The sequence below is a fragment of the Phaethon aethereus genome, assembly GCF_964289735.1.
Source record: "Phaethon aethereus genome assembly, chromosome: 18".
Classification (NCBI taxonomy): Eukaryota; Metazoa; Chordata; class Aves; order Phaethontiformes; family Phaethontidae; genus Phaethon; species Phaethon aethereus.
The window spans coordinates 14350743-14422831 of record NC_138594.1 but is presented as its reverse complement, the minus strand read 5'-3'; the positions used below and the strand labels follow the sequence as shown (position 1 = coordinate 14422831).

Here is a 72089-nt window from a genome sequence, read left to right as displayed (position 1 = left end):
TTAACAGATAGAATTTTGGTCTGTGAGAAAACTGCAGTTAGCATGGGAGAAAATGGATGGCTGGGTAAGAAATAGATACTATGCTGGGTGAGACAAGACAGCCCACAGAAATAAGAAAGTTGATCAAGGCTGGGGAGGATGTGGAAGATGTGCAGTAATGGAGGAATATAAAGCACAATTCACAATTTTGTTTGCCTTGAAACATTCTGCTGTTGGCTTGAGCGTGGTTGATACGTGACTGCTGGATTATGGTAATATGCTGCATGAACAAAGCCTACAAACCAATAGACGGGATGGCTGTGGCACGTGCAGCATGCCTGACCAGTGGGCGCATACACCATAGGCTCCCTGTGTTGAGAGGTGGCAACCGAGGCGTGTTCTGACACTCGCTGGCCATGTGTGTCGAAACTCATTCCTCTGCAAATGTATAAATACCAGGATTTCCCGAAAAGCAGTGGGCCAGTGTACTGCGAGGTCACCGTTACCTCCATGGGGACACCCACGTAAAGCTGGCACCTACCAACTGCTGGGCTGAGCTCACGGCACAAGATGATACAAGAATGTACAGATGGTCCATCTTCCTCACAGTCCTCAGGTTGGTAAGACAATTGCTTTGCAAAATACCCTTAGAGTAATGCATGGCTGTAGTTAACAAAACGCTTGCTTTTTTTCCCCTTGTATCACAGAATCACTAGGTTGGAAAGGACCTTTAAGATCATCAAGTCCAACCATTAATCCAGAACCACCATGTCCCCTAAACCATGTCCTGAAGCGCCACATCCACACGTTTTTTGAACACTTCCAGGGATGGCGACTCCACCACCTCCCTGGGCAGCCTGTTCCAATGCCTGACCACCCTCTCAGTGAAGAAATTTTTCCTAATATCCAATCTAAACCACCCCTGGCGCAACTTGAGGCCATTTCCTCTTGTCCTATCACTAGTTACTTGGGAGAAGAGACCAACACCCTCATCGCCACAACCCCCTTTCAGGTAGTTGTAGAGAGCGATAAGGTCTCCTCTCAGCCTCCTCTTCTCCAGACTAAACAACCCCAGTTCCCTCAGCCGCTCCTCATAAGACTTGTGCTCCAGACCCCTCACCAGCTTCGTTGCCCTTCTCTGGACACGCTCCAGCACCTCAACATCCTTCTTGTAGTGAGGGGCCCAAAACTGAACACAGTATTCAAGGTGCGGCCTCACCAGTGCCGAGTACAGGGGCACAATCGCTTCCCTACTCCTGCTGGCCACACTATTCCTGATACAGGCCAGGACGCTGTTGGCCTTCTTGGCCACCTGGGCACACTGCCGGCTCATATTCAGCCGGCTGTCAACCAGCACACCCAGGTCCCTTTCCGCCGGGTTGCTCTCCAGCCACTCCTCCCCAAGCCTGTAGCATTGCATGGGGTTGTTGTGGCCAAAGTGCAGGACCCGGCACTTGGCCTTATTAAACCTCATACAGTTGGCCTCTGCCCATCGATCCAGCCTGTCCAGATCCCTCTGCAGAGCCCTCCTACCCTCCAGCAGATCAACACTCCCACTCAGCTTGGTGTCATCTGCAAACTTACTGAGGGAGCACTCAATTCCCTCATCCAGATCATCTATAAAGATATTGAACAAGACCGGTCCCAGAACCGAGCCCTGGGGAACACCACTCGTGACCGGCCACCAGCCGGATTTAACGCCATTCACCACAACTCTCTGGGCTCGGCCATCCAGCCAGTTCCTCACCCAGCGAAGAGTAAACCCGTCTAAGCCACAAGCCGCCAGTTTCTCCAGGAGAATGCTGTGGGAGATGCTGTCAAAGGCTTTACTAAAGTCCAGGTAGACAACATCCACTGCCTTTCCCTCATCCACTAGGCGGGTCACCTGGTCATAGAAGGAGGTTGCGTTGGTCAAGCAGGACCTGCCTTTCATGAACCCATGCTGGCTGGGCCTGATCCTTTGGCTATTCTGCAGATGCCCTGTGAGCACTCTCAAAACCAACCGCTCCATAATCTTCCCTGGAACAGAGGTCAGGCTGACAGGCCTGTAGTTCCCAGGATCCTCCTTCCGGCCTTTCTTGTAGACAGGCGTCACATTGGCAAGCCTCCAGTCTTCTGGGACCTCCCCTGTTAACCAGGACTGCTGATAAACGATGGAGAGTGGCTTGGCAAGCTCCTCCGCCAGCTCTCTCAGTACTCTCGGGTGGATCCCATCAGGCCCCATAGACTTGTGGGTGTCCAGGTGGCTTAGCATGTCCTTGACTGCTTCCTCCTGGATTATGAGGAGTACATTGTGCTCTCCATCCCCGTCTTCCAGCTCAGGGGGCTGAATATCCTGTGGATACCTGGAGTGGCTATTAAAGACTGAGGCAAAGAAGGCATTAAGTACCTCAGCCTTGTCCTCGTCCTTGGAGACAATGTTCCCCGCCATATCCAGTAGGGGATGGAGATTCTCCTTGCCTCTCTTTTTGTTGTTAATATATTTGTAAAAACATTTTTTATTATCCTTTACGACTGTGGCCAGACTGAGCTCTAGCTGGGCTTTTGCCTTTCTAATTTTGTCCCTGCTTGACCTAACGAGATCCTTGTACTCTTCATGAGTTGCCTTCCCCTTCTTCCAGAGGTGATAAACTCTCCTCTTTTCCCTGAGTCCCAGCAAAATCTCCCTGTTCAGCCAGGCCGGTCGCCTTCCCCGCCAGCTCTTCTTACAGTACATGGGGACCGCCTGCTCCTGCGCCTTTAAGATTTCCTTCTTGAAGACTGTCCAGCCTTCCTGGACCCCTTTGTCCTTCAGGACTGTCTCCCAAGGGACTCTCTCAACCAGTGACCTGAACAGGCCAAAGTCTGCCCTCCGGAAGTCCATGATAGCAGTTTTGCTGACCTCTCTCCTTACTTCACTCACAACTGAGAATTCTATCATGTCATGGTCGCTAAGCCCAAGATGGCCTCCGACCACCACATCTCTCACCAGTCCTTCTCTGTTTGTAAACAGCAGGTCCAGCAAGGCACCTCCCCTGGTGGGCTCACTCACCAGCTGCATCAGGAAGTTATCCTCCACACACTCCAGGAACCTCCTAGACTGTTTCCTCTCTGCCGTGTTATACTTCCAGCAGATGTCCGGTAGGTTGAAGTCCCCCACAAGAACAAGGGCCAGCGAATGCGAGACCTCCGCCAGTCGCTTATAGAATGTCTCATCCGTCTCTTCATCCTGGTTGGGTGGCCTGTAACAGACTCCCAGCAGGATGTCTGCCTCATTGGCCTTCCCCCTCATCCTTACCCACAAGCACTCTACTTGGTCTTCACAATCTTCGATTTCTATGCAATCAAAACACTCCCTAACATACAGAGTGTATGTGTGTTTACCCTTCTCGGGAGTCCTCGAAACCACCCTAAAACACCCACCAACAACTACCTCACCTTCTCAGACTGCTCATCGGCATATGGCTTCACCCCTCCGAGGCTGCGTGCGGCAGCTGCACAAGGCACGTGCTGAGATACTGCCCAAGACCACAGCCTCCACGCACCAACTCCCGACTCCCACTCCTGTAGCCTGGCTGCTTGCCCAACTGGCCCCTACCTTTTACTGATTGCCACATTGTGGCTTGGGTAGAAACCTGTTAAACAAGGAATGCTTATACCTTCACCAACAATCACCACCTGAAAGATAGCTGCTAATTCAGCCCACTAGCCATCACTCACCTTGCTTGAGTCTGCTCCAATATCCTGATTTGCTCAATGCTTCACACCGTCAAAATAAAAAAAAAAAACAAAAACTGCAATCTAGTCATAGAGCCACAAGTTGCATCTTCCCTTTGACACCATATGCTGACTCACCTTCTTACAGCTCATCCTTCCACATCTGCAAAAACAACAAAGTCACCCAGATGCTAATAAACAGCCTACCAAATCCCAAGGTCCTGTTGCCATTTACAAATACCATCTAGACTCCAATGATAGCGTGCCATTATAAAAACCCAACAACCTTAAGCATACATGTACAAGCCTTAACACTTTTCAAATTCAACCTGTTCAACTACCACTCAATCAGCCTCTCCCAGATAGTTCCGGTCATCCCCTCGACAGCCTTGCCCACTGCTGCAGGCTACTTGCTCTGAGGCGAACTGTACGTTCTCTAACTAAACAGTCCAGGCATATAAACATTAACTAGAGACTGTTCTTGTAATTCTGCCCCTGGGCAGAGCAGCTCCAACCCAGACACATGTACAAACTGACACTGCACACAAACAAGTGACTTGACCCAGAGACAAAAAGTCAACTCTCAGCAAGAACAATTACTCCCAGAGGGAAAACGCCTTTAGGTAAGAAGACCTAGGGGGCTGCCAGGAAGAATCTACGGCTGCCCCAGAAGTCAAACTCTGCAGCCCATCACAAAAAGATATGGTTGCAACCGTGATGACGGATGTGCAAGAAGTCAGGCTCTAAAACCTAAGACCGAAAGTATGTAGAGAAGTAGATCCAGAAAAGGGCTCCATGGAAACAGACAGCTCAACAGCTGATATGCTGACGCATCGTGGATTGCTGCCATGAGAGAAGACTGTTCATAGACTTCTCAGACAGGAGACACGTGAGACAAATCTGTGTTGAGCATCTAATGCAAGACATGAAGCGCTCAGTTAGCGTTCTGCTGATGACTTGAGGCATAGGAGACCCTCGGCATGGTTACCCATGCGCCCACATAGCACAAAAAACCCCAGTGGGAACATGAAGACCTGAGTAACATCGCACAGAAAACAGATGACAAACAGTGACAAACTTGTGCTGGAAATAAGTGCCTAGCCAATGCCTCTGAGTAACACTGACTCTGTCATCCTGATGGATGATGAATGGATGGATGCAAAAATTAAGTTGGGAATGAAGTAAGTAAAAGGCAGAGAAAAGCAAAGACCTCAGAGTGCTGGAGAGCATGTTTTCATGTACATAATGCTTTCCAAGAGGACTCATCTGACATTTGGCCCCGCATATTGCGACACAGATGCCTGGATGGTCTACACTGCATCTCTCGTGACTTTGTTGTGCCTCCCCCCAGCTGTGGAGAGGCTAAAACAGAGCAGGCCTCATGGACACCCAAACCCAACTGCAAAACCAGTCTGAGAAAGGCTGATGAGCCCTCCTCCCTTTCCCAACCATCCCCTAGTCCCAAAACTTTAGAAACTCCTTCTCTTCTCCTGAAGTGTCAGGGAAGGAACCCCATTCCTTCCTGACAGCTCCTTCCCTGTGTTCGCATCCCCTGAACCCCCTACATTGGCAGCTCCTCAGGAGCTGCTCTTCTGAGCTGTGCCCTACATTCTGCAGGCAACTTCTACCTCCTGTCTTCCCACAGGCTCTGCTACAGGCCCACAAAATAAGTGAAGTCCTGACGCTTATAATCTAGAAGGGGCCTGCTGCCAAGGTTCTAGGGACAATGGGGTACTCCATTGGCAAGCTGGGAAAAGTGGTGAGCTGTCCCATACCGTGAAAAACACCATGCCTTATGTCCATGCTGCTTTCTTGAAAAATGCTAAAACTACATATACAAAGGCATACAAGATGCTCACCCTAACCCCCACTAGATAGTCTTGCCATCATTCCTATTAAGAGAGGCAACATCAGCGACTTACACAGCATACAGCAAAACCGGTAAAGACGACAAGGTGCCATCTTCATACAGTCAGGAATTCCAGGAAAATGCAATGCACCTAGAACAAAACACAAACACCAACACATGTTATTAAACCACCTTGCTATCCCTGAACACACAACACAAAATTACTGACCTGAAGAAAACAGAAAGCTGCACACAAGTGTACTTTCCACTATATATGCTGCTTTACCTTGGCTGGTCCTGCAGCTCTGACCTCAGATGCCTCTGCTTCTCTAAGTGCCAAAACACACCTGCAGCAAATAGCTGGGGCAGCTCAAGAGCAGCAGAGGCTACAGGAACACCAGAGCACTAATCCCAGAGCAGCCCAGGAACACACTCAGCTCCCTCCTGCAGGCTGTGGCTCTTATACCCCAGATGCTGCCCATTGCCCACTGCCCTTGGGCCCCACCCACCACCCTTCCCACACTGCCCTGGGAAAGGGGAGGGGCCCATGCCAGAAGGCATAAAGGCAGCTGGAGGAGCAGTAAGTTCTCTCATCTGCCTTAATTTTACAGTTCATCAAGTGCCAGAGAAAGCGACCTTTACTGGAAATGACAATACCTGTTCTTTTACTATAACTGCATTTATTACATCAGCCATGTGACCACGTAGGTAATTGAACTTCATTTTTCTGGGGCACAGATGGAAAAAGATAGGTGTCGTACTCAGCTACATAACAAAGTAGTTTGTTAAATGCAGTAACAGTATTTTTATAAAGAAGTTGTGTGCCTTAGTTTCCAATAAGAAACCCAAAAGGCTATGGGGTAACACTTCATGTCTTGAAAGACCACGCATGCTACCCAGCTTCTACCAGAACTATATTCCGGATAGGACCGAACCGTAAAACAGAACTGGATCCCATTCTAAGAATCCATTCTCAAACATATCTCTGGCTGCAAAGTACATTTTTTACTGTAAATCACCAACAATTCAGAGACACCTTGACGGCCTCTCCAAAGTAGATGGGTCCCAAAGGACAGAAGACACCAAAAAAACACAGAAATACAAGACATGTATCAGAACCTGTATAAAGCAACCTAATCAACACCAAATTAGCTACAGCAAAACTAAATTACAAAATGCAACAAAAAACATCTCGGGAGATGTGTTGATATAAATAGATGAAGGCTATCGCCTCCTCTGAGAAACTCAAGAGGAGATCCAAGATGACAACAGGCATCTTTGGGGTACCAGATGCCAAATAGAAACATACTACAAGACAGAAAACAGACTGCCACGGAGTCCACTCAGATCACAGAGAAGTACCTCCGGGATGGCTAGAGTAGCATTCCAGTGATAGAGATGGTGTTCCAACAGTTAGAGAGTCACCTCCGATCCCAAAAGTCCTCTTGGACCTAGGAGACATACCTCTAGGATGGATACAGTAGCGTTCTGGACCATAGAGATGGTTTTCCCACGGCTAGAGATGCTTCCAATCCCACAAGTCCTCCCAGATAATGAAGACATACCTCCTAGATGGCTAGAGCAGCCTTCCAGTCATAGAGGCGGTGTTTCCATGGTGAGACATTCACCTCCAATCCAAGAAGTTTTCTGGTGTTGTGGAGATATACCTGTGTAATGGCTAAAGTGGCTTTCCGGTCATAGAGACTGTGCTCTGGCCCTTAGACACAGTATTCCGGTGACTAGAGAGTCAAAAGAGGCCAAAAAGAGGTGGGAGGCCAAAGAGGTATAAGAGGCCAGAGGGCAAACAGAGACCAGAAAAAATAGAGACCGAAGAATTGTAGAAGCCAAAAAGGTCTGGTAGGATGGAGGGTGAGTGGAGGCCAAAAATAAGGTTAATTAGAAGACAGAAAAAGGTGGAGGCTGAAATGGTGTGGGAGAACAGAGGCAATTAGAGGCCAGAAAAAAGTGGAAGCCAAACAAAAGTGGGATGCCAAAAAGGTGTGAGAGGATGGAGGTTGAGTAGAGGCCAGAAAAAAGGTGAGGCTGAAAAGTTAGGTGAGGCTGAGAAGGGGTGAGAAGCCGGAGAGCAAGTAGAGGCTAGAGAACAGGGGAGGCCAAAAAGGGGTGGGAAGCCGGAGGGCAAGTAGAGGCAAGATAAAACTGAAGGTCAAAAAGGGGTGGGAGTATGAAAAGGGGTGGGAGGCTGGAGGAGAGGTAGAGACCAGAAATAAGAGGAGGCCAAAAACAGGTGGGAGGGTGAAAAGGTGTGTGAAGCTGGAGGGTAGGTAGAGGCCAGAATAAATTTGTGGCTAAAAATGGGTGGGAGGCCAAAAAGGTGTGGGAGGCCAGAGGGCAAGGAGAGGCTAGAAAAAAGTGCAGGCTGAAAAGACATGGCAGGCTTAAAAATGGTGAGAGGCTGGAGGGCAATTTAGACTAGCAAATTGTGGAGGCTGAAAAGGGGTGAGAGTCTGGATCACAAATGTAGGCTAGAAAAAAGTGGAAGCCAAAAAGGGGTGGGAATCCAAGAAGTTGTGGGAGGCTGGATGGTAAGTAGACGCCAGGAAAATTGGAGACTGAGAAGGGGCGAGAGGCCCAAAAGTTGTGGGAGGCTGTAGTGCAAGTAGAGGTGAGAAAAAAGTGGAGGCCAAAAAGGGGTGCGAGGCTGGAGAGCAAGTAGAGGCCAGAAAAAAATTTGAGGCCAAAAAGGGGTTGCAGGCTGAAAAGGTGTGGGAGGCCAGAGGGCCATTACAGAACAGAAAAAAGTGGAGGTCAAAAAGTGGTGGGAGGCTGGAGAGTGAGTAGAGGCCAGAAAAAAGTGTAGGTTGAGAAAGGGTGGGAGACTGGAGGACAAGTAGAGGGCAGAAAAAGCTTGAGGCTGAAAAGGTGTTGGAGGCTGGACTTCCTGCCAGGTAATCAAGAAGTACTTTTGCGACAGCTAGAGTGGCGTTCCGATCATAGAGATGCTGTTTCGGTAGCTAGAGAGTCTCTTCTGACTGCGGAAGTCCTCCAGGATCATGGAGACATATCTCTGGGATGCCTCAGGGGTGTTCAGTTCATAGAGGTGGAGTTCTGGCAGCTAGAGAGTTGCCTTCGATCATGGAATTCCTCCTGGATCATGCAGACGTAACTCCAGGACCACTAGAATGGCATTGTGGTTATAGAGTCAGTGTTCCAGCAGTTAGAGAGTCACCTCCAGTTCCAGAAGTGCTCCTGGATCATAGAGAAGTACCTCCGGAACATCTACAGTGGTGTTCCTGTCATAGAGATGGGGTTCCAGCAGCTAGAGATTCCCCTTCAATCCCAGAAGTCCCTTGGGATCTTGGAGACATATCTCCAGAATGGCTAAAGTAGCCTTCCAGTCATAGAAATGGTGTTCCAGCAGTTAGAGAGTCCCCCCCGATTCCAGAAGTCCCCCTGGATCATGGAGACATACCTAGACGGCTAGAGTAGCATTCTGATCATAGAGAAGGTGATCCAGCAGTTAGAGAGTCAGCTCCAGTACTGGCAGTCCTCCTGGATCATGGAGACTTACCTCTGGGAAAGCTAGAGTGGCGTTCTGATCACAGAGATGGTGTTCTGGTGGCTAGAGAGTCAAGAGAAGGCAGAAAAGTGTTGGAGGCTGGACAATAATTAGAGGCCTCAAAAAAAGTGGAGGACAAAAAGGAGTGAATTCAAAAATGGGTGGGATGCTGAAAAGGTGTGGTAGGAGGGAGGATGAGTAGAAGCCAAAAATAGGTGGAAACTGAAACAAGGTGGGAGTCCAAAAAGAGGTGTGAGACTGCAAAGGTGTGGTAGGCTAAAGGTTGAGTAGAGACCAGGAAAATTCGAGGCCAAAAAGCGGTGAGAAGCCAGTGTGCAAATACAGGCCAGAAAAAAAGTGAGAGACTGAAAATGCATAAGAGGACAAAAAAATGTGGGAGGTTGCAGGGGAGGTAGAGGCAAGAAATAAGAGGAGGCCGCAAAGGTGTGGGAGGCCAGAGGCTGAGTGTAGGCCAAAAATAAATGGAAGCCAAAATGGAGTTGGAGAACGAAAAGGAGTGGTAGGATGGAGTGTGAGTAGAGGCCAAACATAAGTGGAGGCCGCAAAAGAGCGGGAGGCTGGAGGGCAAGTAAAAGTCAAAAAGCTGTGGGAGGCCCAAAAGGTGTGGGAGGCCAGAGAGCACGTACAGGCTGAAAACTTGTGCGAGACTGAAAAGGTGTGGGAGACCAGAGAGCAAGTAGGGGCCCAAAAGCTGTGGGAGGCAAAGAGCAAGTAGAGGCCAAAAAGGTCTGTGAGGCCAGAGAGCAAAGAGAGGCTGAAAAGGTGTCGGAGGCCCTAAAGGTGTGGGAGGCCAGAGAGCAAGTAGAGAACAAAAGGCTGTGGGAGGCCAAAGAGCAAGTAGATGACAAAAAGGGGTGTGACACTGAAATGTAAGTAGAGGCCGAAGAGGTGTGAGAGGCTGAAAAGTTGTGGGAGGGCAGAAAAAAGGTGTGGGAGGGCAGAGAGCAAGTGGAAGCTGAAAAGGTGTAAGAGTCCGAAAAGCTGTGGGAGACCAGAGGGCAAGTAAAGGCTGAGAAGGCATGGGAGGCCAGAGAGTAAGTAGAGGCTGGAGAGCAAGTAGAGGCCAAAGAGGTGTGAAGGCCGGAGGGCAAGTGGTGGCAGAACAGGCATGGGAGGCAGAACAGGCGTGGGAGGTGCAGGACACTGGAGAGTCCCCTTTGATCCCCAAAGTCCCAGAATTCCTCCTGGATCATGGAGACATACCCAGAACAGACTAGATTTGAATTTTGGTCATAGAGACAGTGTTCCAGTAGTTAGAGAGTCACCTCCAGTACCAGAAGCCCTCCTGGATCATGGAGACATATATCTGGGACAGCTAGAGTAGCATTCCAATCATAGAGAAGGTGTTCTGGTGGCTAGAGAGTCAAAAGAGGCCAAAACAAGATGGGAGGCCAAAGAGGTGTTGGAGGCCAGAAAAAAGTAGAGGCACAAAAGGAACGAAATGTGAAAATGGGTGGGATGCAGAAAAGGGGTGGTAGGATGGAGCATGAGAAGAGGGCAAAAATAAGCGGAAACAAAGTGTGGGAGGCCGGAGGGCAAGTAGAGGATAAAAAGGTGTGAGAGGCCAGAGAGCAAATAGAGGCTGGCAAGGTGTGGGAGGCCAAAAAGGTGTGGGAGGCCAGAGAGCAAATACAGGCCAGCAAGGTGTGGGAGGCCAAAGAGAAAGTAGCGGCTGAAAAGTTGTGGGAGGTCAGAGAGCAAGTAGAGGCAGAAGAGATGTGGGAGGCCCAAAAGGTGTGGGAGGCCAGAGACCAAGTAGAGGTCAAAAAATTGTGGGAGGCCAGAGAGCAATACAGACGCAGAATATCTGGGAGGCCAGAGAGCAAATAGAGGTCAAAAAGGTGTCAGAGTCTGAAAAGATCTGAGAGTCTGGAGAGCAAATAGAGGCCAAAAACCTGTGGGATGCCGAAGAGCACGTACAGGCCAAGAAGTTGTGGGAGGCTGAAAAGCTGTGTGAGGCCGGAGATCAAGTAGAGGCTGAAAAGGTGTGGGAGGCCAGAGAGCAAGTAGAGGCCAAAAAGGTGTGGGAGGCCACAGATCAACTGGAGGCTGAAAAAGTGTGGGAGATCGTGTATACAGAGGGCTCGAAAGATGGAATATTGGTCTGTGGTTGGACACTGGGTGAGAAGTAGATAGCCGAGAAAACCACAGCGCAGGGGTTAAAAGATGGAATTTTGGCCCGTGAAAACACCGCAGTTAGCACAGTGAGAAAACTGCAGCTGGGTGAGACGTAGATAACAGGCTGGGTGAGAGAAACCAGATGGTTTCCCACAGAGATAAGAAAGTTGAACAATACTAGGGGAGGACAAGGAGGGAGGAATCCTTGCAACATCCTGCTGTTGGCTTAAGCATGATTGATATATGACTGCTAGATTATGGTAACATGCTGCGTGAACAAAGCCTACAAACCAATAGATGGGATGGCTATGGTGTGTGCAGCGCACCTGACCAGCGGACACATGCGCCATAGGCTCCCTATGTTGAGAGTCATCAACAGAGGCATGTTTTGGCACTCACTGGTCACGTGTGTCAAAACCCGTTCCTCTGCAAATGTATAAATACCAGGATTTCCTGAAAGGCAGTGGGCCGGTGTAGGGCGAGGCCACCGTTGCCTACGTGGGGACACCCACGTAAAGCTGGCACCTACCAACTGCTGGGCTGAGCGCGTGGCGCAAGACGAAACAAGAACGTGCAGATGGTCCATCTTCCTCACAGTCCTCGAGTTGGTAAGACAGTTGTTTTGCAAGATACCCTTAGTGTAATGCATGTATGTAGTTAATAAAACGCTTACTTTTTTCCCCTTGTAATCTGTGTATATGTGTTTACCCTTCCCAGGAATCCTTGAAACCACCCTAAGACAGGCCAGAAAGCAAGTAGAGGCCGAGAAGCTGTGGGAGGCCAGAGGGCAAGTAAAGGCTGAAAAGCCATGGGAGGCTGGACAGTAAGTAGAGGCTGGAGAGCAAGTAGAGACCGAAAAGCTGTGGGAGGCCAAAGAGCAAGTCGATGACGAAAAGGTGTGTGACGCTGAAATGCAAGTAGAGGCCGAAGAGGTGTGGGAGGCCAAAAAGTTGTGGGAGGGTAGAAAAAACATGTGGGAGGCCAGAGAGCAGTAGAAGTGAAAAAGTTGTGGGAGGCCACAGATCAAGCAGATGCCGAAAAGTAATGGGAGACCAGAGAGCAAATAGGGACCAAAAAGTTCTGGGAGGCCAGAGAGCAAATAGAGGCCAGCAGGGTGTGGGAGGCCAAAAATGTATGGGAGGCCAAAGAAGAAGTAGAGGCCAAAAAGTTGTGTGATAACTTTGAGTAATACAGAGCCTAACTGTCTGGGAGACCAGAGGATAAATAGAGGCAGAAAAGGTGTCAGAGTCTCAAAAGGTCCAAGTATGGAGGGCAAGTACAGGCTTATGGGACTCCGACGACCACGTACAGGGCAAAAAGTTGTGGGAGGCTGAAAATCTCTATGAGGCAGGAGATCAAGCAGAGGCTGAAGAGGTGGATGAGGCTGGTGAGCAAGTAGAGGCCAAAAAGTTGTGGGACACCAAAGATCAAGTAGAGGACGAAAAGGTGTGAGAGTCCCAAAAGCTGTGGGAGGCCAGAGACCAAGTAGAGGCCAAAAGTTGTAGGGGGCCAAAAAGCTATGTGAGGCCGGGGATCGCATAGAGGCCAAAGAGGTGTGGGAGGACAGAGACCAAGTAGAGGCCAAAAAGTTGTGGGAAGCCACAGATGAAGTAGAGGCTGAAAAGGTGTGGGAGGCCAGAGAGCAAGTAGAGGCTGGCATGGCATGGAAGGCCAAAAAGGTATCGGAGGCCACAGAGCAAACAGGGGCAGAAAAGGTTTGGGAGGGTAAAGAGCAAGTAGAGGCCGAAGAGGTGTGGGAGGCTGGAGAGCAAGTAGAGGCTGAAAAGTGTTTGGAGACCAGACAGCAAAGAGGGGCCGAAAAGTTCTGGGAAGCCAGAGAGCAAATAGAGGCCAAAGAGCTGTGGGAGGCCAAAAAGGTGTTGGAGGCCAGAGAGAAATTAGAGGCCAAAGAGCTGTGGGAGGTCCAAAAGTTGTGGGAGGCTGGAGAACAAGTAGAGGCCAAAAAGTGATTGGAGACCAGAGAGCAAAGAGGGGCCGAAAAGTTCTGGGAGGCCAGAGAGCAAATAGAGGCCGGCAAACTCTGGGAGGCCAAAAAGGTGTGGTAGGCCACAGAGCAAATACAGGCCGGCAAGTTGTGGGAGGCCAAAAAGGTGTTGGAGGCCAGAGAGAAATTAGAGGCCGAAGAGCTGTGGGAGGCCGGAGACCAAGTAGAGGCCGAAAAGCTGTGGGAGGCCACAGATCAAGTAGAGGCCAAAATCCTGTGGGACACCGAGGAGCACATACAGGCCGGCAAGTTGTGGGAGGCTGTAAAGCTGTGTGAGGCCAGAGGTCAAGTAGAGGCTGAAGAGGTGTGGGAGGCTGGAGAACAACGAGAGGCCAAAAAGGTGTGGGAGGCTAGAGATCAAGTAGAGGCCAAAAAGGTGTGAGAGGCCAGAGAACAAATAGGGGCCAAAAAGTTGTGGGAGGACAGAGAGCAAGTAGAGGCCGAAGACGTGTGGGAGGCCCGAAAGGTGTGGGAGGCTGGAGAGCAAGTAGAGGCCAAAAAGTTGTGGGAAGCCACAGATGAAGTAGAGGCTGAAAAGGTGTGGGAGGCCAGAGAGCAAGTAGAGGCTGGCATGGCATGGAAGGCCAAAAAGGTATCGGAGGCCACAGAGCAAACAGGGGCAGAAAAGGTTTGGGAGGGTAAAGAGCAAGTAGAGGCCGAAGAGGTGTGGGAGGCTGGAGAGCAAGTAGAGGCTGAAAAGTGTTTGGAGACCAGACAGCAAAGAGGGGCCGAAAAGTTCTGGGAAGCCAGAGAGCAAATAGAGGCCAAAGAGCTGTGGGAGGCCAAAAAGGTGTTGGAGGCCAGAGAGAAATTAGAGGCCAAAGAGCTGTGGGAGGTCCAAAAGTTGTGGGAGGCTGGAGAACAAGTAGAGGCCAAAAAGTGATTGGAGACCAGAGAGCAAAGAGGGGCCGAAAAGTTCTGGGAGGCCAGAGAGCAAATAGAGGCCGGCAAACTCTGGGAGGCCAAAAAGGTGTGGTAGGCCACAGAGCAAATACAGGCCGGCAAGTTGTGGGAGGCCAAAAAGGTGTTGGAGGACAGAGAGCAAGTAGAGGCCAAAATATTGTGGGACACCTTTGAGCAATACAGACCCAAAATGTCTGGGAGGCCAGAGAGTAAATAGAGGCCGAAAAGGCGTCTGAGTCTGAAAAGGTCTGAGTATGGAGGGCAAGTAGAGGCCGAAAACCTGTGGGATGCCGAAGAGCACGTACAGGCCAAAAAGTTGTGGGAGGCTGTAAAGCTGTGTGAGGCCAGAGATCAAGTAGAGGCTGAAGAGGTGTGGGAGGCTGGAGAGCAAGTAGAGGCCAAAAAGGTGTGGGAGGCCAGAGATGAAGTAGAGGCCGAAAAGGTGTGGGCTGCCAAAAAGGTGTGGGAGGCCAGAGAGCAAATACAGGCAGGCAAGGTGTGGGAGGCTGAAAACATGTGGGAGGCCAGAAAGCAAATAGGGGCCACCAAGGTGTGGGAGGCCAGAGAGCAAATAGATGCCAGCAAGGTCTGGAAGGCCAAAAAGTTGTGGGAGCCCAGAGAGTAAATACAGGCCGGCAAGGTGTGGGAGGCCAAAGAAAAAGCAGAGGCCAAAAAAGTGTGGGAGACCAGAGAGCAAATAGAGGCCAGCAAGGTCTAGAAGGTCCAAAAGGTGTGGGAGGCCACAGATCAAGTAGAGGCCAAAAAGGTGTGGGAGGCCAGAGAGAAAGTACAGGCTGAAAAGCTGTGGGAGGCCAGAGAGCAAGTAGAGGCCAAACAGCTGTGGGAGGCCAGAGAACAAGCAAAGGCCAAAAAGTTGTGGAAGGCCACAGATCCAGTAGAGGCTGAAAAAGTGCAGGAGGCCAGAGAGCAAGTAGAGGCTGAAAAGCTGTGGGCAGCTAGAGGACAAATAAAGGCTGAAAAGGTATGGGAGGCTGGAGAGTAAGTAGAGGCTGGAGAGCACTTAGAGACCGAAATGCTGTGGTAGGCCAAAGAGCAAGTAGGTGACGAAAAGGTGTGTGACGGTGAAATGTAAGTAGAAGCCAAAAAGGTGTGGGAGGCCAGAGAGCAAGTAGAGGCCAAAAAGTGATGAGAGACCAGTGAGCAAATAGGGGCCAGCAAGGTCTGGAAGGCCCAAAAGGTGTGGGAGACCGGAGAGCAAATAGAGGCAAAAAAGTTATGGGAGGATTAATTAGAGACTGAAAAAGTTTGGGAAGCTTCAGATCAAGCAGATGCCAAAAAGTGATGGGCGACCAGAGATCAAGTAGAGGCCAAAAAGGTGTGGGAGGCCGAAAAGCTGTGTGAGGCCAGAGAACAAGTAGAGGCTGAAGAGGTGTGGGAGGCCAGAGGCCAAGTAGAGGCAAAAGAGGTGTGGGAGGCGACAGATCAAGTAGAGGCCGAAAAAGTGTGGGAGGGTACACATCAAGTAGATGCCGAAAAGTGATTGGAGACCAGAGAGCAAAGAGGGGCCGAAAAGTTTTGGGAGGCCAGAGAGCAAATAGAGGCCGGCAAGCTCTGGGAGGCCAAAAAGGTGTGGTAGGCCAGAGAGAAATTAGAGGCCGAAGAGCTGTGGGAGGCCAGAGACCAAGTAGAGGCCAAAAAGTTGTGGGACACTGAAGAGCACGTACAGGCCAAATAGTTGTGGGAGGCTGAAAAGCTGTGTGAGGCCAGGGGTCAAGTAGAGGCTGAAGAGGTGTGGGAGGCCAGATGCCAAGTGGAGGCCAAAAAGTTGTGGGAGGCTATGGATCAAGTAGAGGCCGAAAAGATGTGAGAGGCCAGAAAGGTGTTGGGACAAATAATGACCGAAAAGGTGTGGGACACCTTTGAGCAAATAGAGGCCGGCAAGGTCTGGAAGGCTAAAAAGGCTTGGGCAGCCAGAGAGCAAATACAGGCCAGCAAGGTGCGGCAGGCCAAAGGGAAAGTAGAGGAAAGTAGAGGCTGAAAAATTGTGGGAGGCCAGAGAGCAAGTAGAGGCCGAAGAAGTGTGGGAAGCCAGAGACCAAATAGAGGCCAAAAAGGTGTGGGAGGCCAGAGACCAATAAGAGGACAAAAAGTTGTGTGAGGCCGGGGATCAAGTAGAGGCTGAAGAGGTCTGGGAGGCTGGAAGCCACATAGAGTCCAAAAAGGTGTGGGAGGCCAGAGAGCAAATAGGGGCGGAATAGATGTGCCAGGCCCGAAAACAAGTAGAGGCCCAAAAGGCATGGGAGGGCAGAAATGTTTGGGAGGCTAGAGAACACTTAGAAGCCGAAAAAGTGTGGGACAGTAAAGGGGAAGTGGTTGGGTTCTTTTCTTAAATGTAAATGAATAATTACTCCCTAGGCAATATCATTTTCTACTGCTGCTAAATAACATTTGAGACAGACAGTAATGACAAAAACAAAGGCAGCAAAAGTGGCACCAAAAAGAAAATAAAAATGACAGACAAACAAAAACCAGAGACTAAGAAAAAAGACTCTGCCTCTGTGACAAAAAAAAAAAAAAAAACACCCACACAGACAAAAAAAACCCCACAGGAAAAAAATTCACAGACAGCAAGACACAAGAGAGAAAAATAATCTTTATTAGAGCTCTATTAAATCAACATTTTTCTACGTTCCTTAGACCCCTAAGGAGGAGTACTTAAACTATTGTAATTAGCTCTTGCAGCAGGTGAGGAAACTTCACACATCTATGTTAACATTCAATCTTCATGCTTAACTTGATATTTTCTTTATACTACTACTCTGACATAACTAAAAAAAAACCCCAGCTGGGAGATAGGAGTTAAAGTGAAAAAAATAATTTCCTATTTCCACATGAAATGTAACCTGAAATAAAAAAAAAATCCACACATACAAGCTTAGACAGTCAGAAACTAACACTCATTCAACATCCATTCATTCTACACCTTGTTCAGAACATATCTATTTCACCACCCACCCGCCACAATGGCGGATCATCCTGATTCTAGAGCCATCCCCAGAACTGCCCCACCTAATTCCATAGCATCAGCCTTTATAACTGGAAGCTGAGGAAGACACTTCACTTCATGCTCCTGCTTCTCTTCATTTAGAACGGTACGCTGTGCCACAAGTCGCTCAAGGATTCACATTGCCCTGTGGCACCTGCAAAACACTACATAAAGAAACTCTGTGGCCTGCGTGCCAATAGCCACTGGCTACCCCCAAAAACAGGGTATACTACCTCCACCCAAACAGGCCCTGCTAATCGACAGGTTACCCTCCCATGCTTTGACTCTTCTACCCCGACAGGAATTGCCACACACACAGGCAATGCAGCCTCACCTCAGATACACACATACATACACCCTACAACCATTACCTAAAGATGCTAGAATACCACACAGTATTTGCCCCTTCTGTTTCACAGCCAAGCAATTCTTTCTTATCATCCTTGTTTGAGCACTCCTGCTAGGATGTTTCTATTCTCAAGGTTAAGATATCTTCTCTGTACGCATTAATTTCTCAGTCCTTGCTCTTAAGTCTTCTTTGTTTTGATTTCATGAGGCCTCTTGGCTAGCACTGAGGCAAGTATAGCCTAAGAACTATGAGAGTAGGCTGTTAAACATAATCAACACAGTTGTTAGGCTAAAGAGAACTATACAAAAGTTAAACTAATCATGTAATCAATAACCCTCCAGAAAGTACACAAATGTATCACAGGAAACACAACAGTGCCAAGGATGCAGGGCATGGAAACTCCAGCATGGCCTGCCATGAGAGAGCACTATGGCCCACAAAGACAAAGATGGCCCAAAAGACTTAAGACTACAACACAGGGAATAAACCCCCAGAAGAACTCTCCAGAAAGAGAGTCAGAGACAAGACCTGATGGCAAAGCCCAGGAAAGAGCCATGAAAAAGACTGGCCAGAAGCACCTACAATGCTAAACCAGATCAGCGGTGTCACACTTCTACGTCACACCATGAAAAGAGACATGCTCAATTGGCGCTACACTGACAACTCAAGCCTGTGTACACATGACGGATGGCTACCGTGATCACAGGAGGCTGCAAGTATGCCTGAGGCACCTCAGGCATGAACACCAGAGACATTAGATAAGGGACACTTATGAACCCACACTAGACATTCTGTACAACCCTACCCACTCATCCCAGAGCCACTTTGCCAGCGCACACCTGTCAACACATATCGCTTCCTCTACCCGTACGAGGCTGACTTACCACAAACTACCGTCTCATTATGCTGATAGTTAGATGCAGAGTCTCCACGATCCACAGATTTTCACCACAGCACTTAGCTTTCACAGTGCCATGAGTCATGATGTATTCTCGATGACTATCCATGATAGTGGCCGCATAACTAAATGCAAGGTGCCTTTAATCACTTTGTGCCACTCTGCCACCTGCAAACACAAAATACAAAGCTCCTGAACATGCACTTCATCCATGAGAGAGCTGTCCTCTACAGCTCCACTGACCTGCTCCACTCTGATTCCAAAAATGACACTTCATAGTCAGAGTCCTCCATGGCACTTGAAAATCCAGAGCAGCATAATGACCAATCTGCCCCAAAGCAACCACCTGCTCTGACGCCCATCACACTGCTCCTCAAACCTCAACGCCTCAACCATTTCTAAAGGCTTGCCACAAGGTGCCTGCAAAAACATTAGTTAAACCATTGCTGAGCTACTGGCTTACCTCATGCTACCTCACAATCCAAGTGTGATCTGCTCAACTCCTATCCGCATGCATAGAGACCTCAAAGTCACTTAAACCCTCTCTGCTGGCTCTGCAATGCCATACCATAGACATAAAAAGAGCCATGCAAATATAATGCCATACAATGCAACATGCTCATAGATCACAGTTAAGACCAAATACAATATGGAGCACTGCAATGGAAGACAAAACACAGTACAGGACCATACAGTGCAAGACAGTCCCAAATGACAGTCAGTAGATGTATGTAGCGATAGAACACAAAATCTCAACACTGGGCCGTATGATGCAATACAAATTTCAATACAGAATGATACAATGCAAAACACAACACAGGGTCATAGGACATAAGACCATCTAAAATGGTAGTTGATATAAGTGCAGAAGGATACAGAGCCAAATGATGCATTATAAAATTCAAATACAAAGCAACAGAATACAAATGACACAGGGCCTTACAAAGCAATACTAATTCAAATACAGAGCAATACAGTGCAAAACAACACAGGGCTGTAGGACACAAGATCATCTCAAATGGCAGTTGATACAAGCGCGGAGGGATACGATACAAAACCCAGAGCTGAATGATGCATTACAAAATGCAAATACAGAGCAACAGAATACAAATGACAATGCAGGGCCATAAAACAATTCAAATTCAAATACAGAGCATACAATGAAAAATAAAACACAGGGACATGCAATGCAATACAGTCTCAAATGGCAGTCGATACAATATAGAGGCATACAATACAATACAAAACTAAACATGGACAGATACAACACAAAACAAGGCATGGTGGTCTCAAACCACTGCAGAGTGCTGGAATGCAATACAAAACCAGAACACTGGATGTATGCAAAGCCAGGCTTTAAGACCTAAGCCCATAGGGTGCAGGGAGGAAATGCTTTAGGGGATCTCTGTGGAAACAGAACTTTTCAGAGCAGAACTGTCATTGCATCCCAGATCGCCTCCACAAAGGTGACCCTCCAGAACCTTCTGCAATGCAAAATGTGCTTTAAGCTCCAATCACGAGACAAGAAGCGCTCAACAGGCTTTATGCCTGAGTGGCAAGGCGTTAGAGAACCCACGGACACCTACCGAGGTGGATACCAACTGCAGAGAGCCCATGGGGCAGTATATAGAGACCTGTGGGAAGAACTGTATGGGAAACAGAATGCAGGCGACACAAATGACGCTAGGACGCAGACACGGGCCAGGACGATCACATCCTGCAGGACAGACCCCAGGCCCTCTATCTGCTCCCAGACTTAACAGAGCCTAAAGACCCCTCTCCGCAACCCTGATGTTAAACCGCCCCAGTAGCCCCACCCCACCCACCGCTTTTGCCTCCTACCCTTTAGAGGGCAGGGTCAGAATCCATCCTCATCAGGAGCACTTCGTCTAACTGGGATGCTCCTGCATTCACCAGGTTCTCCTTCATCACCTGCAAGACAGAGCGCCACTGGTCACCAACAGGCTGGTCAGAATTGACCTCTACTGCAACGAGACACTCCTTGGAAGTGCCATGCCACTCCCAAAAATCAGATGTCATGGCCGGCATGTCCCATGGAAACCAGAGAACCCGAGAGATAAAGCATTCATCATGCTCTGAAGTCATCACTCACTCTGCAGTTTCTGCCCTGCCGCTTCTCTCTCCTCTGCCAACTTGCCTCAAATGCTCAGCCATTTGAGGAGAGCCCTCACGGCAGCTGCGAGACCAAAGAGAAACACTCAACCCAGTAGCTGTATGATCCTTGGCAATCCAAGCCCAGCCAGACTGCTTAATGAGCCTCTCACCTTTTCTCAGGCTGGTCATTGCCATGTGGCTTCACTGCTCTGAGAAGGAGCACAGCACCTGCCAAAAAGACAGAGGAAAAAGCACTCACCAAGGTACCACCCAAATCTTCAACCTGCTCACAGCACTTCCTCTCTCCCGCTCCTTTACCTTGGCTGCTTGGACTCAGATTCTTTAGTCTGTCATGCTGAGGCCTGGCCACTACCTGCAAAATTCCAACAACAGGGTATGATTTTAGCTACATCTGTATTATGACACCTCAAGAAACTTCTGCTTCAGCACACCGGTCATGACTCACCTTGCCAAAGACTGCTCTGTTGTGGATATCCCACGTAGAAAATAAGACCAAAAAAAAAAAGCATGAGCTAGTCTAGAGCCACCAACAGTCACACCGATCCTCTGACATGGGTGCAACTTCATCTGGCACTCCGCTCGCCTCTTCCACTGCCCTTCAGCTCATCGCTCTGCATCTAAAAAACCCAAACAAACCTTGTAAAGCAAGTCACCTGGATGCTGACCAATAGCTTGACAAGATCAAAGGTCTGTCTTCTTTCTGCATATGCCTTCAAACTACATGTGAAAACACAAAAAACAAAACCAAACCACAGATATTGAGCCCCACATATACAAACTAAGGCACATTCAAGCTTCAACCCACTCAACTACCTGCATCTTCAGTATTTTTACACCCCTGGGCAGGGCAGCTCCAATTGACACTGAACACAGACACCACAAACATGACCATGAGACATGAGAAGATGGCAAGTGACAAGAATGACTCCCATACAGAGGACGGCAGAGAAGCCCTACAACACCATGTGAAATATGTTCACCTGATTCGTGTGATGAAGTGTAACCTTCTGTCCTACATACCCTTGTATGACCGCAAGCCTAAGTCTAGCAGAGTGGTTAATGTATATAGTTCCTGCCTCTTGCGAAAGCCACCTAGCGAACATTCTGGTAAACTTGTAAAGAGCATGCATAAAGTTTGGGGTCATCCTGGGGGCACGCTGAGGAAGATTCGAGAAGACTCTAGAAGGAGAAGAGGGCATGCGCCGAAGAAGACACGCCTATTCATGAATATGTATTAGTATAAGGGATATAAACCGAAAACAGGAACTGTACGGTGTGCATCTTGGTGGAGCGGAGCCTCCCAGCGCACCCAGCGCTGTTTGCTTGCCTCTATTCATTTAGTAAATTGTAAACTTAAATTGGAATCCTGTTTGGGACTCAGTCATTTATCTCAACTGGGGGCTCGTCTGGGATGGTCTTGGTTCCTGAATTCTGACTTGATCTAGGAGGGGCGCCCCACCATTTGGTGGCTCCTGATAGGGTCGGGTCAGGACTGTGGAGTAATCGCTGAGGGGTACTTTGGAAATTTACCCTCTAAGAACAGCCTTGAAACCAGGTGGAACGTAGCACTCATGTACAACGGGTCTGTGCCATGGAGACTCCCTGAACGGCCTTGGATGTTGGCAACATCAGGGGCGCCTGGTGTGCTAACTCTGGGAGAGATTACATGGAGGGTGGAGCGGAGTGGAGACCTCACGGCCACGCTCTGTGAACAGGGGAGTTTAGGGATGCACAGGATGTACATTGATAAGCTGCGCTTACAATGTCCTGGGCCAAAGACCTGTCAACTTTGATGAAGTGCTGTACTTAGAGTGAACTTTGCTAATTATAATACCATTATAATACTAAAACACACACCCCTCTCAAAAGCTACCACCCCCCCAAGGTGCGACCCCTCCTCAATGAGTGTGCGCACTGAATTTTTCCTAGTCTGTACCTTTAAACGCGAAGCAAGAGAATTCTGCACCAATCCTGATAAAGGTATGTATGACTAGAGTCACTCAAGCTCCACCTGCAAAGTAAAACACTATAAAATAATGTTTTAAGAGCTGGATGTTAGGGAAGATACCATCGTCATGTACCACTCTAACTTCTGGGATCAGTCGACAGGCTGAGCCTCTCTTCCCCCCCATCGGGACGCCGTTGGGTAAGATTCGAACCCTTGGTCATACCAAGTGCCTTCCCGGGAAACTTAGAAATCTCTATATAGAGTCACTTTACATCTTTTAACGCGTTTATAGCCAAGTAGTGTCCCTCGTAGTTTTAGCATTTGCACGTGCTTTATAGGTAGTGAATTTATCACCAGCAATCCAAAGAACCTGTTATATATCTGTTGCTTCAATAAATCGCACTATTGACTCAGCCGTGTGTTCAATAAATCGCACTATTGATTGACTCAGCCGTGTGTGGTCCCTGAACGCGACCGTACCTCTGAGTGCGGCCGTGTTAGTTCAGGAGGTGTCCGGCTGAGCAGGTAGTGTGATGTTAGTAGTGCATCCGGACCCGTGATAGTCCAACAAAGGTGTTGGGCGCAACCGGACTACTAACGCTGACTTTGGGCATCACTCAGAACCTAAGCTCAGCCGCCCCCAGTCCCTCTGATATCTGAGGATCGACTGGAAAGCAAGGGGGTTTAGTTTCTGCCAAATTGCTCTGCCTCTTAACGCAACAGAAAAAATTGGCGTCACGGACAGGATTGCCATGGATAAATTGCTGCAAAACCACAAATGTGCCCCTTCCCAGGCTGGGAAGGAGTGGGCTCAAAAGTTTTGGAAAGATGAAAAGAAAGTGGTAGAACGTATTGAGCAGTGTCAGGCTGCGCAAAAGACTGGAGCAAAAAAGGGTAAAGATGTGATTTGTGCGGTGTTGGGAGCCTGTTTGTCTTGTGCTCAGCAAGAAGCTAAAGAAACTCCTGCTCCCAAACTAGTTTCCGATGCAGAATATACCGCCTTAAAATCGGAAGATGAGGTGTTAAAGTCTTCATTAGCCTTTGAGAGGGAGACAGGAAAAAAACTGGGAATCAGAGTTGATAAACTTGTAAGTGAGAACGATCATCTAAAACAAATGCTAGAAATTAAAGAACAATTGCTGGAAAGGGTTAATCGTCTGTTAGATAAAATGCAGCCTTCTGCTCCAGTTAGGCAGGTTCGTAGATTAATGTGTAGTACAAACCCTGAAAATTGGGATGGCGATATTCAGTTTGACAGTGATGATGACGAGGAGGAAGAGACCTCCGATTCTGAATCTCAATTGATTTCTTTGAGACCTGTGGTTAAAACTGAGACTGTTGTTGATGACAATGACGAAGTCCGCACTACTGTGCAAACGATCCCGTGGTCACCAGCAGAGCTGTTAAAAATACAAGAGAAATTCTCGAGGCGGTCAGGAGAATCAGAAGTCGAGCATGTGTGGCGAGTTTCTCTTGAAGGAGGAGACCGAATTATGTTAAGTGACGAAGAAGCAGGAGGCTTTTGGGGACCAGGAGTATTTTTAACTGTTAGGCCAGGAGACCATAGTTACTCCTTAACTGCACGAGCTGCATACTGGGCAGGTGGCATAGATCCCCAGGAGAGAGGAGAACCACTGGAAATTAAAACCACCAGCTATTCCGATCTCGCCACAGCAGTACAGAAAGCAGCCTGCATTCAGGCAATATATGAGAGAGATTAATTAAGGAAATCCCCGATGCTAGCCCCTATTGATCCAGCCCGATTAACCTCTCTTATTTGTGGCCTTCCTGATTGTCTCAAGATGTTTGTAGCAAATACCCAGGATCGCATACAAGCTGCTAGTATAAAGGCTAATCGCGGTCGTGGACGAAATCGGCACACCCCCATACCCACCTGGAGTGAATTTGTACAAGACATAGACAGGTACGGACGCCGAATGGGCTGGGTCGGTTCGTCCAGTACAAAGTCCTCAGAACATGCCCAGCGAGTTCGCCAAGTCCACATTCAAAACCCCAAATACCCTAAATTCAATAAGAGATTTAAATCTAGTAAAGAACGGGGTGAATTGTGGTGTAAAGCCATAGATTTGGGTGTACCCCAACAAATTTTGCGGGGCGCCTCTATAGAGGATCTCCGTACATTAGTCCAATCCCTGGGTAAGAGGAATAACCCAACAGGGGAGAAATGCCTCGCTGGGAAACCCCCAAACCATAAAGAAAGCGTACCTTCTGCACCAGTATGTAATCCAACTGACAGGGCAGAAGTCCAGCAAAAAAACTTCTATCCCCGGGGAGGGCAGTGAGCCACCCTGCTCGGCGGGTCTTAGCAATTCAATGGCTCTCTAATGAACACTCTGACCCTATAATTGCCATTCCCGTTGGACCCCGGAAAATATTGGTAAACTTTCTCATTGACACCAGGGCCCAAATGTCAGTAATCACCCATGAAACAGCACAAACCCTGGGCATAAAACCTGGATGACGCAGGGTTAAATTCACCGGAATCGATGGTGTGGAAAAGGAGGGCCCCACTGCGAGAATTTCACTCTGGCTGCCAGAGGAACATAAATTAACTCGGGCAGAAGTACTAGTTGCTGCTGCATACACTAATATTTTAGGATTTGACATATTGCGTGGGCGGATGTGGAAACTCCCAGATGGGACTGTGTGGAGTTTTGCAAGAAATAAAAAGGATCCAGGCACTGTGAAACTGAGCCTGTTACAAACAGCTATACCCTTATCCCCCTCTAAAATCACTAATGTTCGGCAATATCCTTTGCCAGCAGCAGCATTTATGGGAATTGACGGGGTGGTAACAGAATTAGAAGAAAGAGGCATTATTAAACGAACTCATTCGCCATACAATTCACTGGTGTGGCCAGTAAAGAAACCGACCGGGCAGTGGCGTTTTACGGTAGATTACCGCCAGTTAAATGCTAATACGGCACCTTTGACTGCTGCAGTTCCAAACATGGCAGAAATAGTGACATTGATACAAGGCGCTGCCCATCCTTGGATGGCTGCCTTGGATGTCAAAGATATGTTTTTCATGATCCCTCTCCTTGAACAGGACAAAGCACAGTTTGCTTTCACATGGAAAGGGATCCAATACACTTTTAACAGGCTTCCACAAGGATATAAACATTCCCCCACAATTGCCCACAATGCTTTGGCTAAAATCTTAGCAGAAATTCCTGTTTCATCTGATAGCACAGTATATCAGTACATCGATGACATTCTGATAGGGGGAAAAAGCCAAGAGAGTGTAAGAGACACCATGGAAATCATTCGGAAAACACTGCTTGATTTAGGATTAGAAATTCCAGATGCAAAGTGTCAGGGACCTGCACAGGAAGTTAAATTCCTGGGAGTCTGATGGGTTAATGGAGCTGCTTCTATTCCTCAGGATACCCTGGAAAAAATAGAGCATGGACAAAGGCCATCTAGCGTAAAGGAATTACAACAAGTTTTGGGAACCCTAAGTTATTGGCGCAAACACATTCCAGGTTTTGCTATTATTGCGCGTCCTTTATGTAGTTTGCTCAAAAAAGGAAAATCATGGGAATGGACTGAACAACATACGAGTGCATTAGAGTTGCTAATTAAGGAGCTGAGGTTATTCCAACAACTTGGTCCCATACATCCAACTGACCCTATTTATGTGGAATGGGGGTTCAGTGAACATGGCTCTCATTGTAACCTATGGCAAAAGGGGCCAGAAGGACCGGAAAGGCCACTAGAATTTACATCTCACTCTTTCAGCGATACTGAAAGGAGATATTCAGATCTTGAGAAGGGTTTACTGTCGCTAGTGCGAGCAGTGAAACAAACAGAACAAATAAGGAGAGAACAAAGTGTGATTATTCGAGGACCCTTCCGCCTCCTGGACATAGTACGTAAAGGGACAATACCACCTGCTGGTATTGCTCAGAAACCCACAGTTCGTAAATGGTATGCATACCTAGAGGGCATTAATGAAATTATGCCAATTACTGAAGGTAATATTAAAATATCTAAACTACAAAAAGACATAGATAGTACCCTGTTGTTCCAGGCTCCGCCAAACAAACCATCCCCAATTCAGGAAGCACCTCCTCTAAAGGAAGACAGTGATCTAACAGGAGTATGGTTTACTGATGCATCATCCCATAGGGAGAACAACAAGTGGAAGTACACGGCTGTAGCACTGGAAGTGGTAACAGGAGAAAAATTGATTGAAACCGGTGAAGGCAGTGCTCAAGTAGGAGAACTTAGAGCAGTTCTATTAGCTGCGCAACACGGTGCTAGCCATATCTACACTGATTCATATGCTGCTTTTAAAGGAGCCACTGAATGGATTGGCCACTGGGCAGTCAATGATTGGCAAGTGAACAGGGTTCCAGTCTGGCAAACGGATAGTTGGAAACAACTGTTAGAAATAGGAAAACAGCGGACGCTATATGTGGGCTGCGTAAAAGGACATGATCAATCAAACCCTATTACTGCTCAATTCAACCAACAGGTAGACAGCCTTACGCGGTTGCGACAAATTGATGTTGCAGATAATAACCGAGAGTGGGAACGGTTACTTGAATGGTTGCATGTTAAGCGTGGCCACACCGGATGAGCTGATTTATACCGGGAAGGTATAGCCCGAGGATGACCCATATCAGTTAAACTATGTGAACAAGTAGTGACTGCCTGTTCACAATGTCGTTTACGGCTTAATAAAGACCATCTGAGTAAGGCGCCCCCCCTACACATTCGCGACAGGAAGACATTATGGCACTCCTGGCCGATTGATTACATCGGCCCATTGCGACCGTCATGTAGGAAAAGATACGTTCTGGTGGGAGTAGAGGTTATATCTGGTCTCACCATGGCTGCTGAATTCACGTCAGCCACCGGAGAAAACACGGTGAAGGGCCTTAAGGGATGGTTCAGCACACTTCCCCTACCAGAAGAAATTCAAAGTGATAACGGCTCACACTTTACAGCTGCCGTGGTACAAAGCTGGGCCAAAGAGGAAGGGATTCGGTGGGTATTCCACACTCCCTACTATCCTCAGGCTAACGGCATTGTTGAGCGCACCAATGCATTGGTCAAGCGTTTCGCAAAAACTCATGAATCTGGATGGCATTTACGATTCTATGACGCCATCTACCAACTGAATAATCGATGGAGCGGAGATGGCTGCCCCAAAATGAAAGCCTTCTGTGTATCTGCCGATACAATCACCCCAAAGGTTCATACTAAACCAGGAGACTATCCCACAGGATTTTACACCGGACAACCTGTGCTAGTGAAAATGCCCCAGATTGGAACAGTAGCCATGGTACTGACTACCCCCAAAAATCCCTATGCATGGGAAGCCAAAGATTGCTCAGGAAAAGTACACCGGATTAGTACCCGGTGGATCTCACCCTCTTTCTAACCTTGCCGGTTGAATACAACCGAGCACGCTTATTTCTTTTGTGTTCACAGGAATCCAGGAAAAGAAGGCTCTGAATTGAGGCAGATGTCTGTGGTTGCAAAGTGAACCACTTTGGTGAAAAATGTGGTGCTTAGTTCTGACTTTAGTACAACTCCCTTTGATGTACAGCTGGAAAGATCCAGGATGGCCGTGGTCCCAAGCCTATATCGGACACACTGGAGTCATAGGAACACGTGCCGTCAAAGAAAAATTAAACTTAGCTACTGTGGTTATGCATGGGGCCGAGGTGTTTTCAAGACATGAGTGGAGCTGGGATAACAGATGGCTTCCAATCCTGAAGGGAAAAGCAGGAGAAGGAATCCAGATAGGGTGTAGGATGATTAACGGATCAACCCATGAGAAAGCCACATTAATGGCAATATATGGAAACCCAGTAGCCTCAAAGTTTTGTGTCGCTGACAAATGGGATTGTTGGTATAACTTTACCCTGGTGGAACCCACTATTGTGACTTGTAAGTGGCAACAACACTGTACAGGTTTAGGGCCATCGCAACCACATTGTACAGGGTTGTTGTTTCGGTTCAAAATAGACATAATTGACCCTAACCCAGATACACCACCAGGCCCAACTCCATACATCCTATTTGACACCCTGAAATACGGAGCTAGGAACATACCCATTGTCACTATGACATCTCGTAATGACCCTTGGGACCATGCATTGTCACGATATAGTGGAAGTGTTGGAACACTACAAAACAAAAGGAACTTAAATCTCTCTAATCTAGTTATACATGGAGGTGAAGTGTTTTTGAAGGATGAATGGAGTTGGAATGACTCTCTTCAGATGGCTGAACTTCAAGCCATTTCAGGACAGGCAATACAAATCAGCTGCCGAGTAACTAACGGACCTAATTACCATAGGCCAACTGAAATCAAAGCATATCATACCGACTCTACCAGACCAAAGAACTACAACACTGAGTGTCACAAAATAACCGAACCAAATTCGGATTTTTGGTACAATTTTACTCTGACCAAACCCATAATTGTATACTGCCTTTGGGGTTCCGAAGGCACGGAATTAATATTTGAATTTATGATTGATACAGCAACATCAAAGGATAAGAAACCTTTACCCCCGCAAACATCTAAAAATGTACCAACTCGGCCTCCCATTGGTCTAACTCCCTTCATCTTCAACACAGGCCCTTACATAATCAAATATACAGGTCAGCAACAAGTGCTGTTTAATCCGTCATACTCCCTCAAACAGGTGGAGATGTTGATGCAAATTAACATCTCTACAATTAAACCAACCTGTTCACCATTCCTAAATATATCCCATGCAGGATGGTTAGCCTGGTTACATGGGCGAACCCTCGTCTCTTCAAGACGGACAAGGAGAGACGCAACCGGTATTATAGGGACAGGATTGGGAGTCTTAAACAGTATAGATGCTGAAGTACTCATAAATAAACTGAGCACAACAACAAGTGATTTAAGCAAATTAGGACACCCATTGCGGTCTTCTCTAGTAGCACTGGGAACTAACCAATGGCTTGTGTCAGATTTGTTACCTCAGTGGGGAGAAACAAACGAAAAGGATCACCAATTGATTGTGGATGCATTTGGTGCAGCCCAAAATAATATTTCTCTAGCTCTCAGTTGCATCCAAGCTCAACTATGGATGCAATCTGTGGTGGCAGCAATTATAAGAGAAGGTGAAGAGGGCATCTTACCCTCTGAAATTCGAAAGGTAGTTTGGGATAATGCAACTACATTTGAGAGAAAATTCCAATCATGGTGGTATTTGGTCAATTTTACCTACAACCCTACTGATGGCAAAGCCACTGCTTTTGTCTTAACGATATGCAATGCTTTGGTATATACCATATACCCAATCATTGCGTTAGGATTAAATCACAACGGAACTATACTCTATCCTATAGAGTATGGGCCCAACGAAATGAAAACAGATGGCAAACTATTGACGTTGCTGCATGTGTGAAACGGGAACAACAGGGATTAATTTGTGAAAGTAACATCATCAAAGGCCAAGACATTTGTCTTGACACTGAACGAAACATTTGTCATTTTGAAATACATCCCAATGAAACCCTTGAAACTGTGCTTGTATATATTGGAAAAGGGTGCGCTTGTATGAGAACCCCTTGTGATTTTGTGTTTATAGATAATTTTACTGTGGATACTAACAATCGCTCAAATATTTGTGTTTGTAACTTTACAAAAATTGTAGGATGTGACTTTATTCAGCTCCTGTTACATCTTACCAACTAGTACAATCAAATTATACTCTATTTCGAGATCTGCTACCTGTCCTTGTAGGAATGAATCTTACCCTGGTGAGAAAACTATTACAACATGAAGACCTGAAGCGGTTGTTGAAACAAGTTCGGGAAAATGGACAAAAGACTCTGATTACTGTCCATCATGATGTAGAGAGAATACATCAAGCGTTGGAAAGAGTAAGAAGGGATGGAGGACACCACTGGTGGGACACTTTGTTTGGATGGTCACCTACCACAACAGGAATCTTCAACGAGATGCTTCACCCTGTTGTTGTCTTATTAATGCTCACCACATCATGTTTTATTTTAACAATTGTTTTGCATTTTAGACTTTGGATTATGTTGAAATGTTTGTCCATATCTCCAGAAAATATCTATGCGCTCGATGATCCTCATAGCAAAAGTGTATGTGACACTTCCCATCTATTCTAAAAGAAAAGAATCGTGAAGCTTGAGTGACTATAGTCACGGGGTGGATAATGTGGAGTAATCGCTGAGGGGTACTTTGGAAATTTACCCTCTAAGAACAGCCTTGAAACCAGGTGGAACGTAGCACTCATGTACAACGGGTCTGTGCCATGGAGACTCCCTGAACGGCCTTGGATGTTGGCAACATCAGGGGCGCCTGGTGTGCTAACTCTGGGAGAGATTACATGGAGGGTGGAGCGGAGTGGAGACCTCACGGCCACGCTCTGTGAACAGGGGAGTTTAGGGATGCACAGGATGTACATTGATAAGCTGCGCTTACAATGTCCTGGGCCAAAGACCTGTCAACTTTGATGAAGTGCTGTACTTAGAGTGAACTTTGCTAATTATAATACCATTATAATACTAAAACACACACCCCTCTCAAAAGCTACCACCCCCCCAAGGTGCGACCCCTCCTCAATGAGTGTGCGCACTGAATTTTTCCTAGTCTGTACCTTTAAACGCGAAGCAAGAGAATTCTGCACCAATCCTGATAAAGGTATGTATGACTAGAGTCACTCAAGCTCCACCTGCAAAGTAAAACACTATAAAATAATGTTTTAAGAGCTGGATGTTAGGGAAGATACCATCGTCATGTACCACTCTAACTTCTGGGATCAGTCGACAGGCTGAGCCTCTCTTCCCCCCCATCGGGACGCCGTTGGGTAAGATTCGAACCCTTGGTCATACCAAGTGCCTTCCCGGGAAACTTAGAAATCTCTATATAGAGTCACTTTACATCTTTTAACGCGTTTATAGCCAAGTAGTGTCCCTCGTAGTTTTAGCATTTGCACGTGCTTTATAGGTAGTGAATTTATCACCAGCAATCCAAAGAACCTGTTATATATCTGTTGCTTCAATAAATCGCACTATTGACTCAGCCGTGTGTTCAATAAATCGCACTATTGATTGACTCAGCCGTGTGTGGTCCCTGAACGCGACCGTACCTCTGAGTGCGGCCGTGTTAGTTCAGGAGGTGTCCGGCTGAGCAGGTAGTGTGATGTTAGTAGTGCATCCGGACCCGTGATAGTCCAACAAAGGTGTTGGGCGCAACCGGACTACTAACGCTGACTTTGGGCATCACTCAGAACCTAAGCTCAGCCGCCCCCAGTCCCTCTGATATCTGAGGATCGACTGGAAAGCAAGGGGGTTTAGTTTCTGCCAAATTGCTCTGCCTCTTAACGCAACAAGGACTAACGCCATCCTGAACCTGAATAGGGGCAAGCAAAGAATTTGATTTTTTTATGAGCTCCCTTGCCGGCTGCAGCAGTTTATTTTGCCCATAATTCTGCGCACGAAGATCCGAACGAAGACGACGGAGTCGTAAGTATTTAAGGTGTATACCGTTCAGTTGGGTGGGATTCGGTTACCTATGTGTGTAAGAGTGTGACTGAGATGGAACCTAATTCCAAAGCGATTGTGGAGGTCTTCTAACCACGGTTCCAATCTCCCGCAAGGTGCTTGGCCAGTGAAGGACCGAAGCGATTCCTATAGAATTCATGGGTGGGTGATAGGTCCTAAACCCCCTGCAAGACTCTCTTACTGGTAACCAAGGGCTGTAGGAATTGCCACAGTAAAAATTCCTAGATGGGTCAGACGAAATCGAGAACCCAGGACCAGAAGAAAAGGGAGCGAATTACCAGAAATACCTCTGGAGAGTCCACTAGGAATAATGATTAAAAATTGGAATGATAGGGGCCCCAGAAAAGGAAAAAGTATGTTAATTCAAAGGAACCTTTTAGTCAAGAGGAAAGCGATTATGCAAAGTTATGGAACAAGACTTAACGTCCTTTTCCAGTTGAGGAAGAGGAGAAAAATGAAAAGGAAAAAGATGATAAATGGGAGCCACTGGATAACCTACCGCCTCCATATCCTAATAATCCGTCTTCGGCAGCGGCTCCCTCTCCGGTGGCCGTAGTACTGCTGTATCTGAGGGAGCTTCTCTATATCCCTTACGAGAAGTACCCCTCGGAGGTAATCAGGGAGGCATCGGGTTTGTGGCAGTCCCATTAAATACCACAGATGTAAGAAATTTCAAGAAAGAAATGGGGACCCTATTAGATGATCCCCTCGGAGTAGCTGAAAAACTGGACCAATTCCTAGGCCCCAATACCTATACCTGGGAAGAAATATAGTCCATTTTAGGGATCTTATTTACCGCTGAGGAAAGGGGAATGATTAGACAAGCTGGAATGAGAATTTGGGAGAGACAGAATCAGGCAGGACCCCCGGGAGATCAGAAATGGCCAAATGTGGATCCCACTGGGATCATCAACAACCCCAAGGAAGACAAATGTATTCTGGAATTGATCCAAATACAGTGGCTGGGACTGCACTCCTTAGAACACAATTTGTAGCTAAATCCTGGGGGGATATAAAAAGGAAATTAGAAAAATTGGAAGACTGGCAAGAAAGAGGATATGGGGAGTTCCTTAGAGAAACCCAGAAAGTCTATGTTAGGAGGGACGAAGAAAAACAGAAAGCGAAAGCAAAAATTTTTGTAGCAGCAGTAAGAGAAAGTCAGAAAAATAAGACTCCGCCTGGAGAGAAAAGGGAAAAAAAGAATAGAGCAGACACCCTGGGGACAGCCTTTTCGAGAAAGATTTACAATTCCCATCTGCTACTACTGTAACAAGAGGGGACATGTTCAGAAGAACTGCCGTAAGCAGGAACAAGATGAGACAATGTTCAAAGAAGATTAGGGGTGTCAGGGGCTATATCTTCTGGGGACTTATTAATTGGTCCCCGTAAAGAGGAAGTTTTATTTTTAGTGGATACAGGGGCCGAAAAATCAACCATTCAGAAACTTCCAAAAGGAATAGAAAAAGGGAAGAGCTATATGTCAGTAGTAGGAGCAAAAGGAGAGCCTTTTAAAGTAAATATTTTGAAGGATGTAGAAGTAGAAACAGAAAAGAAAATTTGTCTTAACGATTTACTTTTGCTCCCTGAAGCAGAATATAATTTATTAGGAAGGGATTTGATTTTTTGAGCATTCAGAGTCAAGGGGACAAATTGCAGATTAAACTATACACTTTAACACAAGAGGATGAAGAAGCTATTAACCCCTCAGTGTAGTATAAAGAAGGGGAAAGTGAAAAGATAGAAATGGACCCCATAAACGTTCAGGTAATAGATCCGAATTGTCCAATCAGAGTTAAACAATACCCTATACCAATGGAGGGTTGAAAAGGATTAAAACCTATAGTTGACAAGACTTTTGGAGAAAGGGCACCTCATAATACACCCATCCTCCCCGTAAAGAAATCGGATGGGTCATACAGGATGGTACAGGATTTAAGAGCTGTAAATCAGCAAACAATCACTAAATTCCCTGTGGTGGCAAACCCTTATACTTTACGGGAAGAAAACAACAATTAAGATGGACTGTGCTACCACAGAGGTTTACAGAGTCACCAAATTTATTTGGACAAACTTTAGAGAATTTATTAGTAGCAGGAGAAACTGAAGAGGGGACCTGAAGCGGAGAAGGGATTAAAGGTGTCCCGATCAAAGCTACAAGTTCGTAGAACAGGAAGTAAAATACTTAGGACATTGGCTGAGTAAGGGAAGGAAGAAGTTAGATCCTGACAAGGTATCTGGGATTCTATCCTTAAAAGGAAATTAGGCAAATATTGGGATTATTAGGATATTGTAGACCATGGCTTGAAAATTATAGTGACCGAGTTGGAAAATGGAGAAGCACTGTTTATAGATGGCTCCTCCCAAGTGGTAGAAGGGAAGAGAAAAATCGGGATATGCAATAATTAATAAGGACTTAGAACTTGTGGAATCAGGAAGAGATTGGGATGGTGGCCCAAACACCACCTTTAGGATTTGCAATTCATCAGTTAGAACCAGGAGATAAAGTTCTAATAAAAACATGGAAAGAAGGAAACCTACCTCCTCTCTGGGAAGGACCTTTTCTTGTTTTATTATGGACACATGTGTCGCGAGTGAAAGGTCCAGTGAAGGAGTGGAGAGTCACATCTGAACCCGGAGAAACTAAGCTAACCATCAGACGAACTTGAAGAAGCCTGAATCAAAGAGTATAAGCTAAATTGCTGTGGGAATTTTATTGTGGCTACTCCTGTAGAATTGGTGAACAGGGAGACTCCTGACTGGATACCCATTAGGGAAAACAATTTATTGATAACGAGGATTAGTTTTGCAAATATACTAGCGTATGGGAGGATCAGCAAAGAATAATGTTTTTTTAAAACTCGAAAAAGGAGCTGGAACTAGAATTTGTCCTTTGTGTAAAAGGTATTGTTTATTTGTAAGAGCGAAATGTTCTCAGTGTAATAAGTATATTATCTCTCCAGGAGGAAGACAAGAACATAGTTTAAGAAATAATATAGATTTTAGGTGCATCCGCTGTGGAACATCTACCCCCTTAGAAGAATTACCGTGGGTTAGATTTTATTGCTGCCAGTTTAATCAAATAGTTTTTCTATAAATTGAGAGAAAAGAACAAGGTCTCAATTAATTTGGGTACTAAGAAAACACCCCTTCAAATTAAAGAAGAGGGCAAGACTGGAGAGGGAACCGGTGTTGCGGCTTGAAAAGGTCTGCCAAGGGCTGCAACCCCTTCAGGCTGTGACCGCCGAGCACTATGGCCCTGACCGGACTTCTTCTAGTCCTACTTGGGGTGAGTTTCTTGCCTAAAGCATCACGCCCCATTGCTATGTCAGCGATGTAGACAAGATTGCCCAGAGTTATTACTATTGTGGAGGCACAGGATGGAGTTATGTTTGTTGGAGTACAAATTCCGGATGGGGGTTACCCGAAAAGTGTGGAGAGACCAAATTAGAAGCAAAAATTGAGAAAGGGGTGGCCCTCTCTAATTGCACAGCCCATTCTTGTACTCCGGTAAGTATAACTATGTGGAACTTAAGAAAATGGAAACAACAAAATGTGAAAATTGGACTTATGATATATGGACCTGGAGAAGACCCAGGTGTAGTTATTAGTATTGAAATAAAAGAAAAGGTAAAAGAATCAGTGCAACATAAGCTGTTATTTAACTCATTTTATCATGAAATAGAGACAGGAGTGAAATATGAAATTCCCACAGTTGCTAAGAATCTATTTGTAAATCTTGCTGAAAACATTGCTAAGTCATTAAATATAACCAACTGTTATGTTTGTGGTGGAACAAATCAAGGTGAACGATGGCCATGGGAAGCTATGGAGAGCAACATAAGTGATCCCCAAACATGGAAAACAATGGGAAAGGGTAATAGGAAACAACAATGGGTACTAAGACCTAGTTTTTTCCTGTTACCCATAAATCAGGGAGAGCGACTAGGAGTCCAGGTGTATAACGAATGGCCTCCTGAGAGAATCATTGCCTATTATGATCCAGCTACATGGGCAGAAGACAGATCCTGGGGTTACAGGACCCCAATATATATGAATAATTAGGTTACAAGCTGTGGTAGAAATAGTTGTAAATAAAACCGGAGATGCACTCGGATTAATTGCAAAACAAAATACCAAGATGAGAACTGCTTTATATAAATTGATGACGAAGGAAAAGCTGTAAATGAGCTTGTAAAAGAAATGAAGAAAATTGCACATGTCCCAGTTCAAACTTGGAACGGAGTCAATCTAGGAGGATTTTGGGGAGATTTTATGGGTGGTGATTGGCTTAATCCACTCGGTTATACAAGGAATGCAGATATCTGCAGTATCTATTGATCCTGAACCAGGGAAAGAGAAAACTCCTTCCCTTACCAATTCGGCAAGTGTTGACTCGATTGGAAATGAAAACACGAATCAATAAAGAAGAAGATGGGGGATTTTGAAATATGTTCACCTGATTCGTGTGATGAAGCGTAACCTTCTGTCCTACATACCCTTGTATGACCGCAAGCCTAAGTCTAGCAGAGTGGTTAATGTATATAGTTCCTGCCTCTTGCGAAAGCCACCTAGCGAACATTCTGGTAAACTTGTAAAGAGCATGCATAAAGTTTGAGGTCATCCTGGGGGCACGCTGAGGAAGATTCGAGAAGACTCTAGAAGGAGAAGAGGGCATGCGCCGAAGAAGACACGCCTATTCATGAATATGTATTAGTATAAGGGATATAAACCGAAAACAGGAACTGTACGGTGTGCATCTTGGTGGAGCGGAGCCTCCCAGCGCACCCAGCGCTGTTTGCTTGCCTCTATTCGTTTAATAAATTGTAAACTTAAATTGGAATCCTGTTTGGGACTCAGTCATTTATCTCAACCATAATGATGCAGATGCTTTAGAGCAGCCCCAGGAAAGAGAGGCAATGGCTGTGGCCTGAGACAGAAAGCTACCATCAAAACCAGAATGAAGGATGCATGAGAAGCTGGGCTTTAAGACCCAAGACCATGGGAATGAAATCCCAGAAGACAACTCAGTGCAAACAGAACTCTCAACAGCAGAGCTGCAGGCACCACCTGGCTCACCACTGCGTTCAGAAACATCTACGACACAAGACATGGCAGATGGATGCAAGCTTTAAGCTACAATTGCCAGACAAGAATGGCTCAACAGGGGCTATGCCAATGAGGTGATGTGCTCAAAACTCTCAGGAGGGCTACTGAGGTGCCTGCTGACCACAAAGAGCTAGGAAAATGTCAACACCTGAGAAAGGTGTAGTCTAAGACCCAGAAGACAGACTACACAAGCTACACACACAGAGGCTGGAACTGCCCTGCCCGGCACATGCTAGCATCATGCTGAGAAGTAAACCCGCTCCTTTTGCCAGCCCAAAGGGAAAAGGACAGGCCTTTCCTGGACGGCCCTCTCCCATACACTAACTTTAAAACCCTCTGCTGCAATTCCCAATGCAGTCCCCTCCTCCCAGCCCCAGTCCCTCAGCTTAGCTTTCAGAGGGACAGGTGTCTGAATCCATCCTCAAAAAAAACCAACACAGCTAGCTGCAATGTTCCAGCAGTTGCCAGCTAACTCTCTCATCTGCAATTAAAAAAAAACAAGTAGTGGCAGCAGTATGCATCACATTGGCCACTGAAAACCTCTTCCACAACATCCTCCTCTCCTCAGAGGTGCTATGATGTTCTGCTCACCTGCTCATTCCAGAGTCAGACACTGCAGCCATCACTTGTGGTACCTAAGATACCAAGAGACATAAAATTACTGTTGCACTTGAGAAGCCATCAGCCTTATGCTCCTCCTTGCTACTACCCTAGCTCACCTCAAATGCTTATCCAATTCCAGAGGCATCCCACATGGCATCTGCAAAACCCAAGACAAATGCTTAGCTCAGACACCGACCCAGCTAACAACAGCCTCACCTTCTCAGACCTCTCATCATCATGCTACTTCACCCCCTGAGGCTATGTGTGTCACCTGCAAAAATCAAGGCGAACAGCACATGCTGAGATATTGCCTGAAACTGCAGTCTGCGCACACCAATTTCCATCTCTTGCTCCTTTACCTTGGCCACTTCCCTGACCCGCCTCTACCTTTTACAGGTTGCCATGTTGAGGGTCAGGTACCACCTATAAAACACAAACAACAAGGGAGGCTTATAAAACTTTCCCAGCAACACAACACCTGAAAAATAACTGCTACTTCAGCCAGCCATTGCTCAACTTGGCCGAGCCTTCTCTGGTGCCGATATCCTGCTTTGCTCATCACATCATACCTTCAAAATAAATTAAAAAAAAGTTAATAAAAACCATCGGTATGGTTACCGATGTGCCCACCTCGCACAAAAAAACCCCAGTGGGAACATCAAGACCCAATAAGTACATGATATCGCACACAGAAAACAGATGAGAAACTACCTCCTTACCTACAAAGCCCCTTAGGGAATTACAGCAGCAGGTGGCCGATGGAAAAATCACAATGGTGTGACACAGTGACTCAAAGATCTAAAACGGACCCCTTACAGCTACAGCAGCCAGTGCTAAAAAACACAATAGACAAAGAAGAACAAGAGAACATAACTGCCATAGCCAATACCAGAGCAAACCTCACTGGACACTTAAGGAAAGGGGTAAAACTGGAATAATAGAAAAAGCTTGTGTGCCCATGACTGTGATAAAAGACACACCCCTGGCTGGAGATTGTTATGAGTACAAGTAATACACATCCTGTTCTCCAAAAAATCCCGGGGGAGACAGTGACAAACGTGCTGGAAATAAGTGCCTAGTCAATGCCTCTAAGTAACACTGACTGTGACATCCTGATGGACGGTGAATGGACGGATGCAAAAATTAAGTCAGGAATGAAGCAAGTAAAAGGCACAGAGAAGCAAAAACCTCAGAGTCCTGGAGGGCATATTTTCATGTACCTAAATGCTTCCTGAGATGAGACTCATCTGACATTCAGCCCCACATATTGCAACACGGATGCCTGGATGGTTTACACTGCGCCTCTCATGACTTTGTTGTACCTCCCATCAGCTGCGAGGAGACTAAAACAGAACAGGCCTCACTGACACCCAAACCCAACTGCAAAACCAATCTGAGAAAGGCTGATGAGCCCTCCTCCCTTTCCCAACCATCCCCCAGTCCCAAAACTTTAGAAACCCTTCTCTTCTCCTGAACTGTCAGGGGAGGAACCCCACTCCTTCCTGACAGCTCCTTCCCTGTGTTCGCATCCCCTGAACCCCCTGCATTAGCCGCTCCTTGGCAGCTGCTCTTCTAAGCTGTGTCCTACATTCTGCAGGCACCTCCTATCTCCTGTCATCCCATAGACTCTGCTACAGGCCCACAAAATAAGTGAAGTCCTGATGCTTATAATCTACAAAGGGCCTGCTGCAAGCTGCCAAGGTTCTAGGGACAACATGGTACTCCACAGGAAATCAGGAAAAGCAATGAGCCATCCCATACCCTGAAAGACACTATGCCTTATGTCCTCACCACTTCCTTATCAAATGTTAAAACTACATATACAGATGCATACAAGATCGTCCACTCTAGAGAATCATAGCAAGAACCCTCATCCCCAAAAGCAACACCGGGCTTCCAGCTGGATGAGTCAGAACCCACTGTTGGCAAGGTGGGGTGAGAGGACACTCTTTCACAGGGGGATGAGAGCAGCTGTTCTGAGACCGTTGGCAGAGGGGACATTCAACTTGAGGTAACTGCTTCATCCAGTGAGAGAGACAGTTCTTGAGATCCGGAGGACAAACACCCTTGATTCCAAAAGTATCCCGGCTGCATGGAGCTCACCAAAGGATCTGCATCAAGTCCTGGAGGTCATTCTGTGGGTCTTGAGGCAGCTTCAGCAATTACGAGGATGGATCTGACCAGGTCTGAGAGCATACACAGCCATTGAGATGCCCCACATTGCAGTTCCTGTCCTGACACCGAGTAGAGGGGATGGAGTAGAGACTGGGACACAACTGCTTGAAGGTGGCAGCTTCGGTGTTCATGGCATGTACAGAATTTCCTTTGCTGAGCTAAAACTAGGGGGTTGGTTTGAATACCTTCCCCCAGCTCGCCACTGCTTGCCTCAACATGTGCTTCTGCAACCCAACAGGGGCATGAGGTGGGAGGGAGGATAGGAAACCCTTTTAAAAGAAACATGTTGGCAAGATGGGGAACAAGATGATCGCAGGCAACATCCTCACTTTCACAGCCTCTCTTGGGAACAACAGCAAAAGTAACTCAAGAAAAAGTGTCACAATATGCCTGTCTATTAATTTCAGTCTAAACAGCTGTGTTACTTCTAAATGTAACTCCAGCTTCTGAAATAGTAAGTAATAACATTCACTAGCACTTGTCTGGTATGTGTTTGTACACTTCAAGAATCTCATTTAACTTTAGTCCTTGCTGAATGGCATTTTAGCTAGAGTTTATTTAATTGATACATTAATAATACACGCTATTTTTCTACAGAAAACAAATCCTTTTTTGTGACCACACCATCTGTCTTCACTCCCATCCTCAAAGTCCCACTCAGTCCTCCAGGAAAAAATTTGTATGGGATTATGGAGCTGTATCGAGATTTCACCCTGGATCCCATCACAAGAACAGAGATAATAGCTGTCAATAAATTCCCAGCCATAGGGCACTTGCCTACTGTTAGCTAGCAATGCTGACCAGCTCGTCCTGTGTTTGTGTCATAACGCAACTACTGAACACATGAAGGAATTTCTTGGGTTAGGAAAGATCAGCAGAGCATATACCTCTGAAATGCAAGCTATATTCTCCACTGTTTGAGAGTCACAAAAGCAACTCTGACAATTTTAACCGTTCGAGTGAGTTTTAACTGCAGACGTTTTTCCCTTACTCCGTGGATGGACATAAATATTCCAACCACAGCAAGCGTACTAGGTTTGATTTTAGGTCTGTTTCTAAAGTAATGAACAATATTGTATAAATAAGTCCTCAAAATGTTGGAAGAGAGACTGGTGCAAATACAATAATCCAACCACAAATTAGAGACATTTCAAGATAGCACTCACAGTTCCTAGTTCCCTTGCAATGCATCAGCGAAGGTAAAGCACAGTAAATACATTGAAAGCAAAGTGCTCTTCAAACTCCTTCCCAAGACAACATTGCCTGTCTGAATCATTCTCACCATGCTAGGAGCCATACAGGTAGGTGGACAGGCAGGGAGGGAGGTGGAGGAAGGGAGGCAGGCAGACATCTAGAGAAGTGTGGCAGAGGTAGGCCAGGGTGCAGAGAAGAGGATGCATGACTCACCGCAGCTCCTGGTGCCAGCAAGAGACCTTCACTACCCTGATGCTTCTCTCTCTGCCTCCTCACAGTGCCACCTGACCAACCCTCTCCCGCTCAGCAGCGTGCGGCAGACACCTCAATGCTCCCCATCTGCAAGGCTTCCTTGATACCTGGCAGCTTAGGCACATAGCTGATGGAAGCGCGGAGCTCCCAGCGCCACATGCTGGTGGTCTGCTCTCTCAGGGATCACTGGAAGGGATCTGTCTTCATGACAGGGATGGGCCATTCCTTGCTGGAGGCACCTGCCTATGGGACCCCCTTAGACCTCCTCCTCAGCCACTTCCCCTTCATCAGCTCCCTCAAGCAGGTGTGCCCAGGCAGACCCCTTTACAGCCAGAGCCTCTTCACACAGCAGGGCCAGCCCCGCCTCAGCCTCACTGGCCACACCTGGGGCTGCCCCAGCCCCAGCTGGAGCCGGTTGGGAACAGGGTCCACTGCAAAAGCCCCACAGCACACGGTTCCCTCCCCCACACCTGTCCACAGCCACAAGCTCTGCCCCCAGGGGCTGCAACCACAGCTGAGGGGGCACAGAGGCGGCAGGAAAAGTTTATTCATTGAGGCACACAAGAAATCCCAGCAGTGAGTTCACTACAAAGCTCTGTGCCCAAATGCAGCAGGACAGATGGAGAAAAGAAAAGACAAAAGCATGGAGGAAGGACAGAGGGACATATAGAAGAGGTGTGGGACAGGGAACCAGAAAATGGGATGCTGCAAACAAGAAAGGGATGGGGAGCAGGACAAGGGTGTAGAGAGTGGAGAGCGGAGAGATTGAGGCAAAACACAGGGACAAAGAGATGAAGGAATAAATAAGAGAGGGAGGGAGCAGGAGAGAGAGGTGGAACGGACCAGCAGGACAACAAGACAGAAACAAGACAAGGGACAGGGAAAAATTCTGAAGTGAAAGGGGAAAAGAAATATAGGCAAGAAATAAAAAAATAGAAACAGGGATGATACCGAAAGGTCGGCAAGAAAACCCTCTAACACTTAGTTTGAAGTTTTAGAAGGCAGGCATTCTTTATTGCGGTGCTGGGCAGCACTGGGGATTGCTCCACCACGAGTGCTCCAATGGGTTAGTAAAGCACATCAGTTCATATACATAAAAATCATACATATTTATCAGATTTCCTGGAAAGGGCAGTCTTATGGTGATGAGTTCCCAGAATTCATTTACATAGTCCAAGCATGCACAGTAAAATTAGGGTTAGGGTCTTTTTGCCCTCAAGTGGTCATCCATAGCCTTCCTCACGCTGTCTGCTAGTTGAACTTTGGACTTCCTTTGTCGATATATAGTCATTGAATTAGCTCATCAGTCTTTTGGCCTCAGAATGGTTCAAGGGGGTCAGTTTAAACTACTTCTTTGGTGCTTATCTCAGCCCAAATGTCCTGAGTTCCTGTTATCAGGAAGTCTAATGAGCTTGCTCAAGGTCAGTTTAATCTTGTCAGGCAAGAAGTTACATGTTTAAGGTCTTAGCCAGTGATTGCCAGGTATTTAACCCTTTCAGGGAGCAAGATAGAGAAAGGCATAGAAAGAAAATTTCAAAAAGCAACAGGGCACAAGAAACATAGGCAAGAACTAACAAATAGGGACAGGGAGATAGAAAGAGAGAGATGTAGAATGAAAAAATTTTAAAGTGAGAGGGTACAGGACAGAGAGGGAAGAATTATGAATTAGTGGCAGGGAGATGGATAGAGGGAGATGTAGGAAGAAAATTTTGAAAGCAACAGGATACAAGAAAAACAGGCAAGACACTAGTATTAGGTCAGGGAGAGAGAGGGAAAGGTGGCAAGAAAATGTAAAAAGCTACTGGGCTCAAGAAACATGCAAGAATTTAAAAAATAAGGATGGAGATGTAGAAAGTAAGTTTCAAAAGCAATAGTGTACAAGAAACATAGGCAAAAATTAAAAAATAGGGACAGGGAGCCCCATAGCAGGAAACTGTGGTGGATTGACCTTGGCTAGCCTCCAGGTACCCACCAAGCTGCTCTATCACTCCCCCTCCTCAACAAGGCAGGGGGGGAAAATACAAAGGACAAAGAGATCACTCATCAATTACTGTCACAGGCAAAACAGACTCGACTTGGGGAAATTAATCTATTGTCAATCAAAACCAGAGTAGGATAATGAGAAATAAGAACTAATCTAAAAAAAAACCCCTTCTCCTGAGCTCATCTTCACTACCGACTCTTCTATCTCCTCTCCCCGAGGGGCGCAGAGAGTGGGGTTGCAGTCAGTTCATCGCATGCGCGGCTCCCGAGCTGCAGTACCGACTTCTGGACGCCGAGCGGCAGCAGCGAGAGCAGCGGAATGCCCCAACGCGCATGTGCACAGCACCACCTGCAGTACCGCACATGGGTCGCTGGGCGGCAGGAGAGAGCTGCCAGAATCATCGATTACTTGGGTTGGAAGGGCCCTTTAAAGGTCATCTAGTCCAACCCCCTCTGCCATGAGCAGGGACATCTTCAACTAGATCAGGTTTTTCAGAGCCCCGTCCAACCTGACCTTGAATAACAACGCGTTGAATAACAACGTGGCCACCCCACAAGTTCAGTGCCAGAAGACTACATCTTTTGGCACGCGTCGCAAAGCAACTCGCTCGCCCGCCTACAAGTCCAGCGTCAAAAGACTGTACCTCCCAGTTTGCTTCGTGGGTCCTGCATTTTGTGAGTTTTAACCCTGCAGAGATTCCGTTTCTTCTTTCCCCGCCCTGCCTGCAAGACCCAGAAGCACCCTTGCAGCCTGGAGCACAGCCACAGGATCCACGATACTGGTCCGGTGCTACCTCGCAATTGGCCCCTGCTCGGGTCCAAGGCGGCCCCAACCCACCCTCCCAACCGTCTCCAGCATCACCTCACACCTCCAGCACGACCACAGACACCCCATAGCCCTATCTTGGACTTCCGAGGGGACCCCCACCCTTCACAAGGCCCACACCCAACCAAGTGCCCCCCTGCTAGCACTACTGCGATCCCACGTTGAGGGCCCCCAGCTCCAGCGCTTGAGCAGTCCCACTCTGCTTCAATGCTGCTCCACTCACTCCCCACGCCGCCCTGCTATGCCGCCCCCCCCACATACACACCCCCGATGCTGTCCATGCTTGCTGGTGGCATTGTTTTCCCAGACTTGCATGAGCACGGCCACCCCGGGCAGAGCAGTTATGCCCACCTACTTACCTATGGCTGCAACCCGTTGGACACAGAAGGGGCACTGCTGTCACACCTTGGGCTTGTTCCCCCATAGCTGCCCCATAGTCCACAGCTGCAGCCCATAGGGAACACAGGGCCATCATCAACCCCATAAGGAATAGCTGGGGCTGCCAGAGTGGTAGAGGTGCCCAGCTCCAAAGGGTAGCTTGCTGAAAACTGAAGGGAGAGACCTGGGGTGCACAAAAAGGAGTAAGGATGAATATTAAGGGGACAAACAGAGAGCTCTGGGGTACAATGAAAGGTGGGGGGAGGGGGGGTGGGAAACAAAACCAAGTATCAGGGGGGATAGGACAAACAAAAGATTCTGGGAGCATAGAAAAGGAAGGGGAGAGTCCTGGTGCATAAAGAAAGGAAAACATGATCCTGGAGCACATCCAAACGTACCCAGAAAATTCTGGGACAGGGAAGAAAGCTAAACATAAAACTTTCTTGCACACTGCAAGACAAACATAGGGCCCAGAGGCACACAGAAAGGCATGCAGAGGGTTTGGGATCAATTCAAAATGTGAACTGAGGGTCTCGGGGGGTCTCTGGAGCACATGCAGAGCCTTGGTGCAAGCCAAAGGGGCCATAAGGCAGGCTGTAATTGACTTCATCCACAACAATTAATCTAAAAAGTAGGTATTGCATCTTTCCCTTTTTACATCTGCATACCTGGTAACAAAGCAAAGAAACTGCCAAAAGAAAGCTAATCTAGACACAATTAACAATATCCACAGGGTGTGAATCTATTATTTAGTCCTTAGAGCTGTCCCTGAGAAACAGAAATAATTTTTATCAATAGTTATCCTAGCTATCCAGGCAGGAACACCTTCTCTAGGAATTTCTAGTGATATCAAGGGTCTCCTGAACTGCATTTTTGCTTCCCTGTTTCATCCAATTTGTTAGGTATTACTCATAAAAATCTGTTCACCAGTCTTCTCTCTGTTGTCTGTCCGCATTTTCTATCACTGGTTGCATCTCTATAGCAAAAAGATAAACTTTGAATTTAACTTTCAATGAGAATGCTGTTCTGCCCCACAGAACCCAAAGCACTGACAGGCTGTGCTTCTGGTCCGTGAGCACACAGCAATGGCGAGGACTTAGCACGGCATCTTCCAGTGTGCATGCGCGAGCAGCGGGCTGCAGTACCGTGATGTAACTAAAGGCAGGCAGAAGGGAGCAAGGACAGCTGCACTGGCAAGGCATGGACACCTACGGACAGCTCTTTGTCATTACTGAGGTGTGAACACATGGAGACAGCAAAAGGAGGAGACCAGCTGTGGTACTGCTGTGTGAACACCAGTCTTGCTGCTCATGCAAATATGCAGACAGCTGACAGACAAGACGAGCCTTTTTCTTTTTGCAGCACTGTTTTCCCTGTAATTCCCCCTTTTCTTCAGCCTGTGTTCAGAGAGTGGCAGTAAAACTCACTGGGAAGCAACTAAACATTTATTTCTCCGTACAGTTCTGGACAGTGTTTTAGCAAAGACCACAGCTTGAAACTGCATGTGTAACCTCTTGTGTTTATCACTTTGTATTATAGTCCTGTCTTTTCCTCTACGAGTCAGGAGAAAAACCTCTCCATATTTAAAATCTGTTTTTTAAACATAGGGGATACTAAACACAGTACACGGCGATCAAACGAAACTGGGGGAAGGGACCCAAAGATCCTGAGAAAATTCTCCCAAGATGGGAACAGCTCTGGGCATGGCCAACCTACCCCCCAAAAACCAGCAACGGGATGCCACCATACTGCTAAGACTTATCCCCCAAAGCTGCAGAGGCCCGAGAAGACCCCTGCACCACCCCAAACATGGTAGTAACATGATGAGGACAGTCCTGCAGACACAGAAATTCTGCCCCCCTACACTATTAACAGAGCCCATAGGTGAGGAGGAAAAGCCCCACCGGCCATCCCAAATGTCCCAGGGACTTCAATAAAGTCACAGAAAGACCACAGCATCCTACAAACCCACAAGCAGCCCACCACAGGCCTCCAAAAGAGCTCCACTGAAAGGACCAGAGTGCCTCAGGGACCCCAGGTTTAGGGAAGCTGCCTGGCTGGGTCCTTTCTGTGTCCCCTAATGAACCTAATGACGTCTGCATTAATTGAGAATAAAGTGCAGCCAAGGGCTAGCTTGTGCTTATTTGCCTGGGATGGGAACAGGGAGTGGAGGGGGCGGTGCCTCGGGAGCATCTGTCCCCTGCCAGGTCTTTCACCGTTGGTGTCTGCATCCCAGCAAGCAGCATCCATCCATCTATCCTGTTTCCCTGTGCTGTGGGACTAGGGGCACACAATTCTCCACTGGGCACCAGGAGGTCAGGGCTGGCCAGCAGAGGGAGGCAAGAGGCATCCAGTATTGAGGGGGAGCCTGCAAGCAAGGATGATGTGGTATAGTCTGGGGGTGGTATCGGGGCGTTGTTTGGGGGGCTGGGTTTGGGAACAATGGGGTTCTGGGATGGAGTTCTGGGCAGTGTTGGAATCATTGGTGGTCTTGGGGCTGCGTTTGGGGTTGGGGGCTTTTGGTCCAGGTCTGGCGGTGTTTTGACGCCCTGGGATTTTGAGGGTTGATGGTGGGTTTGGGGCAGGGTTTAGCAGCTATGGGGGAGTGGGGGACTGGTTTGAGGGATGTCTGCAGAGCTTTTGGGCAGAGGGCTTTTGCTGGCAGCATGTCAGGGTGGAAATGCAATCCCAGAATGGTGCTCATTTCATGCAAATACCAGTGCCTTGGGTGCTTTGTGTGGCTGTCAGAGTTCCAGGAGGAGCCATGGGGGACCTCGTAAACGACCCTGTGTGCCAGAGAAGCCATCAGAGAGGAAAAGCCTGCACCCTATATTGCTTCAGATCCTCCTGCCTTTCCCCTCCCTTCCTGTGTGCCTCAGACCAGACAGCCCAACCTACCCCTTGCCATGCTCCAGCTACACTCACTCACCACACACCTAGCACACAGGTTCTTTCTTCACCAATGAGGCCAAGGTTCAGCATAGCCCCACATTTTCGCTCAACTTTAACAACTTCCGTAGTCATGGTACTTAGTTTTTCCTCTGTTTCAAACCTTGTTTTCTCTTTCCTTTCTTATTAATGCTCCTAGGCTCCCACACTACTTACAGCATGCTTTAAAATATCACTAAAATCAACAAGTCAGGTCAAGCTGCGTCTCTTCAAGTTGTTGGCCCTTAAAATACTACCTGCAAACAAACCAAAAAGACTGTTGAGGCCATTAATTTATATTATTTCCAGAGTACCTTTCCAAAGCTTTAACTGTGATTGATGGAATCACTTCTCTTCACATTACGCAAAGCTACATTAATCTATTATTGAGCGGAAAGTGTTTCTTCTAGTTTGGACCCCCTTGAGAGCTCCATGCCTCTGGCTGAGCAGCACTGGGGCATCCGTCGCATTCCCCTGTGGCACAGGACTGAGAGTGCACAGATGTTCCTGTGAGTACCAGAAAGCCAGAACCAGGTGGCAGAAAGAGGTTGGAAGCATCTAGAGTCATCTGAGGCCTGTAGGTAGGGGTATAGGTGGTTTCTGGGTGTTGGGGCAGGCTTTTATACATTAGTTGCCATGACTAAAGTTAAAAGCATGAGGGAAAATACATCCAAATGGAGAAAATAAGACAATGGATACAGTTTAAAAGCACCTTCCTCTGCAAACAAGAGAAACTCTATTTCTATTGATGAGGCTTGATGTATTATTAATACTATTTTAACAGTGATCATGCTTCATAGACCATCGACATATATTGTAACATCTGCATATGGCATATACATGTGTACATATACATTTTTTAATATATATGTCTGTGTGTGATACTAATAGCCACAAGAGCTACAAGACATTAAGACTTACAAGAAACCAAGTTATTACCTCATGTAGATGCATTCCAGTGACTGGAGCTGCAGAAGGTGCGTGAGAGAAGTTTTAAAAGTAAGAGATCAACTTGGGTAAGCCACAATTACTGCAAGCCTCTTTTAATTACCTGGGTGTTGTAACTGGGGAAACAGGAAGCCAGATAACTAGAAAAAAGATTAAAGTCTCATATGAAATAAAGACTTCTACTAATCAATCTCAATTTAAAACAGAGTTCAGAGATTTTAATTTCTTATGGCAGCATATCCATGTGTGCATTAGATATCCTCATGTGCTTATATAGTAACTTTGTTGGTTTATGTTTTTCTGTAGGACACTGAATTTTACTGTATGTTATATAGTGATTTTACCACAACTGCATTGATAAGCAATGGCTGACAAAGTTACAATGCCACAATGGAGACTCTGAGACAAAACTGAGGAGCTGAGATACATGGCTTGCCAGAAGAACATTGCTCAGCAGTGATTGCTAGCCTTCAGTTATAGGTACTGTGCATACATCTCTCATTCTGTCAGACTCAGAGACATTTTCAGCAATTGCCGAAATTTCTCACTCAGTTCTATGCTCTATAGTAATAATTTGAGCACTTATACATAGGTTTATTAATTGTGTTAGTTACAGACATTTAGGAAACCATGTAATGGCCATGTACTGCCATAAAGAACTACAAGCTACTATGCTCAGACCTTCAGCGGTCATCACAAGGCAAAACCAGAGAGGAAAAGGCAAATTACTCTGGTCCTGATCAAAAAGCTTGAGCGACCAGTAGCTTTGCAACATCCTTGCTGGAGCTGTAAGTAATAACCCACGATTTGCAAACTATCAATGGAAAAGGGGAACACTGACCCCATAGCCAGCCTTTGGTAGACCACGTTCCAAGACACCACGCTGTTCGCTCTATATATGCACACCTACACTTCTTAGTGAAAATCAAGGGCATGGAAACACTCAGCTGTGATGAACAGTTCTGGTCCTTTGTGCAGCCTGACTCCTACTGCAAAGGCCAAGACTGTAATAAAAAAAAAGTTACCACTTCCGTGCCAGCACTGCAGCTTCCTCCACATGTGGAAGGTTATGTACCTAAGAAAAATCAACAAAGCTTGCCCTCTTATGAACACAAGCAGAACTCACTGCCTCTGCCACTGTGCCCTAAACCTTCATTGCCTTTAAGTAACTCAATATGACCTATACAATCCACATCTCAATCTGTACACATGGTCCAACACCCCAAGAGAGCATTGCTTCCTACCCTGTCTCTGGCTGCCTGCCCTTGTTTGAGCTGCTCGTGTGTACTGCTACTAGTTCTGCCCAGTCCATCAGGACACCCCCAACTCCAAGGCTGCACAATGCACTCCCTAATACATACAGCAAGGAGGACTCTACTCTCATTTTCTCCATCCTAGCACATATACAGCATAGCTCCTCTTCTCAGCACAGGGGACTGTGGGGAACCACGATTATCTCAGCATAGCTGCAGGCCAAATCACAGAGTTCACATGCGTGACAGGGAGAAAAACAGGCAAAGCCCCTCAATGTTCAGTACAAAGATCCCTTCCAGTTTTGGGTCTGCAATGATCTACAAGCACTTCCCATGCAAAATCTACACGTACATCCATTTTCCATAGCAAAACTCTGCAATGCCATATCCTAACGCATAAAACATTTTGCTAGTATTCGACCCCTTTCTACACAGCAGGACTCAAGACCTTCATGGTGCAGGGAGGAGTACACTACCTGTGCCACCCATGTGAAGAGGGGTGAGATAGTCCCACCAGCTTCCTAATGCACGCATTCTCTGACACACGCCTCCCTGTGCACTTACACTGCAGGCTCTTAACAACCACTCTCCACTGAAAAACATGGATACCCATGTAGCCTGGTCCTCCTGCTCAGATCCTACTTCTTACCTCTGAGAAGCATACTGCAGCTCCTGCTGGACAGGCAGTTGTAGCTTAGGCCTTGGCATGCAACACAGCAATCACTGCCCATGCGGTTGGGTCTGCAACACCACCCAGGCAGAATGACCCAGTAAACCCTGCATCTCAGCAGCATTACTGGCAGGAAGCAAGTATCTCCCAGATGCAGGCTTACACAGCTCGTTCACTTTCAGGACACAGAAAAATTCCCCCTTGCAAGATAGCACATGAAACAACTGGAAGGGTACTTGGAGACTCTTTGCCTAGAAACTTACTGTGACTTTACTTTCTCTCCCTCTGCCACCCTACACCCCTGCCAAACACACCTCTCCCAATACTCCCAGCCCTTTTATATCACAGTCCACTGCCATCTGCAGCCCAACCCCACTCATGCCAGAAGCTGGCTACATAATCCATCTCCCCACTTGGAAGTGTAGTGCCCTGCTTGCCATAAGAGAAGACAACCTTTAATCATTCAAAATAAGAAGACCACCAGCCTGTCAAGGTCATCATGGCTTGATGCCCCATCCCTGGAAACATTCAAGGTCAGGTTGGATAGGGCTCTGAGCAACCTGATCTAGCTGAAGATGTCCCTGCTCACTGGAGGGGGGGTGGACTAGATGGCCTTGAAAGGTCCCTTCCAACCCAAACTATTCTATATCTCTATGCTTTCAAGGGGTGTTGCTGCAAGAAAACGAGAAAACATGCAAACAGAAACATTATTTTCTCACCACTTCTCTTCCACTGTAGCAGAGGTAGGTGGTTCCTCCACGCCACAGCAGGCCCCAGAGGAGATCCCAACTCTCCTCCCCAGCAGGAATGACACGTTTTTCCTCTGAAATTTGCGGGGTCATGACTCAGACTCTGTCTCTGACGCCCCACTGTCAAACGAGCACTCCTCGGAGCCCAGCGCAGCCGGAGAACCTCTCCACTGCAGTGACCCACGGCGGAGGGAACAACGACGACACACGCACCTGGAAGACTGCGGACCGCATTCCCGCCGGCAGACACCTCACGGCGCAGCGCAGACGGCTGGAACGGCTCGGGCAGGACTGGCCCGTGGACCCGGTGGGGCGGCGCGGTGCGGAGCGGTGCGATGGGGCAGCAGCTGGTTCGTCCCGAACGGCTCCTCCGCACGAGCCCGCGCGAGGACAGCGGCGCTTGAACCCAACACGGGAAGACACAGGGGACACGTGAGGCATCGCGCCCGTCCCCACAGCCAGCGCGCCCCGCCCCCGTTGCTACGGAAGTGAGGTCACGCAGTATGGCGACTCGGAGCCGAAGAGGGTGAGGGGCGTCTGTTGTGGGGAATCCGTGTCCATCCTTCCCGGGAGCTGCGACGACGGTGCTGTCTGTTTCACTAGTATCGAGTGGCGGGACTAAAGCTGTGATGGCATCAGGAACCGCAGGGCTGTGAGGCGGAAGAGCGCGAGCCGGCAGGGCGGGCAGAGCAACGGAACCGGGTCGCGGACGAGCCGAACTGCCGTCATGGAGCTGAGGGTTGGGAACCGGTACCGGCTGGGGCGGAAGATCGGGAGCGGCTCCTTCGGGGACATCTACCTGGGTAAGGAGAATATCTGGCTACGGACGTACCTGTCGGGTCTGTGGCTCTGTGGAGAACGTCGGGGGCCGAGCCGGGCCGGGCTGGCCTGGGCCGGGCCGGGCCGGGCGCTTGTCGCAGCCGTGGCCGCTCCTAGGCGCCGGCGAGGTTGGGCCGGGGGCAAACCCCGGGACCTCATGTCATCCGGGCTGGAGCTCAGGCTGCGCTGCTGTCCAAGAAATGCCCTTTGATATGAAGTGCCTTGCTAGGGGTGCAGCGATAGCAATTTAATATTTTGTTGACATCATGTCCTAATTTGGACAGTGCGGAAATCGGGAATTCTGGATTATTTGGCTGCCTCTTCCGATTGTAATCTTGTGACCTTGGGCACCATTAATCTTCTTATCTGTAAAATGGGGATAAGGGTATAAATCCCCTCATTTGGAAAAAAAAAAAAAAAGAAGAAGAAGCCACATTGAGAAAAATGTTTTGGGAAAGAAACATGTGCATCAGGGTTAAATATCACTGCAGAGGACTAAGAAAAATTGCTGTCACAGGGATGTTTGTTTCTCCTGCAAGGCCTAAAAAAAAAAATATCACACAACTGCGGATGACTAGGTTGCAGTTAAAAAAAAAACCTCAAATCCTTAAACGAATCATCATAGTTTGGCTATCCTTTTGCTTGAATATTGCCCTAATGCCTTCTGCTCCCACGATTTCTATGCAGTTGTAAAGTTTGCAGGGTCGGCATTGTCTTTGCTTGTTCGTTTATGTAGCTCTCTACCATAATGGCTCACTGCTTATGATTATGACAAGCAGTGGTGGGTACAAGAAGTTTTGAAAGCATGTATTTTTAAAATACTTACTGTATCTGCAAACTCTCAAACCATAAGAGATGGGTTCAATCCAGAGAAATAAGTTTTATATCCTGCCACATAGAAACAAGTCGTCTGCATTTGAAAATTGTGGTAACTTAGAAAAGCAAGTCAAAAAGCAGGGGGAGGTGGAACTCGCAGGGGCTAAATTACGCTAACTACATATGTCTGGAGAGTAAAACCAATGTCACTAGCTAACCTGTGTGGTATGTTTGGCAGTGTACACAGTATGAGAAGGTGTTTTTTCTTCCTAGACGGCAGGGCTTCATGTTGCAGTGCACAGCTGGCATTCCAAAATAATTTGATGGCTAAAGCTGCTTCATATGCCTGATGAAAAATCCATGTTTCTAGCTGAAGGCATGTGGTTGTCTAGAGGCAGAGAACATGATTGTTTCTCTCTGCAGTGCTTGTGTAAAGGATTGAAGTCTATTGTCAGAAAGATGATGGTAATGCTTGTGCAAAAATCCTCATCAGCTATGATTGAGATTTTGGGTGGAGACTAAGACAGCAGTTAAAATCTGAAAAATCTGAGATTATTTGAGAAATTCCTGCTTTAGCGCTTAACTACTGCTCAGGTAAATCAGTTTATATTATAGTATAAATTTAAAGTGTAAGTAAAATAAACATTTTTGTGTTCGTCACTTTTATCCTTATGTGTACAGTGCACACCAGTAAAGTTGCACAGGAAATAATAGTTGTCTCTATATTAGTACTACTGCCATGCTGCATTTGGCACAAGAATTCCTCATCCTCAGTGTTTGACCTTTTCTTTTTATCTCTGAGTAGCCAGCGTGGATTTACTTTTAGGGCTGAGCCAGTAACTAGCAGAGAATTATATGTCTGGAATGTTCAGCTAATGTCATGGGTTTCTTTTTCCAGGGGAAATTACTGGCTCTCAAGAACTGAAGGCTTTTGTAGAGGCCCATGTGGTTTGCCTACCGTTATCTGGTAAAACAGAGGCATTCAAAATCTATGCTTTTTGTGATAATGAAATGATTTTTTAGAAAAAAACAGGTTTCTACTTGGTTGTTCTGACTGTACTGTAGGACATAAGTGCCTTAAAATTACTTTTTAAATTCTTTTAGAAGTCATGAATTTTTTTGGAATACACATGCCTTCTGATAGCCCTTAGTGAATTTGTAGATTACCTCAATGTAGATTTCCAGCTTGGTTTTATGCTTTGAAAAGGAAGATTTGATTATTTTTGCCTGTTTCCAGTCCCCCCCTGTATTCATTTTTTTTAATGCAGCTACAAGGGTTTTGAAGATATTCCAGAGTAGAGGGGAGGGACTTTCTGTCTTTTCTTTGGAATATGCAGCTGACAGCTCTGGTGTTATTATCATAGTTCTTTCATACTATTTCATAGTCTCCCTCATACCTCAAAATATGTCTTCTGGAATTTGGAATGGCCCCAGCTTTGCTTGCTTAGAATGGCAGGGTCTGTGGGACAGGATTTTGAAATGTAAGGCACTATTGTAAATAAAGGAGTGTCGACAACTTAAAGAAAATAAAATTTGGGGATTTAGTGTACCTGCATCTTTTGAAGTTATCCTCCAGACAATGGGCGAGCATGGGGTGGGATCAGAGTAGGCATTTGTTTTGTTGCTCAGTACATGAGGTCAAATAGATACGAGTCACGAAGGCATTGCAGTTGCTGTGTTTTCATGATTTTTGCATTACGTATGTATTTTTCTTAAGAATTAGGTATGGGTTGTAAACTAATAAAAATAATTTCCAAGGCTTTCCTTATGGTAGAGGATTTTGCAATTCCAAGTCCATTGGAATTTTGAAGTTTAAAAGAAAATGCTTTCACTTGCAAATGGTGACTTCTTACTATACTGCTTGTCACCACTTCTTAATTATTGAGTCTTCTCATAATACTGTTTCTTGCTACTTCTTGAATGTTGTTACATTTTCCTTAAAGGAAACTAAGCTTTTAGTGGTTACAGAGTTATTTTGGAAATTTTGTCCCAGGGTTTAAGTGGGGACAAAAGTCCCTACATGGGGAGAAGCACTGGATCGCTTGGAAGAATTATTTGTATTTTTGTCCCCTCTCATCAGTTTTGCTGGACTCAAATATTTTAATTTCGTTATTTTAATACGAAAGCTCTTGTCTTGAAGGAGAGGGTTTATACAGATTTGTAGTTCAGGCTAAGGATCTTGGCTATCTTAGATGATAAAGACCTTTTGGGAAGAGCAACTATCCCAAGAAATTACCTACTAGGACAAGACCGTGGTCCATCAATTAGTAGTTTAACAGTGTGTTGAGTAGAACTTGGTACCGATAATACCAAGGTCTTGATCCTCCCATGCAGTTTTTTGTGCTAATCAAACAGGGTAGTCTGCAGTGGTCTATAAAGAGACATGTCTTTCAGTATACTCAGACAACAGTTTGTGTCTGTTTTCAATCAGAGAAGTCTGTTGTTGATCACCCATCAGATAATACTGTCTTCCATCCACACTTTCCCTGATCTTGGCTACTGTGGGGTTCGGAAGAACAGGTACTGAATGTAGGGATAGGCAAGAAAGGTCACAAATTCTATGGTTCAGAATCAAGATTTTTGTTTGTTTGGGGTGGGGATGCCAGCAGTAGATCAGAAGATAATGGCTTCCTCCTTGTGTTGTTGATCTGTCCTTTCACATTTCTAGATTGATGTGCACCATAACTCATTTAAAGTCCACCAAAATAATATAGTTATAAAATGTGAAAACCTTAGATTACATATTGAAGAGTTTCCAGTTGCTGCTACTGTGCTTGTGACCAAAGCAGCAGTCGGGGATCCTGCCACCTATTATGCCAGTTACAAAGGAGTCATATGAGACAGATCTATGTACAGCGTTGTTTTTCTTTGTGTCTTCCAGTTGTTCACCTTGAGTTGTGCTTATTGTACCTAAGAGTGAGCTTCAGATGGTTTGTTTTCTTCAGGTGCATTCTGAAATGCCTAATAAATATTGACCCTGGTGTTTACTGGGAACAGCTCACTGTACCAGCAACACCGCCTTAATACTCATGTGTGCATGCGCACAAAAAGACATTTTTATTAACCTAAAAAAAAAAAAACAAAGGGCATAATTTTGCATGAACTCATAGATAATTCCATGCACCATCAGTTCCTTGCAAAGTGAAGAGCTGTGCCCATTTTGAGATATGGGGTGTTAGCCTTGTCTTTCTTAGCCTTGATTAGCCTTACTTTATAGTCAAAAGGCTATAAAGCACTGAAATAGCTCCTTAATCTCAAGAACAAGATTTTGCAGTTATAATAGTTAGGTGAGTACATTAGCTCAGTACTCTCTAATGGTCAAAGAAAAGCACATGGAAAAAAATAGGTAAGCAGAAAAAAATTACATTTTTCTGTCTTAATTTGCTCTGTGTGTGACCCTCATTTCTGTCTTGTTTTGTGTGACCGTCAAAAAGGGCGTTACAAAACTGGAAAAGGTACAAATAAGTGAAATGGGGAATAATTAGGCATAATTAAAAATTACTTCTATGCAAAGAATGGCAAGAGTTCTTGAACTCTGAAAAGAATTAAGGGAAAGTGAGGTAGGGAGAAGTCTATGAAGTCCTGAACATTGTGGAGAAAGTGAGTACAAAATGATTGTTTACTGTTTCTTTCCAAACAAAAACTAGCAGATCTCAAGTTAAGCTTTTAAGAGTGGAGATCAGAACAAACAGCAGGTGATGTACTTCATGTGACCCTAAACCATGAGGCAATGCAGATAAGATAAAGCCATATTCTGAAAGTAGAGAGACTTGACAATATGCCTAAAAAGTGTCAAACATCTCTTTTTGCCAGTTCCTGTTTCCCTGTAGTTCCTAAATTGCTTGGCTGTAAAGGGTATGTATTTTCTTGACTCAGTGTTTATTTTTAAGAATGTCAGGTTTTCCCTACATACGTTTAAACTTTGAAGGTGAGCAGGTAAGCCAATTTTCCAGTCGCTTGATTGCTGAAACAAGAATTTAATGAGATTATTTAAAAGTTTTTTGAGAGGACAAATTCTTGATTCTAGATAATCTGCCTTCCAACCGGATAAAATAATAAGGTGTCAGAACACATCTGGAGTATGTTGAGATTTAGGGAAGTTATAGTCTCTGTTTCCAAGGCATAAGAGGAGGTGATCTGAATTCCTAGCATTTCATAGGTTGGCAGGGATACATGCCACACCTGTAAACATTCATTCTGAGTACTTCCACCACAAACTGGAGCTGGAAAGACACCCCTCAGAAGATGCACTTGTAATTTTTTTTTTTTTTTTTTTTAATGGGGTAGCAGCAATTTTGACTTCCTGTGCTATGGTGTCTAATAGTTGTCTCTTAAACTGCTAGTCTGTTGGCAAGAATCTGTAAGACTCCAGAAGAATTTTTAAATAATCATGGCTTAAAGTACTTAATAATCTTTGAATGTTTGCCACTGAGAAGTAGTTTGTCAATATTTGTTTTGTTTCAGTCTTGATAAAGGAAATGCATCTTAAAGAATATTTTGACCAATGTTTTAAATTCTTCTGGTTTTAGGAACTGATATTGCGGCCGGAGAGGAGGTTGCAATTAAGTTGGAATGTGTGAAAACCAAACATCCTCAGCTCCACATCGAGAGTAAAATCTACAAAATGATGCAGGGTGGAGGCAAGCAAGTTATTTTCCTTCTTCGGAGATTTAACTGGGTTTATGTCTTTGATATATCTGCCACCTGGAAATATTTAATGGTTAAGATCTCTTTTGACATACAAGGAGAAGGTGGGAAAGGTGGCAGGGTAGGTGAACCATTACCTCAGCTCTTTGGTGAGTGATGTAGAGTAGCACTTCCAAATCCACAGCTACCAAACTTCACGATGACCACTAACATCCTCTAATGTTGCGCACGGTCCCAGAATATTAAGATGTGAAAACCTTGAGCCATGTGGAACAAAGTTTGGTTCCATCTGGCGGTACAGTCATTGACTTTTGTTTCTTATGGGTCAGTGAAAGATGGTAACCACTGTTCTGGAGCGTTTAACATGACTTGCTTGTTACAGCAGCACAATTCTAAGCTTAGTAAATTCAGATTAATTTTTTGTTACATATGTTAGTATTCTTTCTTCTGAGTTAAAAATATTTCCTTGCTGTAGGAATTCTAAGACAAAATGGCATTAGTAGTAGAGAACAGGAGTGAAGCAACTTCGTAGCTACTGCTTGGTACTCTACTTGGATAACTCACTCATATGTTTTGAAATTCTGCAAATGTAAGATTCCCATGCAGTTCTGGGACATAAAGTCAGTGTAGTTAAGTTTTGCTTTTGCTTCATAGTCCCTTGAATTCTTCGTAAATGAGGCTATACTTTGCATAAGGACTACATTTCACACTGTATCTCAAATGCAAAATACAGTAATCATACGTCTAGAAATGGATGTTAATGTGTATTTGTATTGTTACTTTTTAATTCCTGCCTCAGTCAGTTGCCACCTGCATGTAACATGACTAGCCTTCATAGAGTAAAATGCTTACTTTATGGGCTTACTAAGGCCGTGATGGTGGGTTCCTTCTGAGGATGGATGCTGCGGAGGCAGGTGGCAGAAGGTTAAGTTTCCATCGGGGTTTCTCTGTGAAGGGAATTCAGAAAAAAATAATGCATATCAAGTAAAGCTAAGAGTGTAAAATGGGTGAATTATACCACTTCACTTGCAAAATGCATAAAATCAGCTCAAAGTAAAGGCATTTGAAATTCTGAATAAGGCTATCTACGTACAGGTTTAATTCATAATATTTGAGCAATTCTGCAGTTTTGTGTGAAATAACTTTCCTGAGTTTCTCCATAAAGTGGAGCTAATTTTAGCTCTCTTAAAGCTGAATGTATAATGTGTCTCCTGAACAATGCTACTTTTGGTAGAGATTCACCAAACAGCAAATACAGTGGAACTGGAGGAAAGAAAAGAGTATGAAGCAAGGGTAAAAATTCATTGCAAATTGAAATGGAAGAGAGGGGTATTTTACGGTGATCTTGTATGCTTTGAAACTAATAAATTTCTAAGGCCTTCTTTAGTAATAATATTTAGTGGTTTGTCAGTGTCTTTATTTTCAGACTTCCAATTTGCTCCTTATTGACATCTTGGAGACTAGATGAGTATTAATACTTGTAAAATGCTTACAGTTCAAATCCAGGAAAAACACTAAATACTCTCAAGTTACAAGCTAAGCACAAAGACTGGGAGGTTTCTGGGGAAGAGGAAAAAGGCTATTTTTAGACCTCAGTTTCTATAATTTTATATTGATTCTGCTGTGAAATTATCAAACTTTTCATTTTGGAATGGCTGAAGGTAGCATAAAATACTAAGCTTCACTGTGAATACGAACATTCACAGTAATGACCCTCTTAGAATTCATCTTAAGAGCATTGAAGATTTGTGTGTATGAACTCTATAAATCAAATTGTTACACTGAACAAACTGTTTCTTTTATTCTAGTGGGTATTCCTACAATTAAGTGGTGTGGAGCTGAAGGGGACTACAATGTAATGGTGATGGAGCTGCTAGGACCGAGTCTTGAAGATCTCTTCAATTTTTGTTCAAGGAAATTTAGTCTCAAGACAGTCCTATTACTTGCTGACCAAATGGTAGGAAATGGCGTTGTTGATCTTGATAGTGCAGTATGTTGTGATGTTAAAATTTGAGAGATCATAACCAACTGTGTTTTATTGCTGTAATTTAGAGGTTAATAGGCTGTATCATTAAAGATAAGACTCAGAATTAGTCTTGTTTCTGTAAATATGGAGTATCCCATCAAAAGTGATTACAAAGTCTTAATTTGATTTTTAAAAACTGGACCTGTGCTCTAAACCAGGTATTGTACTGCTCAAAGACAAAGAAATTCCCGCAAGAAAGTTTTTGGAAACAAATGTAAAATAGACACAGGGAAAGAGCTGGAGAGAAGGTTTTTCTATTTATTTCTAAGTTATGCTCCCTTTAATGCCCTTACATTTTATAATAAAAAGTTTCTTTACCTCTTTTATTATTAAGACAGTGTAGCTAGTGTTTTTATAAGAAAGAAGGTATATGCCCCGTGTCTCAACGATTTTTTTTTTTCCTCTGTATTTAGATTAGTCGAATTGAATATATTCACTCTAAGAACTTCATCCACCGAGACGTGAAGCCAGATAACTTCTTAATGGGCCTGGGGAAGAAAGGCAATCTTGTCTACATAATAGACTTTGGATTAGCAAAGAAGTATCGAGATGCTCGAACACACCAACATATTCCATATCGTGAAAATAAAAACTTAACAGGAACTGCTCGTTACGCATCCATCAACACTCATCTTGGAATTGGTGAGAGGGGGAAAGCAGTAAACAGAACTTTTAAAGTGTTGATGCACATAATTTTAGCACAAGTAGATGTTGCTTTATGGAAACAGAAGACAGGGACAGAAGACAGTCCCTATTTCTGGCATGAACAGTGCAGCATGCTTGACCTTACATCTGTTGATCGGGTGGGATTCGGTCAGTTTGTAATTCTCAGGAATTAGTACATTTTTTTAGTAGCTGCAAGGGTGATAGGCTTTTTCTTGTACCAGATGAGTTTATCATGGGCATAGTAACTCTCAGCTATCCTTGTTTTTCTAAAGATTTTTATGACGGTCTTGTTGCACAGTCTTTTGTTTTCCAGTAGAAAACGAAACCTAATGAGTCCACTTTTTTATGCTGTTGTAGAGCAATCTCGCAGAGATGACTTGGAGTCCTTGGGCTATGTACTGATGTATTTTAACCTGGGCTCCCTCCCCTGGCAGGGACTGAAAGCAGCAACAAAGAGGCAGAAATACGAACGTATCAGTGAAAAGAAAATGTCTACACCCATTGAGGTTTTGTGTAAAGGATATCCTTGTAAGTTACTCTTTTGTGGCACTAGGCCTACATGTTCACATTTTAGTGGTATTTCTTTTTTTCTTTACACTGAATTCTACCAGTCTTTTTTACTTCTCTGTTTTCTTTTTCTTTTTTTTTTTTCTTCCCCTCCCACCCCACTCCATGTTTGGGCATATCTGTGATAAAGATACTGTGGTTTCCAGAGTAGGATCTTTGTGATCGTAGACCATTTCTAATTATCCCTTGTCTTAACTATTAGTAAACAATCATTGTGGTGCCCTCGAGACGAAGGGTAGCTTGGTACGTCCAATTTGCACTGTGTTGTGTGTGCATGCATCTTATGCTGGCTGGATAACTTAAAAATAGCATTTTGAGAAACTACCCGGTTCTTCATGCGTGTGGGTACTGTTTCTTGGATTAATTGGATTGTATAGTCAGATGCACCTGTTACCTATTCCAGTTGTTTCACTTGGGAATTGTCATTCCAGGTTCATCTAGTTTGGCCTGTTGATGGTCAGTCAGCATCTGTGAGAGGCATAAGACACTCTCCTATATCCTAGCATCATGCCTGAAAGCTGTTCTGTTTCTCAATTTGGTATTTACACCACAGTAATAACTAGGCATTTTTAAGCCCTGAAAAATGATAATTAAATCTGTTTCAAAGCTTGTTAACATTAGGTACCATCAGAGAATATTGTTGATATTTCATGAAGAGTTCTGTCTCTATTCTTTCCGCACTCTTGGCTTCGGCAGCTAGGTACAATAATGAGAAATACAGTTTTGTTAGGGTTGTATGAAAACTTACTGTTGTCAATCTGTTTCAAATGTCGCTTGATGTTCCTTTACATTCATTAACTGTGTTTCTCCCTCTGGGATTAACAGGGAAGACTAATCAACTTTTCTTATGCTGTTTGTTAGAATTTCTTTCTTAATGAAAATTATTAATATAATATTTCAGCCGGAAAGACTTGAACTCCAAAGCTGGTATTTTGATACTGATGATGTCTCTGGCACATTGAATTCGCAACAACATTCATTTTTTTGCTGTGTAACTAGTATTTCATGTGCCATATAAAAACAGGTGTTCAGACTATTGGAAATCTAAAATTGTAGCATGACTTACATGGGAAATTTATATGGGTCCTTTAGTTTTTGCGTGTTTTGTGAGATAGCAGACATGATGCTTTATGTCGCTGAATAGCAGAGATGCTATTCTGTGTCCCGTTTAAATACATTCAAAGCAAAGGCAAAAAAAATCTCTTTTCTTTGCTCAACTGTAGTTTTAAACCTGCCTGTGTGTCCCCCACCCCTCAAACTGTTGGTTAAAGAACTCTAATGTGGGTCCTCTCTGCTGTTGACAAATGACATCTTTGCCTACTCTGTGAGAGACGAATAATTTCCTTTTCAGGGTTCACTTGATAGATGGGCTATAGTGTTGCCTTCGGTAGATTTCTAGTATTAGGTCATTATTCTTTTTCTTACGTTTAGGAGATTCCCTATTTGTTGAGTCTGGTGTGGTTGTTTTTTGGGGGTTTCTTTTGTGTGTGATTTGGAATTATAAAAAGCAAACATGAAGCTGAAGGAGGAAAACAGGCTTTCTTTTATTACAGCTGAATTTGCCACATACTTGAATTTCTGCCGTTCTCTGCGTTTTGATGACAAACCGGACTATTCCTATCTAAGGCAGTTATTCAGAAACCTCTTCCACCGGCAAGGGTTCTCGTATGACTATGTGTTTGACTGGAACATGCTGAAATTTGTGAGTAGCTGACATAGCTTTCTAAAACTTTCTTTTTTTTTTTTTTTTTAAATGGTATTTTTTACTACATTGTCAGTTTTGAGTATCTTAACTGATACCGTAAGATTGTCTCTGTCTTTTTCCTCCTGGGAGCAATATTGTCTTAAAAAAAAAAAAAAAAACCAGGAAATGAGGAAAGGCAGGAGATAAAGGAGCCATGAGAGGGGGGTTGAATGACAACTAAGTTGAAGTTACAGAGTTTTAAACGTGCAAGGCTTCTGAGATACGTTCTCCAGAGCAGTCACCAGGCTAGGTTGTGGCATTATTATTTTTTCCCACCTTGATCTTCAGCACAGGTCTCTTGCAACTGTTGAGGACATGTCCAGCTGCCATAACCGTATATGCGTACATTAGCATTTTAAAGACTATCCCAGCAATTGTATGAACAAAATTTATGGCAGTTCTCCAGAAATTTCACCAAAATAATTAATGCCCTAACAAACTTCAATTCACAGATTGTCCAGTTCTTTATTTGCAGTATTTTTATCAAAATATAGAGTTGTAAGCTTAACAATCCCCCCAACTTGCTCACTAGTCTTGATCTGTAGGGTGCAAGCAGAGCAGCTGAAGATGCTGAACGTGAAAGGCGAGAACGAGAGGAAAGATTGAGACATACACGAAATCCGGCTGTGCGTGGATTACCCTCCACTGCTTCTGGCAGGCTGAGAGGAACGCAAGATGTAGCTCCTACTCCTCTTACCCCAACTTCACATGCTGGTAAGTCAGCAAATACCTACGCCTTGTAGACTACTCTAATTTGCAGTTTGTTCCTGGTCATTGGAAATTCAAAATTAGAGTTAGGATACCTAAGTGCTATTTGTCTCTGGTCAGGGTTTGAGTTCTTTGTTTATTTTGTCTCCGCCTTGCTTTTCTGTAGATTGAAGGTAATTGTATATGCTCATTACCTGCCAATTGCTATTTAGATTTCTGTGAATGTGACGCAAACGCCTCAATTTTTCTTGTTTGACTCTGTGGAAGTTTTATATGCAGACAGCGAGAGTGTAATTTTTCCAGTGACCATGTTATAATTCCATTTCTTGTTATGGAAATCTAATGCAGTTTTTCTCACAGCCAACACCTCTCCTCGGCCAGTATCTGGTATGGAACGAGAAAGGAAAGTGAGTATGAGATTGCATCGCGGTGCCCCAGTCAATATCTCATCATCTGACTTAACGGGCCGACAAGATACCTCTCGCATGTCAACTTCGCAGGTAAAAAAAATTTCTGTGTAATGGAAAATTGAGGGTGATTTGATAAAGTTCATTTGCCAAAAGAACATACCAGCTAATTGATGTAATTTCATCCTGATTTTGCAGATGATGTTGACTCATATAAATACTTGATGTTTTAACTGAAAGTTTGCAATATGCCTGTAGACTACTGTAAAGAATTTTTTTTTGGTTTTTTTTACCTCGGCAGCAATAAGCATAAAATACTCAAAATAATACGGAGTCATTGGTGTATGAGATGATGCAACATTGTAGATACACATGATTTTTACCTACAATTAGTGTGTTTAGCTCCTTTGTTCATTGAATTTCTTACATCTGTTATCAGTGAGGAAGCAGAGTAAGTTAGAGGCAGCTGTGAGTCATGTTTCCAAATCAACAGAGCAGAGAATATACGTGCAGAATAGACAAGAAATAGTTGGTGAAGAACAGAAAAGTACAAAAGTGTAGAAATGTTGTAGTGCAGTACTGTAATTCAGAGCAGTTAAGAAGCCACATACATGATGATGGGTAGGTCACAGAAGGCTCATTTGAACAGAATGGCAGGAAGATAAATGATAGACAAAGTGATTCATAGCCATAGTCAGCACTGAAATCATCCTCATTGGTCATGGTGACTTAGCAAAGAGTTTTTAGCAATGCTTCTTTTTAAGACTGACAAACCATGTTTAAATATGTTTTTAACTCTTTATGCTATAGCTGAAACATTCCTTTTTCAGGGTATTCACACAGATTTGTTCTAAGTAGTGTGTGGCCTGGCTTTGTACAGCTTACTTTCAGTCTTACCTACAGAATGGGGAATCACTTGTACTGTAGGCATATTGTAACATTACTGGGAGCGCAGTCTGTTATGAGGACTGGTACAGTCACCTAGGGGTTTTTCCATTACGCTTCAACACTTTGCTGGAGTTCTAACTGCCTAATTTCTGCCATCGACTCATTTTATTCCTTGTTGATGGAGCATATTGATAAAAATTAACTCAATTCCTTTTGGCTTCATCATTTCATTGGCAGAATTAATTATTTTGGATAGCGTGTGTTCCTACATATAAAATCTTACTGCTAGAGGGAACGCTCTTTTCGATGGAGACCAGGTGGGTATCCCTAATGAAGGCTGAGGGTGAACTGCATTGGAGAAAAAATGCTGCCGTAGCAAAAGTGAAGTGGGATTTTTGGGGTTGGTTTTCAGCTGAATGAATTGTTTCACCATGTAGCTGCACAGATGTTTGTCCTTTCACAAGGGATGAACGGTTCAGGAGCAGAAATGACTGGATAAGAATGGGAGATAGGTGAGGTTTTCTGTGTTGGCTTCGGTGGCAATTTTTGCCAGCTTAAATTGTTCACTGAACTACAATTCTTGCCACCAGAAATTCTCAAGTTGAAATATTTTATGGCTGAAGTTTGTAAACAGTATGAAAATAAAGAGGGTAGAACTGCGCATAGTTATAGATCTTGTAAATATGCATAAACACCTAATAGAAGGATGTAAAGAAGGTGCCGCCACACTCTTCTCAGTGATACCCAGTGAATGGACAACAGACAGTGGGCGCAAATTGAAATATATGAAATTCCATTTAGACATAAGAAAAATCTTCTTTACTAAGAGGGCGAGCAGGGACTGGGACAGGTTGCCGTAAGAGGTTGCAGAGTCTCCCTCTTCCAAATTACTTGGAACCTAATTGGACATATTCCTGAGCGGCCCACTCTGGTTGACTGCGCTTTGGGTAGTGGGATTGGACTAGATGATCTCCAGGGGTCCCTTCTGACCTTGGCTGTTCTGTGAGCTGTGACACCAAGTTCCCTCCGAATGTTTACTCAAATGTAAAGATGGTTTCCTGGTAAAGTGTGTATGCCTAGAGTTTGTCTCTGGCATTCTGAGCAAATTTCAGATGCTTTGTCTCTCTTACCAGTCAGATAAATAATGGGAGTAACAGAAATAAGTGCAGTGACGTTACTTGATTATGTTAAGAGAGAGTATATCTTTTTTGTTGCATTACTGACGTGTAGCTCGGTGTGTGCTTGACACTTTTCTAAACGTTGTAAGGTACGAGTAATCCAGGTGGGTTTGCAGATTCATTTTGGTTCTGCCTAGCCTGTAAAATGGGAATGCTCTGAGACTGTGTAGGAGTGTGGGTTGTTTTGAATATCCAGATGTATAATTTGTGGTGTGGGCCAACAGTACAGTCTGGCTTAATGGCACATTTCCATACCCATCCTTTTTAACACTTTGCTGCAAGTATGGGATCACTTGGTTGACTTCTTTAAAATCCCAATAGCAGCCTAGTTGGGATCTTCTCCGAGTTTGTTAGAATTAATAATTCATCATCTGTTGTCTTCATTTAGTTCTTATCAAGGCAGTGAACCACTGCTGGTCTCCACTCATAGTGACTGAATAACAGTGTGCAACTGTAGTATAATTTAGACAGCTTCCGATTGACCTCTCAGATTTGGAAACCAGGAGAGATACTTAAGACTTTACCTTATAACACTACCCCTTGAGCTCATTAGAAAAATTTGCTTTTCATTTTCCCAGTTCTCGCTTATTCCGTAGCAGGCAAGGTGGCTCAAATTGCAAGTTTTCATAGCTTACGCTCTTGCTATCTTCATAACATCAACGTAGTTCTTCCATAATGAAAATTTATCCTTAGATGTTAACCAGATTACCAATTAAGCCATTACTTTTCCATTACCTTTAGGTTTTCCTGACTAAGAACTAGATATAAAGCACCCAATTCACATGGCAAGGTTATTGAGGAGAATTTTGATTGGCTAGGTCTAAGAATATAGAAAATCATCCATACCACTTTTTTATCAGGAGATACAGTAGGAACAATAACTGTTTGTCCTTTCCAAGTGTGTTAGTTTCCTTTGTAAGTCTTAAGTAAACATGCTACCACTGTTCCTTTTTCAGGAAATGGTTAGACTATGCTCCTCGGAAAAAGCAGCTTTTAAAGTTTGTTATGCAGATCTACAGATGTCTTATGTTAAGAACGACGTTTGTTAGAGCTGTTATTTGTAACTTGATAAATTGGGGGGGGGGTTGTTGGTGGGTTGTTTTGTAGGGGGGGGGGGGCGGGGTTTGATGCCTTGGTTTGGTATGGCAATGCTGCATCTGTAATTTCCACCTCATAATGTAGAGGAGGGGCTATTGCTTGTTAAACTCTGGGCAATGGAAATATGCAGAGGTTACTCAAAGAAATAATGAAAACTACTTATCTTTAAGTAGAGTTCTTAAAGATGACTTCACATTTTTATCTTTCTTTTTTCCAAAATGAGTTCTGATCAGTTCAGACTGAAACTGAAAACTTAAGGCTGGGAATGTAGATAATACAAATAATAGGTCTTCTCAGAGAAATTTGACACTCATGGAAAAATGGTATTTGGTAAGGATAACAAAATAGGTGTCACTTATATTCCCCACCTCCAAGGTATTGTCCACATATTACCTAAATCATTCTTATTAGAAAGACTGGCACTTTGTAACACACAGTGGCGAGCGTTTATTGGAGTAACAACTAGCTCGTCTGTGAAATAGTTCATGAAACAAGTGTTTCTGATGAAATTATGTAACTTCTATGGCACGCGTTATTTGGTACTTTTCTCAATTATATGGAAGTGAATGCAACAGCTAAAAACCTGCAAGTTGTGAGATGTTTGACAGCGATAAACATCAGTAAGCGTTGAGCAGTCAGGTAAAGCCTTTTCAAATAAAATGCGTATTACTGCAGTACTCCAAAACGTGATTACGGTGGAGTGGAGCCCATTGTCTTATGTGGAAACTATATGGTAAGCAATGACTGAGGAGGCTTTAGGTGTAATGTTGGAGAGATTAGTGTGATGTCATAATGAAAGGGCATAATTTCATGATACAGTAATGAACAGAAATTGAGAGGTTATTTCATGTCATTAATGAGACAGATGCTGGAATATTATGCTAGTTCAGTTCTCAGTATCTTAAATTGTTAGGAAAACTTTAACACAAAGAAGAACCATAAAAATCGAGCTTGGTAAAACAGATTATACAATGCAAGAATTGCAGTGCTGGTTGACAGCCAGCTGAATATGAGCCAGCAGTGTGTCCAGGTGGCCAAGAAGGCCAACAGCGTCCTGGCCTGTATCAGAAATAGTGTGGCCAGCAGGAGTAGGGAAGTGATCGTGCCCCTGTACTCGGCACTGGTGAGGCCGCAGCTTGCATACTGTGTTCAGTTTTGGGCCCCTCACTACAAGAAGGATGCTGAGGTGCTGGAGCGTGTCCAGAGAAGGGCAACGAAGCTGGTGAGGGGGCTGGAGCGCAAGTCTTATGAGGAGCGGCTGAGGGAACTGGGGTTGTTTAGTCTGGAGAAGAGGAGGCTGAGGGGAGACCTTATCGCTCTCTACAACTACCTGAAAGGGGGTTGTGGCGACAAGGGTGTTGGCCCCTTCTCCCAAGTAACCAGTGATAGGACAAGAGGAAATGGCCTCAAGTTGCGCCAGGGGAGGTTTAGATTGGATATTAGGAAAAATTTCTTCACTGAGAGGGTGGTCAGGCATTGGAACAGGCTGCCCGGGGAGGTGGTGGAGTCGCCATCTCTGGAAGTGTTCAAAAAACGTGTGGATGTGGCGCTTCAAGACATGGTTTAGGGAACATGGTGGCGCTGGATCAATGGTTGGACTTGATGATCTTGAAGGTCCTTTCCAACCTAGTGATTCTGTGATTCTGTGAATTTAAAATCAGTGTCTTTCAGTTTGTCTGAAAGGTAAGAGGTCATCTTGAGTTAGTTGATGTAGCATTTTAGAGACAATTATTTTAACAGGAACTGGCATTTGTGCAGAAAACATAGGTGAAGAACCTATTGCTTAAAATTAAAACCACTCACATTTTAAAAAAAAGAGCAAAACAGAGGTCTAAGGGAAGGCAGTTAGCCACTGAAGCAACTTCTAAAAGAGGTAGATCATCTGTCCCCTTTGCCTTTGCATCAAAACTGGATTCATTTCTAGGTGGTGTGTTCAGCTCTAAAGCAAGAGTAAATTGCAGATCTCTGTGCACTGACGAGTTGTGATCTGTGCTGGACAGAAAATCACACCAGCTGTTAAAAGATCCTTCTGCTCTTAACCTCTATGAGTGAATTGTTCACCAAGTCTCCTTGAGGTAGTCAGTCCTTAAACATTAAGAAGCATAGTAAAGGAGGTCATGAGCATTCTAGTAAACACTACTTTGAATGAGTTCTGTTGGTCCACATTGCACAGACTGCATCCCTGCATCTCAAGAGTCTAGTTATGGGTGAGTAGCCTTCATTTGCTTTCACAGAAGGTTCGATCCGACTGCTTATGGTATACAGTAAGTTTTTCTGTTTTTTAATGAATGTAGCATGTTCAGCACCCCAACAGTCAAAGCTGTGCATAATTCCTACTGGTAATGGAGGTATTTTCTCTGTAGCTGGAAAAAGATTGGAATACTGCACAAAGAAATGTTTGATTAAGTCTCTTTGACAGGAGCAGTTTGTAGAAGACTGTAGCCAGCACTGGCATTGAAAAACTTCAGTGTTGTGCTGCCTCCCTAGGGAAGAAGCAACATACTTCCAATGCCTCTGTATTTTCCATCTCCTCATGAGCAAATCTTTCACCATATATCCATCCTAATAGGCATCATAGTCTGCGTTGTTCTTCTGACCCTGTCAGCTTTCTTTGAGGAATAATGATTTGTTCCTTTTACTTATCTCTTAACATGATAGAAATGTCTTATCGAAGTCTAAAATCGGAGCTCCTCAAAAGATACATTTGCTACTGCAAGTTTAGGCTGGATATTTGTTAGACATCTTTATATATTGGGACAGTGGAACTGTTACAAATTGCTGTCTTTTCCCCTACCTCAGAATAGCATTCCTTTCGAACACCATGGCAAGTAGCTGCTCGTCTCCTTTCGTTGGAAGGCAGCACTGGGTGAGTGCTTCTCATTAGACACCAAAACTTTGGATGGGGTGGGGAAAAAAAGTCTTCAGAAACATCCAACTTTGCTTCTTCTCCTCACATTAACTCATAGTTGTACCTGTGCCTTCTGGTCAGATGCTTGATGGAGCATTATTTTTCTCTAAATTGAAAGTAAATGTCCTTCCAAAAGTTGAATTATTGCTGCTGTTCCACTTGGACTCTTAAGCAGGACTGACAAAAGTAGTGACTGAAAAAGTCCCTAAAACCGTTCGAGCATCAACAATAAAATAAAATAACCAAGTCTAAATTTTAGCTATTTGAGAATTACATGTTTTTCCAGGGATGTTCATACAGCAGTGTGTCACCTATTCAAAAACAGATCTGCTTCAGAATCATAAACCCAAAACACTTGTATGGAGACTCAATTGACTCTATTACTCAAATTGAGGCTCTGTCTTGTCGTGAATGGAATGTTCTACTACAGCCATATCCATTTTTCACTGTTTTATATTCTTCTCCGTTCGTTATGAGCTGTCATTTTAAAAATACTCAGATCTATTCAGATCTGTATTTTGAAAATGTTCGCATACTAATGAAAATAGTTTGAACATGGGCATCTTGGAGGTAGACATTCTTGGATTTGGGTGTTTGGAACTCCTTTCCACTGTCTAGTGCAGTAGAAGTTTCTGCCTTTCTGTGCGCAGCTTTTGGCTTTTTAGTCTGTTCTGCTTTTGGCAATAACGGGTTTCATCAGGGAAGTAAGTTTTACTCAGAATCTGAACTTTGATGGCTGAAGGATGCTTTCTTAAGTATTTCAGGAGCTTCTTTGCTTTGCTTCCTATTTAAAAAAGGCTGTGAGATTTTCCTGTTACCTAGTAAATTCTGTTTTATAACTCTCTCTGCTGCCTCACTTTTTCTATCAAGCCTAAGTTTGCACTAATCCTGTATCTCTAGTTGGTGAAGAATCCTGCTATTCCTCTTCCATTTTCTCCTGCTTTGTGTGCTTGGCTGACTCTGCATAAGCTGCTTTGTAAACAGTTTGTAACACTAAAACGATTCAACTGTAAATGGCAGCTTAACACTTTAAAGTCCAATTACCAGACCTTAGTCAAAAATAAAAAGTAATAATAAAAAGGCAAACATAAAGCTTTGCATTGGAAAGCTTGTGTGCGGGAGGCATGCAGATTCTGGTCTGCTCAGGGTTGTGTCTGCATTGGTTGGCTTTTACTGTATGCGTTACTATTTGCAGCTGTTTACAACTGAAATTAATACTGAATACTGATTCAGCTCCTTAGACATTTCTAGCTTCTTAAATTGCAGTGATGTGTGGTCGTCTTTCACTTTCACAGTGAAAGTGTTATTGAAATAATGTTACACTTACTAAAATAGGTCAAGGTATGGAAATTAATGAAGTATCTTTTCACACAATGTCCCATGAAGAGTGAAAAGCCATTGAAAATAATTAAATTTTTACCCTCATATTGGGATTTTTTTTTTTTTCCAAACTTAACTATTCATTGAGTCTAATTCTACACATGGTAGTCTTTTCATCTGGTTTGTTCTTTCTTCTGTGCATGTTTATGCTCTCTTTACTTTTCTTCAAAACACTCCCTCTGGCTGGAAGGGTGAATTTTCCATGTTAACTTGTAATAAAGGAGGAAAATACAGGGAACTTCGTGTAGCTACAGGTGGGTGCAAAACATTGTATAGCTCATTGGATTTTAAATTCACACACTTACTTTTGGCAATTAATTATTTAAAAGTACATTGAGAGCCACTTGTATGTTAACTGGAAGGATATGTGCTGATGTTGTCTTGTTTTTTGGCTTTGGTAGATTCCTGCTCGGGTAACTACCAGTGTTCTCCAGTCTGCTGTGCACCGATGAAAATTATTTTGCCATGGAGGGCAGATAATGCATGGCTGATCTCCTATGTTACCAATGGCTTTACTAGCAAAAATACCCTAAACTAGAGCGGAAACATTACAATTGGAGTTCTCCATGTGACTTAAAAGGCACTTGGAGGAACATGAACAGACTCCAGCAGCTGCCGTTACAGGACGCTTTTGCCAGAAACCCAATGACCTTAAGAGAACCCTGTGGTAACAGGGCTGGAAAAGAAAGATGGTTTACAGAGTTGACCGCCTGTTATCAGATGGCCATTTCAGTTTTCCCTCCACAGGCGGCAGACTTTACCCCGTTTTTATTATTCTACTGTAACTGTAAATCTTTTACTTGGTTTAAGAAAGTTTTTTGTATCATTTTGCTAAAATTATTGGCTTAATTCTCTGTAAAGAACTCTTGCTTTTGTCTGATTTAAAAATGTAGAATATAAACAAACCTAAACTGAAGACAATGACTTGAAATTTCTTGTTTAAAGAAATTAGTCTGGCAGGGAACATGTAAATGAATCAAAACCATCTGACTTTATTTAAACTGTTTACTTATTTGTATGGTCACATTCTGACTAAGACGGTTTTCTCATGAAATTTTTAAAACTGTTAGAATTTTACTTTGCTGTTTGCTGTCTTCATTCACACTTAACTTCCCGTGTAACACAAAGGAATTTTTAATACTTGTTCTTTTTCACAAAAGAGAAGAACTAAATACCATGCAGGAGAGT

General features: G+C 44.9%; 1 protein-coding gene across 2 annotated transcripts; it reads left to right on the top strand.

Annotated features, from left to right (window-relative positions):
* Positions 1–51776: 51776 nt before the first annotated feature.
* Positions 51777–71353, top strand: CSNK1D (casein kinase 1 delta; the record flags this gene model as incomplete). 2 transcript variants are annotated; one of them, XM_082008160.1, is made up of 9 exons in its annotated part: positions 51777–51852; positions 57214–57324; positions 59140–59288; positions 59771–59999; positions 60381–60551; positions 62144–62292; positions 62880–63048; positions 63403–63542; positions 71303–71353. In XM_082008160.1, 9 exons carry the CDS (start codon positions 51777–51779, stop codon positions 71351–71353), a joined length of 1245 nt encoding a protein of 414 aa, XP_081864286.1. The 2 variants fall into 2 exon arrangements, with proteins under 2 accessions (XP_081864286.1, XP_081864287.1); XM_082008161.1 differs by lacking the exon at positions 71303–71353 and adding an exon at positions 69413–69445.
* Between the last annotated feature and the right edge of the window lie 736 nt (positions 71354–72089).